Source organism: Ictalurus furcatus, chromosome 2 (assembly GCF_023375685.1).
Source record: "Ictalurus furcatus strain D&B chromosome 2, Billie_1.0, whole genome shotgun sequence".
In the NCBI taxonomy this organism is placed as follows: Eukaryota; Metazoa; Chordata; class Actinopteri; order Siluriformes; family Ictaluridae; genus Ictalurus; species Ictalurus furcatus.
The window spans coordinates 8,527,327-8,588,274 of record NC_071256.1 but is presented as its reverse complement, the minus strand read 5'-3'; the positions used below and the strand labels follow the sequence as shown (position 1 = coordinate 8,588,274).

General features: G+C 38.3%; 2 protein-coding genes across 3 annotated transcripts; both read left to right on the top strand.

The window, feature by feature from the left end:
• The first annotated feature begins 4,955 nt into the window (after positions 1–4,955).
• On the top strand, positions 4,956–38,865 carry tshr (thyroid stimulating hormone receptor). The gene is made up of 10 exons (XM_053646470.1): positions 4,956–5,776; positions 11,268–11,339; positions 14,983–15,057; positions 16,865–16,939; positions 23,687–23,761; positions 23,885–23,962; positions 27,077–27,145; positions 28,006–28,083; positions 34,554–34,742; positions 35,919–38,865. The coding sequence occupies exons 1-10, from the start codon at positions 5,610–5,612 to the stop codon at positions 37,375–37,377; spliced, it is 2,337 nt and encodes a 778-aa protein (XP_053502445.1). The 5' UTR covers positions 4,956–5,609; the 3' UTR covers positions 37,378–38,865.
• Positions 38,866–44,084: 5,219 nt separating this feature from the next.
• On the top strand, positions 44,085–47,862 carry LOC128621023 (uncharacterized). 2 transcript variants are annotated; one of them, XM_053646490.1, is made up of 2 exons: positions 44,085–45,401; positions 46,076–47,862. In XM_053646490.1, exons 1-2 carry the CDS (start codon positions 44,735–44,737, stop codon positions 46,150–46,152), a joined length of 744 nt encoding a protein of 247 aa, XP_053502465.1. In that variant the 5' UTR covers positions 44,085–44,734; the 3' UTR covers positions 46,153–47,862. The 2 variants fall into 2 exon arrangements, with proteins under 2 accessions (XP_053502465.1, XP_053502455.1); XM_053646480.1 differs by lacking the exon at positions 46,076–47,862 and having other exon boundaries at positions 44,085–45,056; positions 45,189–45,895.
• The last annotated feature ends 13,086 nt before the right edge of the window (positions 47,863–60,948 follow it).

Genomic DNA, 60,948 nt, shown 5'->3' with positions numbered 1-60,948 from the left:
GTTCCCAGTTCCTGTCGCATCATCTCCTGTTGTCTGAAGCTGCACTCATGCCATCATCACAGCAGTTTATTTGGTAGTGCGTCAGCGTCTCTTTGTATAGTTTGTTGGGAGTTTGTTTAATATTTTGGCCTTGGCCAGCCTGCGAAATACCTGTGACTCTGTACATATCCATTTTTACAGTTCACTTTTTGCCATTCCACATTTTTTCATCACACCTTTTCTTTCATTTGTTCCCAGCCATGGACTGGAGCATAGTACAGTACGGTGTGAATGTTGATGTCATAAGTATGTTTGTAATTTATAAAGAGTATGACTTCTATAATTCAATCAGTCCATGCTAGGTGAAGCTACATGTCCTTTCGTAAAAAAATTAATAAATTGGTTAGTGATAATAGACAATAAAACCATCATGTAGCAATTAATCATACTGATTGGGAGATGTCTGAAATCAGGATTTAACAGACATATGACAAGAGTGAACTTTACTGTAACTTCATTGTTAATGTATGTGTTTTTAAAATGAAAACAAATATGCTTTGAATTGACAGTTTATTGCAAGACAGACATCCAGATAATCCAGATCAACAGCTCTGTGGCTTAGAGGAAGACCCTTAAGGAGTTCAGCTCCCAGAGCAGCTCCAAGATCCTCTTTCAGGAGAAGAACAAAAATAACTCATAGTCATGGACTTGCTGGAAGAGAACTAGTTGTTTTTTCTACAAAAGGCTATAAGGTGCCATGGCCATGAGAGTTAGGCAGGAGAAACAGTGTCTCTTTGTCACTGAAAACACTTAGGTGTTACTACCATGGAAATGTATTTCCCTTAGACTGTTTGAAAACATGGAAACCCCTATAAAGTGTAAGTTCTGTCTAAGTCACTGTGATGAAGGTTTAACTGTGGAGACCAAAATATAGAAAGAAACAATAAGAAAACAATTCCCTTTCTTTCAGGATTCTTCCAGTATAGCCTGATGGGCTCTTCATCATCTTGAGGATGGCAGGGATGGATGGATCGTCAAGTAGACTTGAAGTTTCACTGGAATGAAGTCACCAATTCTCAGCTGGAGCAGCGGAGCCTTTCCTTCTTTCCTTAAAATTAGATGTGGAAAGATAAAACATGCACTCTGTGCAATCATTTTGTGCATTTCTGCCTTTTCCTAGAACAGTCAGTGTACAAAAATAAACTCAAGAGAGTAAGAAATTCCAGAGGTATTAAAACAATACAAACATGATGAAAATCACAAGTGAACACCGTCATGATGGATGCAACCATCATTAAAAATAAAGGGTTTGTGAATGGAACCATGACTAAGGCAAGATGAAAGACAAAGAAATGAAAGTGGGGAGGCTAATGGACTGTAAGCTTTCATGATAATACAATGGGCACACTGGATCTCATAACCAGAACTGTAGCCTGTACAGCATGCAGGCATTGATGCTTATTAAGTAATGAACAGGACAGAGCTGGCCATCAGGACAACATCAAAGGATGAGCCAAGGACAACATCAAAGGACCTACAGGTCTCTCTTGTATCAATAAAGGTCACATTGATGACCATTATCAGAAAGACACTGGGCAAAAATGGCATCCATGGAAGAGTGGTGAGGCAAAAACCACTGCTAACCCAGAATAACATTAAGTCTCATCTGAATTTTGCCAAATCACACCCTGATGATCCTCAAACCTTTTGGGTCATGTTACACCTGCATAAACCAAACAAAGAATTCCACAAAAAGAACATCATACCTACAGTCAAGCATGGTGGTGGAAGTGTGATGGTGTGGGGACGCTTTGCTACTTCAGGGCCTGGGCAGCTTGCAATAATTGAGGGAAACAAGAAAATCCTAAAGGAGAATGTCTGGTCATCTGTTTGTAAGTTGAAACTCAAGCGCAACTGGATTATACAGCAAGACAATGATCCAAAGCATAGGAGTAAGTCCTAGTCCTAGAAGTAAGTGAAAGACTGATCTCCAGTTATCGGAAGCGTTTGGTTGCAGTTATTGCTGTTAAAGGTGGCACAACCAGATTTTAATTTTAAGGGGGCAAGTAGTTTTTTCACATGGGTGATAGGTGTTGGATAAGTTTTTTTTGCTTCAATAAAATAAAAAATAAAAAAAACTGAAAGTTTGAAGATCTAAAACTGTTTAGTATATTTAGAGATATACACAAAAACAGAAGAAATCATAATGGGGCAAATACTTTTTCACAGCACAACATAAAGAGATAAACTTGTCAGGAGGTACAAAACTCAAAGCAAACTCACACTAAATCATTAAACACAACAGCAACTTTAAGTAAATTATACATAAGCTGTGAAATTCAGACAAAATCCTCAGTCAATGTTCTTGCAGTAAATATACAGTACAAGCCCACTAAGCAACACATTTGAAAGGGAGAGAGAATCTAATTGAAACTTTCAGGCAGGTTTAACTCCTTTACAAAGTTTCTCCCTGTTCTTAAATTAGTGAATTTCATGGGTCATAGAACACCGTCTTCAACAGCAGGGCAACTTCAACAGGCTGCTTAGAAGGAGCCTCACTGAGTGGGATGAACCTACAGGACTTGTGATTCGGAAAGGAGTGGTGTTCCTGGGGCCAGGTTTATCGTTAGTCATCACGAAAATTCATACAGTACAAAACTGTAATATTTTCAACGTCATCACACAGGAATACTTTTTCATACCAACATACAACAACGGAAGAAATAAAAAAACCTTAAAAAAGGCAATAATGATGACAATAATAATAACTACACAGGGGAAAAGGATGAGGATAATACGTTATACGCGTATTTTTTACATTTCGGAAGAGAAATTGTGGAAGGAAAGATTAGCTCTCTATATAATGAAATAATTTCTTGTCAAATGATTTGTTTTTATTTTTTAATGTTGCTGAGAGTCTTTGCAGGGTATAGTGCTCTAGAAGTGGGTTAAGATAATGCTTTATAGAAATACAATTTCTGTCTTTCTAGTTATTTTTAGCAGTGGTGAATGATTTTATCATGAAAGCTTGCTGGATATTGATCATGAAGAAATACTAAATAGTGCTACAGTGGGGCAGAAGGAACTGAGGCCGAGTATCACAGATTGCCTGTCCATGACTTCTGACCAAAAATTACGGATGTGAGGAAAAGCTTTATAGTAATGGTCTGTTGACGCTGGGCAGTGTGAGCATTTATTACTGTCCGATGCAGTTTATGAGTTATAATGTGGGTTCGATGAAGGATTTTATATTGTATTAACATGTTCTGAATGGCTGGTAATAGAGAAAGTGTTACTGCATATATCCTGCCAATTAAGATTTTGTGGTTGTTTTATATCTGCAGATAATTTCTCAATTGGAAGTGATATCTTTAGATGCTTTGAGTTTATATATTTCTGCTAACATTTTCTTGGTTTTAATATAGGCTAGTTAATATGTTTCTGTAAAGCTGCTTTGAGACAATGCCCATTGTAATAAGCGCTATACAAATAAAATTGAATTCAATTGAATTGAATTAATATAGTTTAATATAGTTTTGGTTTTAATTTTGAATCGAGGAAATGAGAGGAATTATGAAAGTTTTTAACAGTTTATGATCTGAAGCAGAGAAACTATAATCAAGGATTTCAGTTGATTTATACCAGTCAAGGTACACAACACTTATTGTGTTGTACAACTATGCATTTTAATTTTATTTTTTCTATGAATGAAATGTTGTAAATATCTAGTCCTTAATTAAACTGTCCTTGATGACTAACCATATTGGCTTTGAGTTAGCAATTGGTCATTAGACCAATAATAAGCAGTAATAATATAGGAATTTGGGGCTCCAAGTCCTCCAAGATTTTAGAGCTTATGGGTAGTTAATTTGATTGGAGATTTGTTGTGTTTCCATTAAAAACGTTGTAACTGTGCAGTCGAGAGGGGAGAAGCAGCCAACGGGTTGTGTGACAGGGATAATAGAATACAGATAAGTGATTTTAGGGAGAATATTCATTTTCAGCCAATTAAAGATAAGGCTAGTTTCTTCCATTTTTCTAGATTATGTTTTATTTCTTGTAGTAGAGGGACATGAGTTTGTATAAACCATTTAGGTTTGGGAGATGCAAATACCACAATATTAAATAGACTATGCTGCACATGTGAGTTCTCTATCTCAGATCTCAACATCCCAGTTAAATTTATTTAGAGGCAGAAGCTCAGTTTTTGAGGGTTCATATAAAATACGCAGCCTCACGATTTCCGATAATGTCACTTTATATGTGCACTGTTGAAAGGGTAAAGGGTAGTGGTGGTGTGGTCAATGGATGGGATTAATAAAAAAAACACAACATTCAGTTATGTCAAATCCCAAATGACCTACTTACACTTTCTACAGAGTATAACATAACGGTAAATTGTACTCTCTGAATATGTTCACTTGATGTACTGCTTTCCATGGAACCATGTAAAAGAACATTATTGTGAATTTTTGTATTTACTTGAATAAGATTAAAATGTTTTCTCAACTATTCTACAGTGTATCTGTAAAACTGCATATGCAAACGCATGACATATTCTCCATAAAACCTGGGATTGGGAGATGGTCATTTTAAAAAGTAGTGTCAAAGTAGAGATCTTGATCTAGTGCATTTTTGTACCATTTTCTCCTCACTTACACACACCCCTGGATTACAATTTAGATCGATCAAATATGTGAATCTATCATTTGAAATCCTGTTAAAAAACATTTGAAGGGATTAAATACTAGGCAGTGTACACTCCAATCAGTGTACACTGCACTGGAATTTTAATGACAATACAGTATTATTTAATGGGACTATTATTATTATTCATATCAAACACACAGCGTACAATAAACAGAACTGTAGTCTAAAATTACAGATAGTAAATTATTTAACTGTTTTGAATCAATTAAGCAGGTAAACCTGGTTAACGCATTTAACTGTATTGATCACAGAGACTCCAACCGGACATTCGATTCAGTTCAAAAGAATCGGCTCAGTAAATTGAATCAAACTTCACAGCATTGTGTATAACTAATTGGAGCTTTCGCATTTTTGTAAACTTATTCATGGTTAAGCTCAGGTAACTATTCCCTTCCGACCTGGTATTCCTACAATATTTCTCCAAACATTTTTATGATAGAAAGTTAGAATTTTAGAAGGATTTAAGAAATGTAGAAGGATATCGACAGTTGTCTTCCAATTTTTCCAGTTACAGTGTAATGATTACCCCATGCCTTGGAGTTAAATTACTATCAGCTCTTCATCTGACCTTTCCCTTAATTTCACAGCTCGGTTAATTCCCCTGCTGTCCTCACTATTATTAATTTCTTGTGACATTGTTTGCCTTACCTCATCCTCGGACCTCCAGCCCCCTCTTCACTGCCGAGGGACAGAAAAGTTGGGTGAAGAAGAGAGTGCTGGAGGTGTATCAGTGTTAAACAGCTAATTTTCTTAATTTATCGTAGCATTACAGGGTTCCAGCTCGTCGTGTTGCTCGGAGAAAGTTTGCACAGTGATCATATACTTTCTAACTGCCAGGAATAACCACAGAGGATTACATTATCACATGTTTTACATTTAAACTGCTCTTATAAACTCCTTTTTAAGGTCAGCAAATTAAAATGCGACTGTTTGCACTTGTGCTAATATTCTTCTTCTCCACTCGAACCTGCACCGGGGACGTTAAAAGCTGCCCTAATGGCTGTGAATGCACGGACTGGAAAGGTTATTATGTTTCGTGTACAGATATAGCCACCTTGCCTATATTTCCTGGAAACACGGAGACACTGTGAGTATGCTGCTTAACCTAACGTCATAAACATTATTTCACGACGTGCTGGATATCACAGAATTGTGAAAAATATAGGTTATAGATCATAGGCATTAATAATTAATTCCTCACAAAAGTCTGATTTTATTCAGGTTAGATTTGAAAAGTCATATATTTGATGTCTTTTTGATTTGGAACATAATATAAACAGCTGTCTCTGAAATTGAAATCAGTTATATTATGGATATTTATTTTGATAATTTTCCAGATTTTATACAGCATTTTGTACATAATGCTCTTATAAATTCTCATTACCGCATTTAAAAAATATATATATTTCTGTCCTCTGTAGTGGATATTTTGTTTTTCTGCTCAGTTGGTTTAACTCATTTGAGTTACAAAATGGCCAAAATGTTTTCTATTAGAACAAGCATATTTTATAGAAACAGGAAAAGTAAATTAAATATTGTTTAGATATTGTAATTTGTGCTATAATATTATTATGTAGTTCTTGTTTATTAGCACATTTGCCTCACACTTCCGGGATTGGGGATTTGAATCCCGCCTCTGCCCCGTGTGTGCTGAGCTTGCATGTTCACCCTGTGTTTCAGGGGTTTCCTCTGGGTATTCTGGTTTCCTCCCCATCCAAAGATATGCTCTATTGGCTGATTGGCATTTCCAAATTGTCCGTAGTGTGTGTGAGTCTATGTGATTGTGCCTCGTCCAGTTGTCCACCGCCTGGTTCCCTGAGTTCCCTGGGATAGGCTCCGGGCTTCCTGTGACCCTGTATAGGATAAGCAGTACAGAAAATGGATGGACGGATTTCTTGTTTATTAACATATCATGAGTTATGTAGTGATGTCTTAGACATATGTAATTATTTGTGAGTTAAAATATTTGTGAGTAGCCCATTAGTGGACACTGAGGTGATGTCCCTGCTGAAAAGCAGCTCAGGAAAATTAGCTGGTCTTAGATGATCACCAGCCTCCCCTGGTCAGGCTGGTCAGGTTTGATCATTGTAAAGTGGTTATGATCATTTTCAGCTTGGTTCTAGGTGGTCAGACTATTTACACTTAGGCAGAGAAAATAATTAGAAAGCCAAATATTTGGCACTGGCCTGAATGATAAACACTGATCAGTCATCAAATTCTTTTCCCGTGTCATGCTTTACAAAACTTTATGAACTTCATATTAATGTAACATGAACAATACTGTACATACACTTAATCAATAGGATCCCCAAATTATTCAACTTAATCTTTCATCCCTCTGTAATCTACATACAGTGGATATAAAAAGACTACACACCCCTGTTAAAGTTGCAAGTTGTTGTGATGTAAAAAAAATTAAACCAAGATAAATCATGTCTTTCCAACTAAACCAAAGATGTTTTTCCACTTTTAATGTGACATAGCAAACAACAAAAGTGATAAACAAATAAGAAAATAAAAGAAAATGTGTGCATAGCTTTTATAATGGGGAACTTGACTGTGCTTATAATTAACCAGTCACATTCAAACTCATTGCCCCCTATTGATGACCATGCTCCTGAATGGATTTTTCCAGTTTCGTTTGAGTACATGCAAATAATTATGACTTACAGCTGTTTGAGGAAATTAGGCTCTGCTCAGTAGAAGTGATGGGTAGGTGGCGGCCATATTATTAAGAATTCTCAACATCGTTTTGACAAATATTGAGTTTCAAACTCTCCTGAGCCATTTGACACCAATTTTGTGACGATAGAACAAAAATCCTAGGACTAGTCCCCACAAGTCCAATAGGATTAGCATATTATGCAATTTAGCTAAAAATCTGAGTTGGCAGAGCTAAATAGTCCACATTGCAGATTCAGAAGTAGGGCTAAACTGTAAAGTGTTATATGTTGTACTATAACACCACTATTAGGCCAATTAGGCTCATCTCTATTCTCTTAGTAGATGGACTGAGTATTGCATAATTACCAAGTTTGGTGTCTGTATCACCTATGGTGTGGTCTACACAACCTTACAACCACCTTCCAAAATTTTGTTTAATTAATTTCAATGTTAAAAAAAAAAAGCATTTTGGAGCATTGCTACACAGCAAACTTTAATTTTAATATTTCTCAAAAGCACAAGCACACTATTCCCATACTATATCCCATGATTAGATGATTAGATGATTCTTTTTTTCTTATTTGATTGGTTGGTGGAGCGAATTCACTGAAGCAGCTGTAACTTGTGATTTTTTTGCATAGATTCAAACAAAACTGAAAAGGACCTTTCAGGACAAAGTTCTGAGGACGTGGGTCAGGTTGGGGGTGTGGCACTGTCTTGTACCATTGACTGGAAAAATGGCTTATTCTTCCAGTTAGTAAAAAACACAGCTTATGTTCCATTTGAGATGATACTACCCTTCTAAAGTTCATACACTAGATGGTAGAGTACATAATGCATAGTTTATGTGTATAGTACGTCATTTGGGACACAATTTTGTTCTGTACTCTCCGATGCGTTTTCAGAATAGAAGTAATGCAATGAGTAAATGGCCGACTAATCGATAATGATATTCTTTGACAACTGTAACGAAACACAGGGATGGACAGGAAATAAGCGCAGCAGCGCTGTCTTTATTAATAAACAAGGAAACAAACAAACATAAGAAAGCGGTCTAGGAACAGGACTATGGTGTAGGCAATACTCGGGAAAGGAACAGGGACATGAGACCGCTAGCATGCTACCCGCATTCACTACTGAACTAACACACGCGCTAAACACTAAAAAGGTTACTAACGATGCAACCGATAATACTGTGCGAAGTGCGCAGCCACACGAGGAGTTTAAATAGCCAACATATAATAAACACCTGGCTCTACTTAAGCTACACCCTCGCACATCCAGCCAATGTCCAAGCAGGAAGAGAACGAAACCAAAACAATAGTGTCACATGTCTTGTTGGAAGCTGCACCGCAGTGCCCTCTGCTGGCCGTGGCATAACAGAACCCCCTCCAAAGGCGCCTCTCCTGGAGCGCCAAAAACCACCCTCCAACGGTTGTCCTGGGCCCCTGGGAAAGCTGCGTTTCACTGCCACAGAAAACAAGGTAGCCTCCGCCTGGCAGCAGACTGGCAGAGCACCACCCCCGGCAGCATGAGAATGCTGGGTGCCGCCCCCGACAGCACTGGAACGCTGGGCGCCGCCCCCGGCAGCACGAAAACGCTGGGCGCCGCCCCTGACGGCACTGGAACGCTAGGCGCCGATTCACTACTATCTGATGCAATCTCACTTAAATTGTCTACTGGGGACACTATTCATGTTTTTGGTCGCAGAAACAAGTTTATCTCTTGAAAAAGAAACAGTTACATTTCATATTTATCCTGATTCTTTTGCAGAAAAAAATGGCCTTTTTGTTCATGTACCATTCCCACTCATATTTATGAAAAAGTTCTTTATAAACATTTTGACCTATTTATTGGTGTGAAACTACACAGAGTATGAACCTCAAAAAAAATATCAAAAACATGTTAACATTTATAAACAATTTGGCCACCACTAGTCAGGAAGGCAAAGCCTAATTTACTCAAACAGGTAATACTCAGGAACCATAAGTTCAATTGAATAGAAAGTTGGTATACTGCATCTTTGTGACCTGTAAAAGGAATTTTGATGATGACCTGATTACTCATGGCCATCACCGGCCGGTCATGTTTCAGCAGGTATTTAAAGGTTACCACTGAGCTATCGTCATGAAAGTTGAATAGTGGGTTCCTGTAGGGATCCACTAGAAAGCATTTTCTCTTGGAAAATAAGGTGTACAGTGAAATATCGTTTTTTCCCCTGATTCTATAGCTGCAAACATAAAAACTACTTTTGGACTGTTTCGGCTTGTCCACTCAAATTTATGATAATTAGCATAATATTCGAAACCTATTTTTTTGCAAACTAGTCCTGGGACTTGTTCCTTATCTTTACAAAAGTCTGAAGCTCAGAAAAATATTTAGAGATATGTTTAGGACGGTTCTGAGGAGGTTTGAACAGTTTGGGCTATGATCATCATGGGGTGGGGGGTACGAAGTTAAATTCAAATAACTATTTTTCAGGAAACAAAAGTCCAATTAAACTGAAATTTGACATCCTGCATCACAATGCTAATCTGCATCTGATTTTTAGTTATCACTGGATTAATTTACTTTTAAAAAAAACTTTCAAATTTATTTATTGAAATTTATCAACATTTTGAAATTGTAATAATTTTGAAACAACAAGGCCACCATGTCATTTAATTCTAGTGGGGCAGTTGAGGTAGTCACTTAAAAAACATTTCATAGGTTAAACATTGAACCTAGCTTCACTCAACTTGAGTGGTACCTTCTTCTAGGGACTCTCTTTATCATATATCAAGGAATTAACTCTGGACTTCAGTTCCCATCAGCCACTGCACTGTACTCCAACATGTCACATGACCACCTGCACCTGCATCACGTTTCTGTTAACCAGCACACTTATATATAGCCGTTGCTTGCACTGCTTCTCTGTCTTATCTTTGTCTTAGACTACTGTTGTCCATGTTACTGTGTCTTGGTCCTGTTAGTTTTTGTTTAGTCTTTGCCACAGTGTTTTGCATTTGTCGTAGTATCTTTTATGTTTTGTTGGCTTATTTTATTAAAACTTTTAAACTCTGCGATTGCTTCTGCATATACCTTTGGTACGTGACACTCTAGTATGCATTCAAATTGGCCAAGTGTTTGAAGCATATGTCTTGTAAAATAAGGTATCATATGCAAAACTCTGTTGGGTATGTATTCAAGTATGAAAAACAAAGACAAAACATTTTTTTTTAATAATAACGAAGTGCTAATTTAAGGAGTCCTTTTACTCAGATTATGATCATTTGCATAATATGATAAATTTACTGTTGCAAATTAGTTCTAGAATTTTTACCTTATCGTCAAAAAATTGGTGTTAATTTCCTCAGCATAGACTGCACTTCAATAATGATCAAAACCAAGCTTTATAGATTTAGAATATTATATAATATGGCCACCACCATGGCTTATGCTACTTAAACCGCTTCTAAAGTTCAGGTGTGGTCATCCATAGAGGGCTGGGTTAATTTCAAATTCCTGTTCTCAGGAACCATAAATCCAACTTTGTTGTGATTATCTGTAAGTGGGTTTCTAATGGTGACTGGTTTACCTTTAAAACATTGCCACCATCATAATTTACACGAAACTAGAACAATATGTTAATCTCTGGTTGTTTTAGTGTTCTGTGCAACTTGGCAAGAACTAGCCAGTGGGAATGATATTTGGAAATTGTGCCTGTCTCCCACAGATTGGTCTATAATTTTAATTGTTATCCTATAATTTTTACCTATTTTGTCAGCTACCTAGCAATACTACTGCAAAGTGTGGATGAAAAGACAAGATGAAAATTTACCAATATATCTTGACCAAGATTAAATTACACGCAGATTTTCAGATGTTATACACCTCATTTCTTATTAATTATTTCTGATTATTTTTCCTTACAGACGTCTCTATGAAACAAGACTAAGCTCTGTTCCTCAAGATGCATTTGTCAACATGGTGAACATTTCATTAATGTGGGTGAAGTAGTGATATAATATTGCTTTATGAATGTCAATCTGCCATAAGTAATTAAGGCTACATTATATTACATTAGGGTTGTCATCAGTTTTGAGTTATCTAAGACAGGGGTGTCAAACTCATTTTAGTTCAGGGGCCACATACAGCCTAATTAGATGTCAAGTGGGCCGGGCCAGAAAAATCATAGCATGCTTACCTATAAATAATAATATGTCCATGTTTTCCCATTGTTTTCGTGCAAAGAAATACAACCACATTAGTAAAATCTTCATATTTAATGATATATCCTTTTACAAAACATGAACAACCTCAGATTTCTTAAGACAAAAATATGCAATATGCTTCTGATTATCATTTACATGTGTGCATTACAACTGGTCACAGTGTTTGTACAAATGCAAATAAACTTTAAGTCACAGGTATTTGGAACTGAAAAATATAGTATTGCACTTTAAAATTTATGGCATTGCATGAACAATAGGATTCCACCAAACTGTTGTAGTGAAGCTGTTGACTAGCATTAAATTGCATATTTTTTATGCATTACCCATTCATCTCTGTGAATAAATAGGAAGCAGTCCATTTTTCTTGGAAAAGACATTTTGGCTAATGAGGCTGTGGGGGTACGTAAAAAAATAGGTTAGACCAGTGGTTTTCAAAGTGGGGGCCTCAACAATTTTGTGTGAAAAATAAATATTTTTCTCTTTCTCACTCTCAGACAACCACACACACACACACACACACACACACACACACACAAACAAACAATCAATTCATAATGTAAAGATGTAAGATGTAATTATTAATTAAAAAAAGGGGGGGGGGATATATTCAGAAGTCTGTATTTTTAATGTGTTTTAAAGACATCTTGCAAAAGGGGGGCCTCGGTCAAATGTTAATGCCATTTGGGAGGCCCTGCCCTGGAAACGCTTGGGACCCCCTGGGTTAGACGACACTGTAATAACAAACAGCAGAAGGCGCATTGCTGCCATCTGCTGTTCGGTCTGAGTCCCAGAGTTGAGCCGCGTCTTCTACTCTGACTAAAACAGTGCGACCCTAGCGGATAATTTAGGAATTGCATTTTATTAAACATTTCTATTTCGTGTCTTTTATGCATTTTTTCACTTTCACAATTCATCCTGCGGGCCGGATTGAATCCCCTAGCGGGCCCGCGGGCCGTACGTCTGACACCCCTGATCTAAGACATACAGTTAGGTCCGCAAATATTTGGACAGTGACACTGTTTTTTTTATCATTTTGGCTCTGTATGCCACCACAATGGATTTGAAATTAAACAACTGAGATGCAATTGAACTGCAGACTTTCAGCTTTAATTCAAGGGGTTGAGCAAATATCATATGAAACATTTAGGAACTGCAACCATATTTTATACACAGTTCCCTTATTTCAGGGGCTCAAGTGTAATTGGACAGATTAACATAATCATAAATAAAATGTTTATTTTTAATACTTTGTCGAGAATCCTTTGCAGGCAATGACTGCTTGAAGTCTGGAACCCATGGGCATCACCAAATGATGGGTTTCCTCCTTTGTGATGCTTTGCCAGGCCTTTACTGCAGCTGTCTTCAGTTGTTGTATGTTCGTGGGTCTTTCTGCCTTAAGTTTTGTGTTCAGCAAGTGAAATGCAAGCTCAATCGGGTTCAGATCAGGTGACTGACTTGGCCATTGCAGAATATTCCACTTCTTTGCATTAAAAGACTCCTGAGATGCTTTCGCAGTATGTTTTGGGTCATTGTCCATCTGTAAAGTGTGTAACGGATGGCTGCACAGTGACGCAGAGGCGGAGTCTGTTCCATTCCGTGGTGTTGTAATTAACACCAATTATTATATAATTGGTATAAATAAACTACCTAAGAAAACTCAGACTAAGAATTATGCTGAGCTTTCTATCATAACAGAACAGAAGAAGGAGCAAAAAGGTAGGAAGGGTGTGGTCTTCGGAAGCAATAAAAGGAACAGGTGACTAGGAGAAAGGGCAGGAGGCGGAAAGAGCTGAAGGCGGAAATGAGAGGCCGGTGGGAATGGCGGAACTGATGGTGTGCGTTTGCCAAGGACCATTCTAATGCTCTAACTGTGGATTATAACCTTGTGGATATTGATTCAGGAGGCTGGCGAACACTTAAAAAATATTCTGCCAAGGTGAATCAACAAGCGAGCGAATCTTTGAGGGTTCGTAGGCACATCACGGGGTTGAGATCCTTTCTTTTCATACTTTTGTGGAGAACCAGTATGCTTAAATCGTTGGAGTGTTGAGTGGAATCTGACTGCCGGTTTCCCATGCTTTCAAGTTCACGAACTCCCATATGCCTAAATCACGTCGTTAAAGTACTGCTCCTAAAGTGAACAACTTTTTTGTTTTTGTTAAGAATTATTTTTGGGGTTAACTATTTTTTTTATTATTATTATTATTTCGGTTTCTATGAATGAAACTATCTGTGTTTTCTTAGGTTTGGTGCATGAATTGAAATAATAATCTTATTTTGTGAGAATTTTGATTAGCCTACTGTGTGTTTTTCACTGAGTGATGTCCAAATTATAAATTATACTTGTCTGGTGTCTGGTGCCCAAACCCCATAAGTGAAGCAAGTGTCAATTAACTTCACTGAATTTGGCTGAATCTGAGCAGACAATATATTCCTATAAACTTCAGAATTCATCCGGCTGCTTCTATCTTCTGTCACATAATCAATAAACACTAGTGACCCAGTGCCATTGGAAGCCATGCATGCCCATGTCATCACACTTCCTCCACTGTATTTTACAGATGATGTGGTATGCTTTGGATCATGAGCCATTCCAAGCTTCTCCATACTTTGTTCTTCCCATCATTCTGGTACAGGTTGATCTTAGTTTCATGTGTCCAAAGAATGCTTTTCCAGAACTGTGCTGGCTTTTTTTAGATGTTTAAGGCCAAGTCTAATCTGGCTTTTCTATTCTTGAGGCTTATGAATGGTTTGCACCTTGTGGTGAACCCTCTGTATTTGTTCCCGTGAAGTCTTCTTTTTATGGTAGACTTGACTTTATGGTGAAGGGGTTTTTCTTTACCACTGAAAGGATCCTATGATCATCCTCCACTGTTGTCTTCCGTGGACGTCTAGAATGTACCAAACTGTTTATTTGGCCAATCCTAATATTCCTGCTGTCTCTCTGATGGATTTTTTTTTTTTTTTAAATTGCAGCCTAAGGATGGCCCGTTTCACTTGCATTGAGCGATCCTTTAACCGCATGCAGTGGGGTCACAGCAACAGCTTCCATATGCGAATGCCACACCTGGAATCAACTCCAGACCTTTTACCTGCTTAATTGATAAAGAAATAACGAAGGGATAGCCCAAACCTGTCCATGAAACAGCTTTTGAGTCAAATGTCCAATTACTTTTGGTCCCTTGAAAAAGAGGTGTAAAAAGATATATTAAAGAGCTGTAATTCATAAACCCTTCTACCAAGGTGGATGTGTATACATTTAAATTAAAGATGAGTGTGAACGGGCATTAACAGTAGGTCTGTGACCAAGTCTAACCAAACAACATTACTATTAGAAGTAGAATTAAATAACCTAATACTTCATAAGCATTGTTTGAATTAGTAGTTTGACCTTTCATTCTTTCTCTTGTTTCAGTTATCTCTCAGTTGATGTCACATTAAGAAGTTTAGAGAAGCATTCATTTTTCAACCTGAAGAAGATTACACATGTGTAAGTTTAAAATTACTTTTTTTGAAGAAATTTTGATGTAGTCATGTATGAAAGACAAAATGGAATTTATTTATTGTATACAGTATATTCCACATTTCATTATTTGGAGGTATATATTACCTGTGTCATAAAATAAAACATTCTTGATGATTATATTAATAGAATGATTATATTATTTAAGTGTACTAATCAAATGTATTACATATTCCATTATGTAATAGCCCTTGTCTATTTGACATCACTATCTCCCAACATTTATGTCTTTCCAGCTTTTGATTACATAATAAATATGGTGTATATTAACTCGCCTGGTAAAGCAATGTGATTATAACAGTCATAAATAAATAAATAAATAAATAAATAAATAAATAAATAAATAAAATAAAATAAAATAAAATAAAAGAAAAGAAAGAAAGAATTAAAAAAAAATTAATGACAGTTTTTTATTTAGTACTGCCCTGAATAAACTATTTTACATACCAGATGTTTACATATAGTCCACAAGACAAAATAATAACTGAATTTACACAAATGAACCCGTTAAAAGTTTACACACCCTTTTTTCTTAATACTGTGTGTCGTTATCTGGATGATCAATGACTGCTTTTATGTTTTGTGAGAGTTGTTCATGAGTTCCTTGTTTGTCCTGAGCAGTTAAACTACCCAATGTTCTTCAGAAAAATCCTCCAGGTCCTGCACATTCTTTGCTTTTCCAGCATTTTCTGCATATTTGGCACCTTTCCAACAGTGGCTATATGATGTTGAGATTCATCTTTTCACACTGAGGACAACTGAGGCACTCGTACACAACTATTACAAAAGGTGCAAACATTCACTGATGCTCATGAAGGCAACATGATACATTAAGAGCCGGGGGGTTTAAATTTTCAAACATTTTTCATATTTATTTGGAAAAATATGCACCTACCCTTTAAAAACTAGAAATGATCAAGTGGTGTATACAAGGTGCCACATGGGTCACACCAGACTGACCCATGGGTATTTACTGAAGTGTGAAGAACCACCAATATGCCAATATTGTAACATCCCTTAACCATAAAACATATTTATTTGATCAGCCTTATTTTTAATGTCATGAGACAATGCCTTTTATCAGGTCAATTTTGAAAGACTTGTTTTGTAAGATGGACCCAGGAAAACGTTTACAACTTTTATCACAAACAAATTTTTTTAGACTCATGTAGTACCGAAATGACTTTTTCTGACTTTTTAAGCTGCATTTTATTGAATTTCTGCTAAGTACCTGTATGCGCCATAAAATAGCCATTGAAACTGGTATGGCAATAAACCCAAATACAAACAATTAATTCATATACCCCAGATTACCTTTGTTGGTTAAATCATCAGCAAAGTAGGGGTGTTTGTGGATGAGTCAAGAGTCAGCACTGTTATTGAATGGTCAGTTCGTATGACCCAAGAGCTCCAAAAATTTCTTGCCATTGCGAACTTGTACCTACAGTTCACTGGAGATTCATATACACACTCATATATAATTAATTGCGTTGCATGCATTTTCAGTTAAATGCATGTATGCTTTTTTCAGGTCTGCATGCTGCTCTGATGGTTGAGTTTAATGCAAAAACTACAGTGTCTAAAATTTTAAGTGGTTGGACTAATGATCCTACTGAAAAAAGATAAATAGGGCATGGCCACAAATATGAACAAGATTACTTGTATATTATGTATATACTTGTAAAATAGTATGGTGTTGTTTCTTGCTTTTGCTTAGGTGAAAATCAACATCACAATAAAAATCCTAAGTTGTTCTCTCTTTGTTCCCACACAGAGAAATAAGAAACACCAGAAGTCTGATGTCTATCGATCCTGAAGCTTTCAAGGATCTACCAAAGTTAAAATACTTGTGAGAAATGTTGCCATTTTATAGTTATTACCAAACGTACAATCAACCCATGGATAGATTGTTCCATTTCAATTCAATTGTATTTGTATAGCACTTTGAACATCAGAGATTGTCACAAAACATCTTTACAGAAATCTAGATGTAGATTTAGATCCCAACTGAGCAAAAAATTATGTTAATTTTTAAAAAGTGAAAAGAAAAAAAAAAGATATCTGCACCCAGCAGGGAAAGGCACATCTACCCTCCTAGCACAAATTGAGGCACCTGGTCTCACAGTAAACTGGAAAAAAATCTTCATAGTGTGGTGCTAGATTCCTTAAGAATGCTTGCTACTTTGCCATCTCATGTGTGATATGGAGAAACATGTTTGTGTAGGTGCTTTGTAAGGTACCATCTCCTGCTAAGGATGTTTGGTCGGTTAACTTACTTACAGATTTTAGTAATTCAGTAATCAACTGTTCATGTGTTATGGGTTAGAGACACCGGGTACTTCCCTGTCTAAGCAAAGGCTGGCCCATTGGGTGGTGATTAGCATCACCTCGGCAGGCTGAAAGTCAGGCAGCGCCATGCACCTTTTTAAGTTCTATAAGATCAACCCCTTATGGAGAGGTTATCCAGGTGTTAAAACCCTGTCCCCTGGGTGGGTAAGAGGGGTGTAATAGAACAGTAGCTTACTTGTGTGACCATTGTTGTATGAACACCGAATAACCGCTAGGCTTACCAATCACTGCGAACCAACACCAATCCTAAAGGGTCTCATGAGACGGTTCCTGAGAATGTTCCAGAGAAGGCCAATGGACATGGCATTTTACATGGCAATAGAATTATAAGTTGCTTTGGATAAGGGCATCTGCCAAATGTCATAAATGTAAATGTAAGCAGTCACCATGTAACTTCATAGTGAATAATAATAATTATTATTATTTTATAGAGCGCCTTTAAAAGCAGCTTCTCAAACCGCTGTACACAAAATAAGCAGTACACAGAAAAACTACAAAATTATAAAAGTTAATAATAATAACAACAATAATAGTAATTAAAGCTGCAAGCAGCGATGAAAGGGCCCTCACACCCGGGTGCACGTTGGGGCTGCTCTGCTAGGGGAATTGCATTAATTTTTTTTAGCACTTTTTAGCACTTACATGTTAGGAGTGTATGTATGTATGTAAAATGTATAATTTCCTGTTGCCAGCAGGTGGCGCTATGAATAATACTGAATCTTGGCATGTAGATGTCTTCAGGCCGGTACTTTGATCAAACATGTGAAGTTTGGAGCAGATTGGACATTCTATGTTTGAGTTATAACAACTTCCTTTTTCATAGCGAAACGTCGAAATTTGTGAGACCCCCAAACCGTGCAGCGAAAACTCAAAAGCTTCGCAATTTAGCATTGTGTGTGCCTTTAGATGAGACTGACCAAATATTATGCCGATCTGATGAAATCTCTAGGAGGAGTTAATTAAAGTACGAGGCCTAGAAATGGCAAAAAATGGAGGAAAAATTTAAGAGAAAAAGCAAAATGGCTGACTTCCTGTTAGGGCATGGATTCAAGAGACGTTTTTGTACGTAATGGCATCTCACACATGGTTACCGAATTTTGTACATGTAGGTGAAATATGGCGCGAGGCACACATTGGTGAAATTTTGTAGGTGGTGCTATCGAGCCATTTTGCCACACTCAGTTGTAGAACCCCTATCAGATGTAAATTTTCACCGGTTCTGATGCATTTGCAAAGTTTCGTGAGTTTTCGGGTATGTTTAGGCCATCTAAAATGTGATTCATTTTGATAAATAATAATAATAATAATAATAGTAGTAAATGGAGCAGATCCAATAGGGCTTCGCACCTTCGGTGCTCAGGCCTGTCGCGAATCGTGATGAAGCAGAGATAGGACGGATGCAAGTGCTGGATGAACAGTTGTTTATTTGAAAGAGAGACAGGCAGACAAATCCAAAACGTGATCCAAAACCTAATCCGCAAACATGCAAGAGGTCAGGCGATTGGCAAACAGGTATACACGGGGCAAGGCAGGAATCTAGGTCGTGGTCACGGAAAACAGGGTCGATAAACAAAACAAGGACGTCGCTCAGCCTGCCTGCCCAGCTGTGGTCGTCGCTCTGCCTTCATGCTCCGCCGAGGACTTCGCTCAGCCTGTCTGCCCAGCTGTGGTTGTCGCTCTGCCTACCTGTTCAGCCGGGGACGTCGCTCCGCTTTCATGCTCCGACGAGGACGTCGCCCTGTTTCCCTGCTCTGCTGAGTACTGCGCTCTGCTTTCATGCTCCGCCGAGGACGTCACTCAGCCTGCCTGCCCAGCTGTGGTCGTCGCTCTGCCTTCATGCTCCGCCGAGGACGTCGCTCAGCCTGCCTGCCCAGCTGTGGTCGTTGCTCTGCCTTCATGCTCCGCCGAGGACTTGGCTCAGCCTGTCTGCCCGGCTGTGGTCATCGCTCTGCCTTCATGCTCCGCCGAGGACGTCACTCCACTTTCATGCTCCGCCGAGGACGTAGCTCAGCCTGTCTGCCCGGCTGTGGTCGTCGCTCTGCCTACCTGTTCAGCTGAGGACGTCGCTCTGCTTCCCTGCTCTGCCGTGTACGTCGCTCTGCTTTTTTGTTTCGCCAAGAACGCCGTGCGGTCTCCAGGCTCTGCTTGGGACATTCTGCCCAGGGGGCCGGGGCCGCCAATGGAGATGGATGTTTCATGGCACTCCGGGAGGAGTGCCCTTGGGGGGGGTTCTGTCACGAGTTCCCCTTTAAGCAGCGCGCTGTGGAGCATGTGAGCGCGCGTGCACGAGCAGGTGCGCGAGCACCTGCTTTTCCCTTGTGGACAATCGTGACATTTCAACACGTGCATTTGTTTATGTTTCTGTCATGTCTCCTCCCCGTTCTGTCATTGGTTGTTGTTTCACGTGTGTCTGAATTGCCCTCAGCCGTCAGCCATTACAGCGCTGATTATCTCCGCATATATACCGCGCGCCTCCCAGCACACAACGCGGAATATTGAATGAGTTGTAGTAGATTAGTTTAGAGTCCTTACGATAGATAACCACAGTCAGTCCATAGTTTCATGTTTCATGTTTCATGTTTCATGTTTAGATTCATAGGCATAGTTCATGTCATGTTTCATGTTTAGGTTGGTTTGTTAAGTTCACGCTGGTTTCTCCGCTACCAGTCCCTCGCTGTTGTTTATGTTTCATGTTTGGTATATCGACCCTGTATCCCGTGACCACGACTTTGATTCCTGCCTTGCCTCGTTTATGCCTGTTTGCCGATCGTCTGAACTTTGCATGTTACTGGATTACGTTTTTGGATCACGTTTTGGATTTGTCTGCCTGTCTCTCTTTCAAATAAAACTGTTCACACTGCGCTTGCATCCTACCTTATCTCCATTACGTCACGATACGTGACATATAGACACGTACACGTATAGGAATCAAAGATACACAAATTAGTTATGGTTATTCCAGCTCTTTTTAGTGAGTCAGTTCATTTGACTCAGCTCAGCAATAAGCTCCAAAACAACTCTTAATTCAGTATGACTAATGGTTTTTATAATTCAGCCAAATTTAGCAATATTTGGACCTATGATTAGTGTGTGTGCACATATATCACTTAAATTGTTCAGTTCAAGCTAATTATACTAAATCTTTAATCGTACATAATTTTGGATTATGTTCAGCATAAAACCTTAAATAATATAAAAACATCAAACATTATTACCCATGGGCATTGAGCATTTTATTTAGCTTGATCTATCCAAAACTCAACCCATTCCAAACAAATCGCACTCACTACACTGCTGGACTACAGGTCTAATACGGCTGTGAAGGTTGTCAGTACTCTCTAAAAACAAATGTTTAGGCTCAACATTAACTTAACAGGGGGAATGTTTTGACTTAGCCTTATAAGGAACACATTGCACATGTCCCACTTTGGTCCTTGTGATTTGGCCACAGAGAGTTAGGCAGAGACTGTAACCTTGGGTCTGATTTACTTTTCAGTTTTTTCATCTTTGGTTTAAGTTATTAAGTACACCACTCACAAGGAACAGGTTCAAGTGTTAGCTGATCAATTTTATCGTTGGTCAGGCAAAAATGTCGATATGCCTGAGCAGAAGAAACAACGTGGCACAAAACACAAACTGCCATAAAAGTTCGCTCCGGACTAATAAAATCAAGAATACTGATTGATTTTAACTTTTACAGCAATATGTTTAAATATTTATTTATATATTGAGTCACCTTGACTTTAATGTGTAGTGTGAAGTTTGATAACTAAAGGATTGTAAAAAGGAAAAAAAATCTCTCGCACGCGTTCTCTCCCTCTCTTGCGCGCTCTGTGTTTAGATGAACGTCATCATGGAATTCAAAACACTTTCATTCAGTTTCCAAACAGGGAAACACACGGAATTCAAATTAAAATGAAAAGAATGATTTGGAGCTCCGGCGCGCAAGCCTCTGACCAGCCGTGTACACAATCTAAATATGGAACTGTATACAATCGCTCAACACAGTCTCAATCTAGTCTCCTGGTGTCATGCCAGGAGACGGAAGAGCCAGGCCGGACGGAGACCCTCCCCCATAACTTGGAACACAACACGCACAGTAACACCATAATACTAAACGAACAATAAACACACATAACACTCTCTTAGGCGAACCACACAGACAGTTTTGCAAAACACCAATCATTTTTGAGTTATGACAACTTTACATTAATTTCAACCAACGAACTACACTGAGTTGGAGAAATCACCTTTTCCTCTACAATCAAATGTATTTTCAATTAAAACTCATTTAATAATCTGTATAATAAACACAACTTTGTAACTTGATTACTCATAAAAATCATGTTGTTCCAACTAGTTTTTCCGCATTATTTAAACGGAATTTAAGTGTTATGTACTTAATTACCATAATTGTGAACACAATTTTTTATAACTTACTAACTTCAAGTTGTATAACAATAGTTACTAAAATACTACAAATATTATACCTAACATCTCTGCAGGATTTATAGACAAGGCACTGAATGAAATGAGCAATATAGACAAAAAAGAAACCCTCTGTGTCGACTACTTTTTATCTTCCATAGAACTATCCACAGTCCAAAGGCTGCTGAAAGAGCAAGCTAACTACAATTGAGCTATTGAGATTATAAGGCTGTATGTGTGAATGACAAACCAAACCATGTATTCTATAATCTGGGCTAAGACCTCCTTTTAGGCCTACAGAAAACTATTCCTTTTAATCTCTCTGCTCACACGTCATAAAAGAGAAACCCTTTATTATTATTAGAAGTTCCAAATGGACTTTCTCCTCCACATTTCGAGCGTCTGACTCACTCGTTTCTCAACAATGGATGCACACTTTTTTCCACCTTCAGTCTTCCTTTTTCCATGCATCACACAATCTGGGAATATGTTTTTATATATTACAGGTCTAGAAGTTCTGATTTACACAACGGGCAATCTGGCAGATGTCTAATTGTCTCTATTGCAGCCCTGGAATCTTTCACCAGCGGTATTGCAGGACTTTCACTCACACAACACTTATACAATTTCATTAAACAACATTATACACCTTATACATAACCCTTATACAATCACATATCGGTTCACACTTCTCTTACCTTTTCTCACTCACTCAAGGTTCTTTTGGAGACCAACTTAGTCTTTCTTCCCACCCTGGGGCTTCCCACTTGTGACAACAGATCACTAAGACAGAGCTTTGAAATAACAGGCGTCTGCAGTGCCTTTTTCCTACACTGCCTATTTGTTGCCTTAGAGCATGAAGTCCCACGGGAGAGATTACAGACGTACGGGTCTTAGCCCAGTCCCATCTAGGGTCCCAAATTTTGCCTATTACCTGAAGACACTTAACATAGAAACAGATACTCACATATTCAATTGGAGCAAGAAAAATAAGACACCAGCCGTGAGTGAGAAGAAGCAAGGGTCCAGGTTTATTCGTTCCGTTCCACCACATGAGATCCCCACAGTTTGAGACGTCCCAAAATGCGATCTAAAAAACCAGAGCTGAAGCTCTTCTATTTATACAGTTGTCTTAGTGTCAGGATGACCCAGACATCAATATGTTTAGAGTTAGCTATCCCAGAACACCATTACGTACATCAATTGGCACTGTTGAGCGACCCTTATCATGCAGGTGCAGTTCCGGCTCCAAAATATATTTTGTTTTGTTTCACTCTTTAAAATAACTTGACCTGGTCTGTGTCGCTTCCTGACTGGATTTTCGTCGAGAACGGACACTTTCAAACACACCATCTCAACATTATGAGTAAATTTTATGTTTGTTCTACATTTCTTTTTTTGTTTATAGTGCTTGCATGTACATTACCCTATAAGAGTTTTTCATGAAACAGAATATGAAACAGAATATGAAACAGATTAATTTCTGTTTTCTGCATACACACCAGGCCTCTGTGTGTGTGTGTGTGTCTCTTAGTTGACCTTCTGCCTGCGTGCAGACGTACTCCACCTACGCTCTGAGACCTGCTGACTCCTGGCTGGCTCACCACTTAATCAAATACATGTATTGTTTTCCCCCTGCGCCTTGCTTATCTGTGTGTTGTGTCTTAGGTGAACATCCGTTCATACAGTCCACCAGCCCAGTGAATTCTCAATAAGATTACATATTACTCATACTAGGTCTCCCTCGTGTTTATTTCATGTATATTTTATATACAACACTTGATCCTAACTTAAGTTATTTGTTTTGATATTATTGCAGAGGTTTGTTCAATACTGGTCTCACCATCTTTCCTGCACTGACGAGGATCCACTCTGATGAATCAACTTTTATGCTGTAAGCTTCCATATATAAAAAAAGGAATGTTTACAAAGCTTTTTAATATCCTTTGCTAATACCCAGTATCACAGTAGACCTTCTGTAGATAATATTTATTTGTCATGTTGGTATTTTTTTAAGAGAAATTACTGACAATCTTTACATCACTGAAATTCCTGCAAATGCATTCCAAGGCATTACCAAAGATGCGCTAACGGTGTAAGTACAAACATTTGCCCTTTCCAACTTTACTAGCTATTCATATATATATATATATATATATATATATATATATATATATATATATATATATATATATATACAGTATCTCACAAAAGTGAGTACACCCCTCACATTTTTGTAAATATTTGATTATATCTTTTCATGTGACAACACTGAAGAAATGACACTTTGCTACAATGTAAAGTAGTGAGTGTACAGAGTGTATAAAAGTGTAAATTTGCTGTCCCCTCAAAATAACTCAACACACAGCCATTAATGTCTAAACCACTGACAACAAAAGTGAGTACACCCTAAGTGAAAATGTCCAAATTGGGCCCAAAGTGTCAATATTTTGTGTGGCCACCAGTACATGTTGGCATTCATGGTTCCCTCAGTGAATAGCCGTATGAGTGCTGCCAGCATTGCTGCAGAGGTTCAAGGGGTGGGGGGTCAGCCTGTCAGTGCTCAGACCATACACCGCACCGCACTGCATCAAATTGGTCTGCATGGCTGTCGTCCCAGAAGGAAGCCTCTTCTAAAGATGATGCACAAGAAAGTCCACAAACAGTTTGCTGAAGACAAGCAGACTAAGGACATGGATTATGAGACCAAGATAATCTTATTTGGTTCAGATTGTGTCAAGCATGTTTGGCGGCAACCAGGTTAGGAGTACAAAGACAAGTGTGTCTTGCCTACAGTCAAGCATGGTGGTGGGAGTGTCATGGTCTGGGCCTGCATGAGTGCTGCCAGCACTAGGGAGCTACAGTTCATTGAGGGAACCATGAATGCCAGCATGTACTGTGACACACTGAAGCAGAGCATGATCCCCTCCCTTCGGAGACTGGGCTGCAGGGCAGTATTCCAGCATGATAACGACCCCAAACACAACTCCAAGATGACCACTGCCTTGCTAAAGAAGCTGAGGGTGAAGGTGATGGACTAAACCCTATTGAGCATCTGTGAGGCATCCTCAAACGGAAGGTGGAGGAGCACAATGCCTCTAACATCCACCAGCTCCGTGATGTCGTTATGGAGGAGTGGAACAGGACTCCAGTGGCAACATGTGAAGCTCCGGTGAACTCCATGCCCAAGAGGGTTAAGGCAGTGCTAGAAAATAATGGTGGCCACACAAAATTTTGACACTTTGGGCCCAATGTGGACATTTTTACTTAGGGGTGTACTCACTTTTGTTGCCAGCGGTTTAGACATTAATGGCTGTGTTTTGTGTTATTTTGAGGGGACAGCAAATTTACACTGTTACACAAGCTGTACACTCACTACTTTACATTGTAGCAAAGTGTCATTTCTTCAGTGTTGTCACATGAAAAGATATAATCAAATATTTACAAAAATGTGAGGGGTGTACTCACTTTTGTGAGATACTATATATATATATATATATATATATATATATATATATATATATATATATATATATATATATGTGTGTGTGTGTGTGTGTGTGTGTATAAATATGTTTTCATTAACAACCCTAAAAGAACAACTCTCCACTTATATTGGCATAGGTAAAAATATGAGGCAACACATAGGCCAAATATAGCTGTGATGTGCTCTTGTTGTTGAGCTTCACAAAATGGGACGTGGCTATAAACATATAGTACAAGCATTGAAAATGCCCATTTCCACCATCAGGGCAATAATTTAGAAGTTCCAGTCAACTGGAAATTTTATGAATCAATCTGGACACGTGTCTATATTGTCTCAACGCACTTTGAAGAGGATGGTTTGAGTAGCCAAAAAATATCCAAGGATGGCAGCTGGAGAATTGCAGAAGTTTGTTGCATCTTGGGGTCAGAAAGTCTCCAAAACAACAATCCGAAGTCACCTACATCACCACAAGTTGTTTGGAAGGGTTTAAAGAAAAAAGCCTCTACTCTTTTCCAAAAACAAACTCGAGTGTCTTCAGTTTGCCAGACACTACTGGAACTTCAAATGGGATCGGGTTCTATGGGCAGATGAAACCAAAATAGAGCTTTTTGGCAATAAACACCAGAGGTGGTTTTGGTGCACACAAAGAGAGGTAGCCATATGGAAAAGTACCTCATGTCCACGGTTAAATATGGTGGTGGCTGTTTAATGTTTTGGGGCTGTTTTTCTAACAGAGGACCTGCACATTTTGTTAGGATATATGGCATCATAGACTCTATCAAATATCAACAGATATTAAATGAAAACCTGACTGCCTCTGCCTGAAAGCTTAAAATAAGCTGTGGTTGGATCTTCCAGCAGGACAATGATCCAAAACATACATCAAAATCAACACAAAAATGGTTTACTGATGACAAAATCAAGGTCCTGCTATGGCCATCCCAGTCTCCTGACTTGAAAGCCATAGAAAACCTGTGGGGTGAACTGAAGAGGAGAGTCTCCCAGCATGGACCTCGAAATTTGAAGGATCTGGAGAGATTCTGTATGGAGGAATGGTCTCAGATCCTTTGCCATGTATTCTCCAACCTCATCAGGCATTATAGAAGAAGACTCAGAGCTGTTATCTTGGCAAAGGGAGGTAGCACAATTTTTTTTTCTTTCTTTCTTTTTTCTTCTTTTTTTTTTTATAAACCTGTATTGTGTTTGTAATTGTTTGATATCCACGAAAGCAGAGTGTCTTTGTGAATTTTTTAAACAAAAGATCAAATGGTTAAACAATTAAGACAGTTTTCCACAGCCTTCTTTGCTCATATTTACGAAGGGTGCTAATATTAGTGGCACTGTATATTCATATATATATGAAATATTTTTTGTTCTTTTTTGATCTTTTTTTAAAATCTATTAATTATATCATATGAACTCTTGAAATACTGAATATATAATGACTTGATTAATTCCTCAGTTCAATATTCTTTTATCTTTGGGCATTAACTTCTATTTTCTGCATACAGAGGATTGCCAATTTATTGCAGCAGATATGATTAGCAGAAATATTGTTAGCAGTTATTTCCTTGTAAATTTTAGTGCAATATTTGAACTTTCTCTTTAAGGAGTCATCTATACTATATCTATGTTTATACTGTAATTGAATGAGTGTGTTTTCACATATATTACTTTACAGTCAAGATTTACAAATAATAATGTTTGCTTTTTGTTCAACAGGATGTTATACAGTAATGGCTTTACTAAAATCCAGCACCATGCCTTCAATGGGACAAAACTAGATGCTATGTAAGGCTTCTTGTTCAAATCGTGAGAGCAAACATATAATTACTTTACTAAAGGTTACTGAATATATTACTTTAAGAACACTTTAAGATCCCAAAGGATAAATTACATTGGGCATTGGGAGACTAATTGTGTGAACTACATCATGTAGGAGGGGTACAAAGCAATATGTAAATTAGGTTTTTGCCTGTGATGTTTATTTATTATAGCTGTGGGTTATCAGATATTTGAAAGAGTCTGACTGAAGGGTCTAACTGAAACTAATCCTATATTCACAATTATGTGTGTAATACTGTATATCACCAATTAAAGGCTGGGAGTTCCATAAAAAAGTTTAAAGACTCAAAATATAAAAAATTAATGCAAAATTGGAATGTTCTGTTCATAGGGGTAGGCTTTGTGTGAATGAATAGCACTACTGAAATGCTGTTAGCAGTGGAGACATGAAGATATAGCAAATATCTAACATGGAACCAACTTTTCTGTCGTAATAAGTCATTTTTAGAAACTTTTTGTGATACTGAGAGATTACCTTGATGAATCTTACATGAACAAAACTTAATGAATGATATAATTTTCTCTTCATCTAATAAAAACAGATTTCAGTGATGGTTTCGGATGTATTAATTCTTACACACCTAGTAATGGTAACGCTGCAGTATGCAGTTTATTAAGTTTATTTATCACAAATTTATGATGACCTTTATATTAGATTCAAATTTCTTATATATTAACTGTAAAATATGATTGCTTTGCATTTTAAGTGATGCTTTTGACTATTTTAAAATTGACTCACATTTCATTATACATAACATTTTTTATGCATTTTTACATTTTAAACATTACAATCCCTTTCTCCCTAGATATCTTCACCGAAACAAAGAACTTACAGAACTGAGTGAAGACATGTTCACAGAAACCATTAGTGGTCCAGTGCTGCTGTGAGTATGTCTTAGTCTTTTCTTGTAATTCAGTGTCTATAAACTCTTTTGAGTACATATATTCAGAACGTGCACACTTTTCTTATGATTTATGTTTAATGACAATTTGTATAATTAAAATACCTGTATGTCCATTAAGGACAAAAGAAGTAAGCAAATAATGTAAGGTCAACAGTTAACAATTTTTAAGGATCCCATTTTGTTATTGCCATATTGAGTTTCAATATTTACTGACCGTTCCCAGTTTATTTCTATGTGTGGCTTTAGGTCTGACACTTGCTTGGTGCTCACTGCTGTTCCTCAGGGTTCAGTTCTAGGCCCTCTACTCTTCAATATTTATCTATCTCCACTTGGGCATCTGCTACGATCGCTTGGCCTCCATTATCACTTTTATGCTGATGATACCCAAATCTACATTCACTCTAAATCTGGTGAAAACATTGATGCTTGTTATCTTTCTGACTGTATTTCTGAGATAAAAACATGGATGAACAATAACTTTCTGTGCCTGAACAGCGGGAAAACTGAAGTTATGCTTATAGGTTCCCGTCATCAAATTCGCAAAGCGGCTCCACTGTCTTTGTTTGTTGATGGCTCTGTTTTAGAGACCCAAAGTAAGATGAGGAACCTTGGTGTAATTTTTGACCCCAGCCTCACTTTTGATTTTTTTGTTCAGGGCACTGTGAAGGCATCCTTTTTTCATCTCAGAAATATAGCCAGACTACGCCCAACTTATCTGTCGCTGAAAAGTTGATTAATTCATTTGTTGTCACACAGCTGGATTACTGTAATGCCTTTTTAGCCGGAGTTTCTAAAACCGCAATAAACAAACTGCAATATGTTCAGAACTCTTCCGCCCGGATCCTGACGGGAACCAGGAAATGTGACCATATTACTCCTGTTTTGAAGTCCTTACACTGGCTCCCGGTCAGGTTCCATGTCGATTTCAAGATCATGATGTTGACATACAAGGCATTACATGGATTGGCTCCGCAATACTTATCTGGTTTATTAATCCCTTACACCCCAAATCGCAGACTGTGCTCCTCACAGTGTAATCTGTTAACTGTTCCACAAACACACCTAAAATCTATGGGTGACAGGGCTTTTTCTGTCTATGCTCCTTCACTTTGGAACTCTCTTCCTCCTGAACTCAGGGAAGCCCAGACTTTTGGCATTTTTAAAGCTCTTCTCAAGACACACTTTTTTAAACTTGCATTCGACTGCTGATGTCTTTTTAGATTGTTTTATAATTATTTTTATTATTAATGTTGTTGTTTTTGTTCTTATTAACTTATTAACTTTTATTTGTTTTATTTTTCTGTGGACTGTGATTTTATGTACAGCGCTTTGAGAAGCTGCTTTAAAGGTGCTTTATAAAATAAAGTTTATTATTATTATTATTATTAATGAATAAAACTGTCAATATTAATGTACCATAAGTAATGAGATTGAATCATGAGGATATGCCAGGGTCGGCTTGTAAAATGTGCTATCTATCTATCCATATATTTAATTATATATATATATATATATATATATATATATATATATATATAATTATTTATATATATATATATATATATATATATATATATATATATATATATATATATATGGGAGAGTGTATCTCACAAAAGTGAGTACACCCTTCACATTTTTATAAATATTTGATTATATCTTTTAATGTGATAACACTAAAGAAATGACACTTTGCTACAATGTAAAGTACTGAGTGTGCAGCTTGTGTAACAGTGCAAATTTGCTGTCCCCTCAAAATAAAACAACAAAAGTGAGTACACCTCTAAGTGAACACGTCGAAATTGGGCCCAAAGTGTCAATATTTTGTGTGGCCACCATTATTTTCCAGCACTGCCTTAACCCTCTTGGGCACGGAGTTCACCAGAGCTTCACAGGTTGCCACTGGAGTCCTCTTCCACTCCTCCATGACGACATCACGGAGCTGGTCGATGTTCGAGACCTTGTGCTCCTCCACCTTCCATTTGAGGATGCCCCACAGATGCTCAATAGGGTTTAGTTCTGGAGACATGCTTGGCCAGTCCATCACCTTCACCCTCAGCTTCTTTAGCAAGGCAGTGGTCGTCTTGGAGGTGTGTTTAGGGTCGTTATCATGCTGGAATACTGCCCTGCGGCCTAGTCTCCGAAGGGTATGTCACAGTACATGTTGGCATTCATGGTTCCCTCAATGAACTATAGCTCCCTAGTGCCAGCAGCACTCATGCAGCCCCAGACCATGACACTCCCACCACCATGCTTGACTGGAGGCAAGACACACTTGTCTTTGTACTCCTCCCCTGGTTGCCGCCACACGCTTGACACCATCTGAACCAAATAAGTTTATCTTGGTCTCATTAGACCACAGGACATGGTTCCAGTCATCCATGTCCTTAGTCTGCTTGTCTTCAGCAAACCGTTTGCGGGCTTTCTTGTGCATCATCTTTAGAAGAGGCTTCCTTCTGGGATGACAGCCATGCAAACCAATTTGATACAGTGTGCGGCATATGGTCTGAGCACTGACAGGCTGACCCCCCCCCCCCCCCCCCACCACCACCACCACCCCTTCAACCTCTGCATCAATGCTGGTAGCACTCATATATCTATTTCCCAAAGACAACCTCTGCATATGACGCTGAGCATGTGCACTCAACTTTGTTCGACCATGGCGAGGCCTGTTCTGAGTGGAACCTGTCCTGTTAAACCGCTGTATGGTCTTGGCCACTGTGCTGTAGCTTAGTGTCAGGGTCTTGGCAATCTTTTTATAGCCTAGGCCATCTTTATGTAGAGCAACAATTCTTTTTTTCAGATCCACAGAGAGTTCTTTGCCATGAGGTGCCATGTTGAACTTCTAGTGACCAGTATGGGGGAGTATTAGAGCGATGACACCAAATTTAACACACCTGTTCCCCATTCACACATGAGACCTTGTAACACTAATAAGTCGCATGACACCGGGGAGGGAAAATGGCTAACTGGGCCCAATTTGGACATTTTCACTTAGGGGTGTACTCACTTTTGTTGCCAGCGGTTTAGACATTAATGGCTGTGCGTTGAGTTATTTTGAGGGGACAGCAAATTTACACTGTTACACAAGCTGTACACTCACTACTTTACATTGTAGCAAAGTGTCAAAAATGTGAGGGGTGTACTCAGTTTTGTGAGATACTGTGTATATATTGGTAACCCGCTCCTACCCATTTTAGCATGTTAGCGGTATCCCTTAACTTTGCAGGCTGAGCAGTGTGAGCGTGATATGGGAGAGTCATTTAACCACATTAGTGGCAGTTATGACAGGCCTATGGTTCACCAGACATTTGACAATGTGAGAAAAACACAGCACACTGAGAAACACCAAAATCAGAGTTAAAGTAAGAGGTGAGTGCCTACAAAATATGAGCTAACTGAAAAAATAAGTTGATACAGGTCTGTCTGCCAGCTTTGGAAGATATGTAGATTACATGTAGCTTAGGGATGTAACTGACTATGAAATCATTATTCAGCTTGAACTGATATCGAGTCCCAAATGAATATGAATACAAACACAAACAAGAGGTGAAGTATTTTTATTTTTAAACAACTTGCCAGAAAGCTTCAGACTTAAATTTACATTTACATCATTAAGCAGATGCCCCTATCCAGAGCTACTTATGGAAATGTATTCTCTATCAAAAACATGCTAATTCATGAAACTAAAACTCTATATTTCAATTACATGCACAACTGTAATGATTAATGTTAATCATTTCACATTAAGGACATTGATAAAATAAATATTAAATATGGAAAGCATAAATATGGAAAGCCAACATAAATCCATAAATTAAGGCAAATAAGACCAGTTATTAAATTAAAACAAAAGAAATACTGCTGTATACAACGAGGACAGGCTGGTCTATGAGTAGTGCTCAAATTTTATTTGTATGCTGCTTTTCTCAAACCGAAGGTCGCTTTACATCTGGATGATGATAAACAATTCTAAAGTAACACGTACAAAAAATATAAAAAATCAGAAAAAAGACACTAAACAGAACGAGTTGAAGGATGAAGTGGTGGAAAATATAGTGTGAAAGGGGCTTGAACTACTCATTTACAATCAGGGAGTTATAGCACTGAGTGGAGAGATTGGTTTTGAGTTGTCTTTTGAAGGAGGAAATAGAGGAAATTTCCCAGAGGCTCTGTGGAAGTGGATTCCATAACTTGGACCCAACAACACTGTAGGTCCTGCCGCCCACTGAACACAGTCTGAATCTAGATGAACTTAACACACAGGTAGGGGTATAGGGAAGCAACAATTCAGTCAAATAACCTGAGGAATAGCCATGTAAGGCTCTGTAGGTGAGGAGGAGGGTTTTGTATTGAATACAGAGGAGATGGGTAACCAGTACAGCCTAAAGAGTATGGGCGAAATGTAAGCAGAATGTTAATGTGAGTGAAAACTATAGCCGAATTCTGGATAAACTGTAAGTTGGAGAATGATTTGGTAGGAATGCCAGTAAAGAGAGCATTGCAGTAGTCGAGATGGGAAGTAATAAAGGTCTGGACTATTGTTTGAGCATCTTTAAAGCTGAGTATGGGTTGAAGTCGAGCAGTGTTCTGAAGGAGCAATTATTCCTAATAGAGTGACCTGTGAGTGCCTGTAATCTAGATGTCCATAGATTCAAGATCAAGATTCAAAACTTTTCTGTCATATGTACAAGCGCAGTGTACCGAGCACAATTAAATTCTTACTTGGATATTTCTCCCCAAATGCCAGACAGTAAACATATGAAGGCACTAATGATAAAACGATCAGAGTCACATTGTGCTTGAATTCCAGAATTTGAATTTAAAAGTTCAGAACCTTATGTCATAATAGTTGAGAACAGAGAAAATCTTGATGATATGTTCACTAGACCCATTCATAGTCTTTATGAAGACACCAAAAGTTATCAGCCATTACTGTTTTCAGTATTGTGTTAATTGAAGCATGAAAAAATGCTTGCATGGACTCTGATCTTTCTTTCATGGGTATTCACGGTAATACAGTGATGAACTTATAAAATTTATTCAACTGAGCATCATCAACATCACTTAAATACTGAAAACTCACAGAATATACATTATACATCAATCTCAACTTGAATATTATTAATTATTATGATATTATTATATTATTATTATTATTATTATTATTATTATTATTATTATTATATTAATATTCGAGCAATTACTAATGAGATATGTTGAAGAAATTTTACAGTAAGTTAACAGTGAAATTCACTTAGCTGGGCATCAAAACCTATTGGCTGATTTCGGTCATGTGACTGGACTGTAATCATTTTTCCATAGCATGGCTTTATTTTAAATGGAAAATTCTGGGACCCTGATCTTTCTATCATCCAAGTACATTTATGAGATCATTTTTCAATGCAATGCTCAATCAACAGCCATGGATGCACAACTCCAAAAAACAGTTTTGTGACTCTGATTGTTTTTTCATTGTGGTCTTCATATAATAACAATGCAACAACAATAAATATAATATGATATAGACATATATACATATATATAGACAGATGATATTACTGTTCACAGATGAAAATCCATGGCATGACAATGCAAATATATGCATGAATATGAAATATAACTGCAACAGCAATGCTTGCTAAAGTGACCATGCAGAATCTCCTGGCTTTGCCAGTGGAGTGTCAGTGGGTCTTATTTGTGTTAAATGGGTAAGAGTTGAAACTGGACAGTTGAAGACTGGAAAAAGACCAGGGGATTTTTCTTCTTCTTCTAATCTTCAACTGTCCAAACTGGGTGATTCTGAGCGTCAGATTCCTGTTTTTGGCTGACAGGAGTGGGACCTGATGTGGTCTACTGCTGTTGCGCATGCTGAGATTCTTTTCTGCTTTCCACAGTTGTACAGAATGATTATATGAGTTACTATATTCTTCCTAGCAGCTTGAACGAGTCTGGTCATTCTCCACTGACCTCTGTGATTAATATGGCATTTCCACCCACAGAACTGTCGCTCACTCAATGTTTTTTGTTTCTAAAATACTCAGACCAGCCAATCTGGCACCAACATGAACATTAATTGAAGCTGTATCTGCATGATTTAAGGCATTGTACTGCTGCCCATGATTGGACTTTACATTATCTTCTTTTCTCTAGTTCTTGATAAAAAGGGAAGGAAAAAAAAAACAACTTTTTTTGTTCATTATACACAGTCTTGTATACAACAAGGCTAGATTATATAATATCCCGAAGTAGTGTTAGATGAACAACTTTTTATATTTACATTTGATTGCATTATCAAACAAATGTAAACTTGTAAATTCACCCTAGAGAATCTAAAAATCATGTAAATCTCTGTACTGAAAAGGAATCTGAATAAGAAAACCATGAGTGTCACCCTTGTGACCTATGTGAATTTTTGTGTGAAATCTTTCATTTCATTTTTTTGGCAGTGATGTTTCAGACTCAGGAGTTACCTCCCTTCCAGCAACAGGACTGGAGTCACTCCGGGAACTCAGCGCTCGGAATGTTTGGGCCCTTAAAAAGCTTCCATCAGTCAAAACCTTCAGACATCTGATTGGTGCTGATATGACTTATCCTAGTCACTGCTGTGCATTCAAGAACCTTAAGAAAAAGAAAGGGTTTGTAGAGAAAAATTCTAAAGCTTGCCTTAATTAGTTCGCAATTTTGAATTAAACTAAAAACCTACCACTCCATGTAAGTAGTGAAAATATGTTGACCTTTATTACCAGTAAACAGTTGATTACAGTATGCAAATTCCACTATGATGAACGATTTCATCTTCATGATCACAATCTCACACCTGTTCACAGTGTGTGTAAACCTGAAACATGCATGATTTTTACTTAATCAAAACAATATTAATATAAAAATTATAATTATAGTGTGTATATATAATAAGTATAGTAGTATAAGTAATAACAATACAAACACAATAAAAATAATTTTTAAAAACAGCAGTAGAGATTCTAATTGTGCATAGAGCTGTTTTAATAGTGTATATACAGTAGTTTCTAAGTGTGAACTTGAATATGCAGATATGGATCTTTATTATCTTATTAGTCCATTTGAGTACATACAAGAGCACTGGAGAGTAGGTGGCATTGCTTAGGGGCCCCAAGTGGTCCATATTTAAACATCTCTGAGATCTATAAAATCATTTTTGCCTACACGGTGCTCTACAAAAGATGTCTGTGAGATGCTAGGGGACGTGGATGCAAAGCCATAGGCAAGCTAACCACAGGCCCAGGCTATTTAAAGATACCTTGATGTCATTGCTTTTTTATTTTTAGGTTAATATCAGCACTAAAATTTACAGCCTTAAAAAAAAAAAAAAGATTTTATTCATTTGTATTCATAAGTACAATTTGGATAGGATAAGATTTAGCAATATTGTCAGGGACATCTGTAGTTATTATTATCAGCTGCGTATTCTGTAGATAAGAAATCTCTGTACAAATCACAGAGATGGGTGTGTCTTCATGTTGTTTACATGGTCATCAAACTAAACATTCTATATGAACTACATACACCGCATATATTCAATGCAAACACACTGTTTTGGCAGGTTACATGACTATAACATGTATATATGCTATACCTTTTGTAGGCACTGAATAACCTACCTAAAACCCCCAGAAACTGGCACATGACCTACAGTCGGGTCCAAAAGTCTGAGACCACATTGAAAATCTGGATATTTTTTTTCTTCATTTAAAATTGGAAATAAACAGAAGTAATTTCAATTTAATTTTTTCTGCCAATACAAATTTCCTTCCTTCTTCTATCAATAATAGGTACCTGGATTACATCATTTGTAACTTGACTGCAATGCGTGGCCAACACTATGAACGATCAGTAGGCAGAAATACCGTTCCAGCTGTCATGGATGGTACAGACAAAGGCATTGACATGAGTGACCCACTACTTGGTAATACCTATGGCCACCATGACTTCCTAAGTAGCCTACATTATCATGAATTTCTTGGTGGGCATGCTGACCACGATATGGGATTTGGGGACACACTGAAGAATCCCCAGATAGCCACCAGCCAGGACTTTGATAGTCATTATGACTATGTTGTATGTGAGGATGGAGAGGCTGTGACATGTGCCCCAGCTCCTGATGACTTCAACCCCTGTGAGGACATCATGGGTTTCAGCTTCCTGAGAGTGTCTGTTTGGTTTGTCAGTTTGTTGGCTGTACTTGGAAACATGGTAGTGCTCTTTGTGCTGCTCACCAGTCATTACAAACTATCCGTCTCCCGGTTCCTTATGTGCCATCTGGCCATTGCTGATTTGTGTATGGGTATCTATCTGCTTCTCATTGCCTCAGTTGACCTTTATACGCAGTCAGAATACTATAATCATGCCATAGACTGGCAGACAGGACCATGGTGCACCCTCGCTGGATTTATTTCCATCTTTGCAACTGAGTTGTCAGTTTACACATTGACCACTATCACTTTGGAGCGCTGGCATGCCATCAATTTTGCAATGCAATTAGATCGTAAGCTGCGTTTGTCCCATGCCTCTGCTGTCATGCTTGGGGGTTGGCTGTTATGCCTCCTGCTTGCCCTTATGCCTGTGTTGGGAGTGAGCAGTTACCAAAAGGTCAGTATATGCTTGCCCATGAGCACTCAGAACCTGTTGGACCAGGTCTACATTTTATTTATATTAGTCATCAATATTGTGGCCTTTGTGGCCATCTGTGCCTGCTACATTAAAATCTACTGTGCAGTGCACAACCCCAATTATACATCATCCAGAAAAGATAGCAGCATTGCTAAGCGCATGGCTGTGCTAATTTTCACAAACTTTCTCTGCATAGCACCAATCTCCTTCTATGCCATCTCAGCTGCGCTGGATCATCCACTCATAACCATTTCAAACTCCAAGATCCTGCTGGTGCTTTTCTACCCACTGAACTCCTGCGCTAATCCTTTTCTCTATGCCATATTTACAAAGGCCTTTCAGGGCGATGTATTTATCTTGCTCAGCAAGATTGGCCTGTGTGAACAGCAGGCCAAACTGTTCCGAGGCCAAACCATCTCCACAAGAGCAAGTAGTGGAGACACAAACAGGCGTGGAATAAAAACAAAAATCCTAACCCGATGGAATGTTCAAGCCACTGCTACCTGTCATCAATCCAGTGTCAACAAGGACAATAATACATCAAGAGGCAGGAAATGTGAACCTACTGCTAATAAATCCAAGCACATTCAAGGGATGAACTCAGCTATGGTATTTTATTGAACCAATTGTTTACTTATATAAATCTGGGTTTTTTTTGTTTGTTTGTTGTTTTTTTTTGGAGCAGATAGTGTGATTAAAATTATGTACACACATGTAATTACTGTTGTATGCACTTGCATTGCTTTGGGGTGAAAAAAAATTAGAAATTAAATGAGTTTCACTTAAATGGGGTAACCCAAGGTAAGAAAGTGGTATTTTTGCATAACTGTATTATGACCCTCCTCCCCCAAAAGGCCACATCTTAACTCATGCTGTAAATGTGCAGCAGTTTCAGTATACAAGGCACATATATTGATAATGGCAGTTGATGGATATGATTACAAACAACAGGCAAAAAAATACCAGGCATTTTTTTTGATAAACCCAGGAAATCTATGTAATTGTAAGCTAAATGCGTGCTATGTACTTGTATGATAACATTTGCAGAACTAAAAACAATGTAAGACAGATATATGTTATTTTGGTGATGCCCCATTATCTCAGTGTACAGGAAAAAATGAAGAGTGAGATGGAGGTAGAATAATATGATTGGCTGTAGAAATATTGTTTACCTCATTCTACAATTTATATTCCATGTCACCCAGCCCAGTGTATTTAGTTTGGTCATAGCACATGTCTATATGAACATAAAATTACTTTTCCTTCTTATATATTATTATGTCCTTGAGACATGCAGTAGGGACTACATTTATAGAACTGCTTGATAAACAAAAATTCTTTTTTCCAAGAGACAATTTCTTGGCAGTGTGAGGGGAAATTACTCATTTTTACTTTGTAATAAGTTTGTTCTTGTTTTGTTTCATTCTCATGTGAGGATAACGCCTAAGAAGGCCATGTCACTGAGATCAGTACAGAATGTTTATCTGCTTACAGAGACACAAACATGTTCTTCTGTTCAAGGTTCGTTTAAACATCTTCCAAGATCATAAAACAAAGCCTGTTTGAACTGCCTCAAACTGCTTCTTATCGGTACACAGAATTATATCATGCTCTGCTTTTCATATATATAGTAGTGGTTTAGTACAAGGGCTTCAGAGCACTCTCATTATTCTATCCTGCTTTATTCTATCCTGTATTAACCATCTTTCTGTAATAAACATTTTTACCTTCAGAGGACGAGTCTGCGAGTGATGTCTAATTTCCATGTCAATTTGGGGTCTCCTGGCTGGGCTGTGCGAGTTTTTTCAGCTTTTCTGGACAACAAGCAAACCGGAGGACACCCGTGGAAAAGTTTTTACCCTGAACCCCATGTTGATATAGGCGGTTTGCCCTTTGTTGTGCAGAGCGAAAGACCGACGCAGCCTTACCACTGACCTGTAGAAATCACCAAGAAACAGCCTAAAGGTAAATTTGAATTTTATAAAGTCATTGTGTATTGCTGTCTGTAAGGAAGGGAGTCAATGATATAAGAAATGCGCGTATTACATGGAGGCGATTTCTTATAAAAAGTTTGAGGAACTTCGCCTCTGCGACAACAGAGATATTGGTGTTTCACAGATCACAGCTTCAAAACTTATATATATATATATATATATATATATATATATATATATATATATATATATATATATATATATATATATCGTTATATATAATAACGGTAAAAATAAACGGAAAGAGTCAGTTTTGAGGAATAAATAAATAAAGAGAGTACTTAAGAAGCGCAAGAGGGCAGTATTTTTAAGGCGGATTATTATCAAGTGGCATGCCCCATTGACTCATTCCATCATATCAGCGGTACATGATATATTTGGCAAAGTTAACGCACAAGTAAATTTTACTGAGATAAAAAATAATAACAATTAAAAAAAGAAATTATTATTTAAAAAAAAAGGGAAGAGAAAACTATAAATCCTACCAAATTGCTGTATGTGGACTCGTCCTCACAGGTAAACTCTTTACATTCTTAAGGTTTGTTCTATTGAACCTATAGTTTATATGATTAATTAAATGTCTAGAGTTTTGGCACACACTTTGAACCTTTTCTGTCTGTGCACAAGAATGCATATTCACTTGATTTTCATAGCACATTAAATTGATTAAAACTTTGAAAGTTATAGAAGGTAAAAAAGAAAAAAGGAAATATATATATATATATATATATATATATATATATATATATATATATATATATATATAATATGGGAAAAGCATGTAGCAAAGCACATCCTGATACACATGCTATGGTATGTACAGGGTGCTCATATGTTGATCCTAATATCATGTTTATGTGTGTGAATTATGGGGAAGGATGTTTGAATCAATATGATGTATGGGTTAAAGAATGTGCTTTTCCTGAAAAAGGTAGCTTTAGCCTCAGACAATTAGAACAATTGAAACTTAATTTAGAGACAAAGGAGAGAGACCCCTAAAACAAAGAGCGAAGTGCAGTTTTTGGCTGATTGGAAAGCATTTGCTGAATGGCAGAGCGAGGCACATAAAAGAGAGAAAAAATGTCAGGCAGGGCCCTCATCTGTTTCTCAGTGTGCTAAATTGCAGAAAGCCGACTTCAGAGACTGTATCACAGTACCTGTCCAGGCTCACTGAGATCTATGACGCAAACTCAGGCTTGCAGAAACCCGACACTTGGCAGATGTGCAGGCGGCCGTCACAGCATGGGAGACACATCTCAGAAACAGCTTTATGAACGGCATTAAACCAGAAATTGCCGGTATAATCAAACAACAATGTAGCACCTGGGACACCGGAAACCTCACACAAGTGGAGAGGTATGCAATCCAGGCGGAGAAGCTCCTACGAGAGGCAAAGGAAAGAAAGATGGAGAGGAGAGGAATACCAAAAGCACGTGGGCGAGGAAGACCTGGCAATTAGGGCTATGGACCAGGTTACAACTGTTACAACTGCGGAAAAGTTGGACATTTTGCAAGAGACTGTCCAGAGTAGAAGCCAACTGATGTGCGGAGCTAAGGGAAGGGTGAGGCACCTGGGAACAGAAGAGGTGGCATCAGACACCCAAACTTTCAGTTAGCTCACAAAGAACAGGAATATATGCACACACCCATATCCAAGATTAGTCAGACTGACAATTCACAAATGTCTGAACCAGTCATGACCCTGAACCTTTTAAAGTATAATGCCTCTCCTTTTACACAGTTACCATGTATATCTCTTGTAGTTAATGGGCAAAGTGTCACAATTTTGATTCAGGAGCAATGTATTCAGTAATAAAACACTGCGAATTAAAAGCATCCCCGAAAATGAGTTCACGGTCACTGGGCTCCATGGGTGTAACAGGACATTCAGTATTAGAACGTTTCTCTGAACCGCTAGTTTGTGAATGTGAAAATGGGAAAAGTGTAACCCACCAATTCCTTATTTCATCTTTATGTCCAGTAAATCTACTGGGCAGGGACTTAATGTGTGTTTTACACGTAAATTTGATCTCCTCACCTCAGGGAGTAACAGTGACTGATGACTCATCTTTGGGAATTCCATTTGTTAAAGAAACAGAGCTCTGTGTTTATCAATGGTCCATGCATAACAAGCCTAGAGCCTGTTCTCGTTTGTTGACGTTGGCACATGAAAAGGACAACTATGCTGATTTTATGTTGTCCTCTGCCCTTCATTGCACAGCACAAGTGCATGAAGGAAGAGACTTTAATTTTGAGAAAGAATGGTTTATGGATATCCCAGAAAGTGAAGAGCTGTACCTATATTGGTATGTCAAATTATGTGCATGTTCAGTCAAATTGAGTGACATGGAGTTGCATGTATTTTTTTGTCCCAGAATCAGTGCCTCACGTCTCATTAGCCAAAATAAAGAACAAACAGTAGAAAGACGTGGGACCGTAGGGTCAGAGTATGTGAGAGTGGGAAAATTACACATTGGGAACAGAAACCCACCTCCAACATTTGGTACAGCCTAACTCTGGGAGTTTATAAAAAAATTCTTTCTGGAAATGTGCAAGGTTAACCTGGATATAATATGTCATGACAAGGGAATGTTTCTGAACTTTGGGACAAGCCCTACACCCCTAGAGACACACCCACAATTGAAGAAGGTGCCTCTCGGGCTGTGGGCCCAAGGGAAACATGATGTTGGCCTGATTAAAAGTGCACCACCAGTCGTGATCACGCCGAAATCTGACTTTAGGCCCAGACAATCTCAATACCCTCTTAAATCAGAAGCTATTGAAGGCATTAGACAAGATTTCAATTCATTATTGAAGGCAGGGATCATTGTTCCCTGTCCTGATTCATCAGTACGCACTCCAATATTTCCAGTGTGAGAAGCTAAAAATAAATAAATAAATAAATAAAAACCTACAACCTGATGAATTGAGATTTGCACAAGATTTGCAAGCAGATAATGCAGCAGCCAAACAGAGAGCTCCAGACGTGCCAAATTCTTACACTACATTAAACCAGGTTCCAGCAAATAGCAAATAGCTTTCAGTCGAAGATTTATCTAATGCATTTTTTCAGTATATCGCTTGATAAAGACAATCAGTTTCGGTTTGCGTTCATATTTGACAGACTTCCTTACATTTTCACTCGCTTGTGTTAGGGATATTGTGAGTCTCTAACGATATACAACCAAATGCTAAAGGACAGCTTAGCACCTCTACCACTTTCTCCAGGGCACAGTGTGAATCTGACACCATTAAATTTTTTCAGCATGTTGCCAAAGAGGGACATAAAGCCAGTCTCTCCAAATTACAGTATATACATCAAGAAGTGAGATTTCTTGGGTCATGACATTTCTGCAAAGGGAAAGAAACTCTCAGCTGACAAAGTATCTACAATCCAGAAGATTCCCAAGCCTCTGATGAAGAAACTAGTTTTCTCTTTCCTAGGTATGTGTTCGTATCATTCTAAACTATACCATTCTAGAAGAACCACTCAAAGATGGCATATGCAACAGATTGGACAGCTCATTCTCAGGTAAGTTGAATCCAGTCAATGCAGAGTTTCCTGTGTGTACGTGTAGTAGCAGCAGCTGAGAAAGCTGTGGTGGCATCCAGAGACCTGGTAGGTTACTCAGAATTGATCCTCTTGGTTCCACATGAGGTGTTGTTACTCCTACTTGAACAGAAAACCTCATACCTGTCCACCCAATGGTGGCTGCACCATAACACTATATTATTAGACATGCCGAATGTCACTATAAAACGATGTACTGTCCTTAACCCTGCTACTCTTCTTCCAACAGAGGGAGACGGGGAACCACATGATTGTGTTGTACTGACTAATGAACTCTGCTCTCCTAGAATCGACCTGAAAGATGTTCTATTGGAAAACTCAGATCTGATCCTCTTTGTGGACGGGTCAGCGTCACGTGACCCAGAGACAGGTAAAAATCGAGTGGGCTATGCAGTACTGACCGCACACGAGACGGTCTCTCGGGAAGTCTCCCGTCAAATGTTTCAGCACAAGCAGCTGACCTGTATGCCTTCATAGAGGCATGAAGACATGCTGAGGGACAGTCAGCATGCTGGATGCAGTCCTACTCCCCAAAACTATTGCAGTATGCAAATGTGATGCACACACTAACAAATTAGACCATGTTTTCCTAGGAAACGCTTAAGCTTCTTGCTTAAGCAAAGCAAGAAGCTGCATCTATGGTCCCAAAACGCAAAAGAAAGTAATCACTCCTTCTTTACAGCTTTCAGACCTCCAAGCACGAGCTATGGACTAGGAATAGGCTGTGTGGCGCAAAGCAGGCTGCACGGTTGTTGACGGAGTTTGGCGATGCCCCCAGGGCTGTCCTTGTCTTCAAAGTTGAAGCATGGCAGGGACCATGCATCAAAAGGGGGACTGATAGTTGTGATAAAGCATTGGTTTCTCTAATTACTCTAAATATATATATATATATATATATATATATATATATATATATATATATATATATATAAAAATTTGTTTACACTGTTTGTGCAACTCATAATGTGGGTTGAGGTTTGAAGATAGAGAAGGCACTCTACTCTGCACTTTGCTTCTTCTGGAATTCAATTAATAGATCTCGTATGGTAGCACTTCTTGTATTGTTCTCTGCTTGATATCGCTTTGCTTGTATCTTTCTCATTTGTAAGTCGCTTTGGATAAAAGCGTCTGCTAAGTGAATAAATGTAAATGTAAATGTAAGGCCACGTCCCTACGTCCAAACAGGACTCAGACATGGTAGTGATTAATGATAATCCCCAGTGATAATGGGGGGGCATTTTGTGAGCCATGCCCTTAAGTAGGTGGTTGAATATTTGGGTATTGAATTAAAGCAACACTGTGCATATCATCCAGCTAGTGGTGGGGTGGTAGAGAGAGAAAATGATACATTAAAAAACCGATTGAGCAAATGCTGTTCTGAAACAGTCTTAGGATGGGCTTAGTCCCTTTGGGATACTGTTTGGGAAACCTTCACACACAGGAATTGGACCTGTGACAGCTCCTCTTCCTGACACTGCAGCATGTGATGATGCAATGTTAAGTTACTGTGCAACCTTGTCCTTTGCTCTGCACTCTATCCACCAGCAGGTAAAGACAGCATTTCCAGCTCCAGCCATGGGCCTGCTGCATGATCTGAAGCCCGGAGAGTGGATTGTGATCAAGGACTTCTGCAGGACCAGGTGGAACAATCCATGGTGGTCGGGGCCATTCTAGATCCTTTTCGTCACTCACTCCATGGTAAAGGCCAACCAGAGAGCTACATGGATGCATGCAATCCACTGCACGAGGGTGCCAGAGCCAAGCATTGCGCTGGAGAAGACGGGACTTTGATAGGAGGGCTAGAAAATGATTCTCTATCAAGAGGCCTCTAGGAGGACCTACGCTCACAAGCGACGATCTGCATATACATACCCACACATAACACCCTGACACATCAACACACCAATCCCATGCTACCAATCCCACGATATCTTAAGTGATATCTAGTAACCTAGTAGCAAAAGCGATTATTGACCCAGGCGAACAGTAACTGGTAAGTGTTTGCTTCTGTTTTTTTTAGTTGAAACTAGTTTTAGCACCGATTGTCAGATAGAAGCTGTAACTGCGCTTCCTTGTTGCTACGAGCTGTATACACATTGCTAGATTAAAGCTAATTCCGGTATTCATATTCGGTTTCGGTCGGGAGTCGCTCGTTCACACGACTACTCTTTGTTTTGCTAATTAAAGAGGCGTGCTCAGCTGTGAAACACAGCAGTATTTAATAATTAAGAAACTCTGAGGTGGAAGCGTCAGCCCTTGTTGTGTGAAAACCGAGCTCGTGTAAAGACCTGCGAGTCTACCTGTGCGAGTCCACCGAGCAAGGACACAGACAAGACACCACACGTGCTGCTAAGTATACTTTTTTTTCTCCCTTTATTCCTCTTGTTGTTTACCTGTTTACACAGGTACTAACATGTGTCATCAGTTTATCCCTATTATTTGCCACAGGCGCAGACCGCGGCATACTCCCAGAAAAGTACGCAACTTGGACAACCTACGCTCTCTGAATGTGGCCTCTGCAGATTCCTTCTCATCCTCTATAGGACTTTGGAACTGCCAATCTACTGTCAACAAGGCAGATTTCATTCCTGCCTTTGCAACCCACTACAATCTCAGTGTGCTGGCTCTGACTGAGACCTGGATCCATGCTGAGAACACTGCCACACCCGCTGCCCTAGCCTCCAACTTCAACTTCTACCATACCTCACGTCCCAACAGACGAGGGGGTGGTACAGGTTTGCTTCTCTCCAAAACATGGAAATTTACCTGGCTTTCTCCCTCTTGCTCATACACTTCCTTTGAATTTCATTCTGTTACAGTCACTGACCCTGCCAAAATGCACTTTCTTGTTGTTTACCGTCCTCCAGGTCAACTGGGGAAGTTCATCGATGAATTTGACATGCTACTGTCCACCATCCCAGATGATGGAACTCCTCTTCTGGTCCTTGGTGATTTCAACATTCATCTAGACAAGCCACATGCAGCTGACTTTCTTGCTCTCCTTCCCACATTTGACCTCAAGCAGTTCACCACACCAGCAATTCCCAAAACCGGCAAACAGCTCAACCTCATCCTCACACGTAATTGCACCACACACAATCGTCTCATTACTCCTCTCCACACCTCTGACCATTTCTCTATTTCTCTCCCCTCACCCCCTTCACTGTCTCCACCCTCTATCTCTTTTCATTGCAGTCTTCGCTCCCTTACCCACTCACATTTCTCCTCTGTTGTCACAACCTTACTTCCCTCTGATAGCCACCTCTGCTCACTTGACTTAAACATCGCAACTGACATGCTATGTTCCACCCTAACATCTTCTCTTGACAGCATCTGCCCCCTAACCTCCAGACCTGCTCGCACATCACCCTCTAGCCCTTGGCTCTCAGAAGCTCTGCGTAACCGGGCCAAACGAAGAGCATCTGAAAGGAAATGACGTAAATCTAACCCAGCTGACCTAACCAATTACCAGACACTTCTCTCCTCTTTTTCCAATAGCATTTCCATTGCTAAAGCCACATACTACCAAGAGAAGATTGGTAGATCTCCCAACACCCACACTCTCTTCAAAGTCTTTTCCTCTCTTCTCTGTCCCCCTCCTCCCCCTTCCCCTACCTCTCTAGACTGACTTCCTTCTCTCCCCTCTCAGAGACTGATCTCTCTAAACTCCTCCTTTCTAGCCATCCCTTTTCTTTTTCTTTCCAAAACTCTTGAAAGAGACGTTTTTAATCAACTCTCCAATTTTCTCACACAGAACAACCTCCTGGACACCAAGCAGTCTGGCTTCAAGAGCAATCACTCCACAGAGACTGCTCTGCTTTCCGTCACTGAAGCCTTACGACTAGCAAGCGCAACCTCTAGGATGTCCTCATTCTACTTTACCTCTCTGCTGCTTTCGACACTGTGAACCATCAGATCCTCCTGTCAACTCTCTCCAGCCTGGGCATCACTGGAACGGTTCTGCGCTGGGTGGAATCCTATCTCCCTGACAGATCCTTCAAGGTATCATGGAGGGGAGGTATTTCTGAAACTCAGCAACTCACAACTGGTGTTCCACAGGGGTCAGTTCTGGGTCCACTCTTCTTTTCTATCTACACTACATCTCTAGGGCAGGTGATTGAGTCTCATGGCTTCTCATATCATTGCTATGCTGACAACACCCAGCTCTATTTGTCCTTCCAGCCTCTTACGCCCCAAAGCTCCCTGACCACAGACTACTGTTGAAGACTAGACACAAATCATTAGATGTTGACCTGCACATCCACTCATACATACAAACCTAATCGTGCACCCTTCTCCTGGTATAGGTGGTATCTGTTAGTAAGCCCTGTCATAGAAATAAACTCTCAAATCACTGGGACCATTCCCGACAACACTGGGGGTTCGGAGGTAAACCCTTAAGCTGGAAAGATAAACCAAAGTGCGATATTGAAGTTTATTGGGTGGAAGACTTAATGATCAATCACGCCAATCACATCGTTGCAGCAGTAAGAGTGCATGACGCACAAACTTTTACCCAAATTTGGTATTGCAACAGTGCTAGCCACACAACGTAACGCGTCCCCTCGTCACGCACACACATGATGATTATTCTATCATTGAACACATGCGGTCTGCGATACGCTACCCTCCACAGACTAGCGAGATGGGGTTTGATTAGCTGAACTCAGTACTCAGGGGATGGGGCTCGTGGATATTAACCGTCTGTCTACCAATAGGTGCAATAATTCTTCTTGTCTTGCTCATTTTGCCTTGTATTGTTTCTCTTGTTAGGAGCAGTCTCTCAAGCTCGTTGAAATCACTAATGCCCAAATGCTGATGTTGACAAAGACTGAGTACGATCCCTATGATGACCAACCTGACTTGTATCCTAAACCTGACTAGGTATAAGATTCTCCCAGCTACACTGACGATGAAGACTTTTTTCATTTTTTTTCATTTTTTTTTCATTGACATCAATTTCACACCTATTGTAAATATTCCTATGACCATGACGATTCTTATTTCACTCTAAAATAAGCTTGCTTGACGACAGGATACTTTATATACGCAAAAACAGCCTTAGCGAAGTCATTGTGTCTGTTTCATGTTGAATTCAGCTGAACCGTGAAAGGATTCTGAAGTTCCGATTTTCTCACAGCATTGTAATTTCTCGGTTAATTTTAGTCATCATATTTTGTAATGATAAAATGGGGGAAATGTGAGGGCAATTACTCATTTTTTCTTTGTAATAAGTTTGTTCTTGTTCTGTTTCATTCTCATGTGAGGATAATGCCAAGACAGCTTCCATGTTGAGTGAATGGCAGAAAATTTGTCTACATCTAGAAGTGATTGTGAAACTACCGTAGTAATTGTTGGAAATAAAATAGACATGAAATGAACACGAGGGAGACCAAGTATGAGTAGTATGTAATTTTATTGAGAATTCACTGGACTGGTGGGCCTGTAAGAACCGATGTTCACCTAAGACACAACACATACAGATAAGCAATGCGCAGGGGGATAACAATACATGTTTTGGTTAGTGCGGCAGGCCTCAGAGCGTAGGTGGAGTACGTCTGCACACAGGCAGAAGTTCAACTAAGAGACACACATACACAAAGAGCCACACACACACACACACACACACACACACAGCGGCCAGGTGTGTATGCAAAAAACAGAAATTATTCTGTTTCATATTCTGTTTCATGAAAAAAAAAAAAACTATTATAGGGTAATGTACATGCAAGCACTACAAAAAAGAAATATAGAACAAACATAAAACTTACTCATAATGTGGAGATGGTGTGTTTGAAGGTGTGGAGAATCCTTTCTCAACGAAAATCTAGTCAGGAGTGACACAGACGAAGGTCAGGTTATTTTTTAAGAGTGAAACAAGACAAAATATAAGGGTATTGATATAAGAGCTGCATCTGCGAGATAAGGGACTCTGTGAACGGCGAAGACCTCGAGATAAGGGCCACTCCCTCCTAACCTGTCAGAACTGAACCACCAACCCCCACCGAACTATGCTCCAGCTTCAGACGAACAAAATCGGACAGAAAAGGGACGGTGCACGCCGTGGTAAATGCCCCAATGCTAGAAGTGGCTGGAGAAGGAAGCCCTATGCTAGTTCACAGACCCTGGACATTGGAAGACATCAGGAGCAACATGACGCATCTGCTGGCTCTCCGCGAAGTAGGAGGACGAAAGTTTGGGGATGAACTTCAGATATTCTGCAGAGAATTCAGACCCACCATTCATGAACTACGACGACTGCTCATGGCGAAACTTGGCGCAGACTGGGTCAAGGTTTCACATGAATTCCCAGAGAATGATGTCCGCCTGATCAACTCACAGTGGGATGATGACATCAACGCAAGGTACAGAGCACAAATCACGGCGCCCCAGCAGAAGCTGACGAACACCTTTCTTGTGCGAATGGATATGACAAAAAAAACCCATAGTGCAAGTAGCAAGATTCAGAGATTGTATCACAGTACCTGTCCAGGCTCACTGAGATCCAGGATGCAAACTCAGGCTTGGAGAAACCCGACACTCTGGCAGATGAGCATGCGGCCATCACAGCATGGGAGGCACATCTCAGAAACAGCTTTATGAACGGCATTAAACCAGAAATTGCCGCTACAATCAAACAACAGTGTATCACCTGGGACACCATAAAACCTCACACCAGTGGAAAAGTATGCAATCCACGTGGAGAAGCTCCTATGAGAGGCAAAGGAAAGAAAGATGGAGAGGAGAGGAAGACCAAAAGCACACAGACGAGGAAGACCTGGCCGTTAGAGCTATGGACCCGTATTAAACTGTTACAACTGCAGAAAAGTTGGACATTTTGCAAGAGACTGTCCAGAGCAGAAGTGAACTGATGGGCGGAGCTAAGGGAAGGGTGAGGCACCTGAGAACAGAAGAGGTGCCACATCAGACATCAGACACCCAAACTAACAGTTAGCTCACAAAGAACAGGAGTATATTCACACACCCACATCCAACATTAGTCAGACTGACAATTCACAAATGTCTGAACCAGTCATGACCCTTAACCTTTTAAAGTATAATGCCTCTCCTTTTACACAGTTACTGTGTATATATTTTGTAGTTAATGGGCAAAGTTTCACATTTTTGATTCAGGAGCAACGTATTCAGTAATAAAACACTGCGAATTAAAAGAATCCCCGAAGGATGAGTTCACAGTCACTGCACTCCATAGGTGTGACAAGACATTCAGTATTAGAACGTTTGTCGGAACTGCTAGGTTGTGAATGTGAAAATGGGAAAAGAGTAACCCCACCAATTACTAGTTTTATCTTCATGTCCAGTCAATCTACTGGACAGGGACCTTATGTGTGTTTTACACTTAAATTTTATGTCCTCACCTCAGGGAGTAACATTGACTGATGACTCATCTTTGGGAACTCCAGTTGTTAAAGAAACAGAGCTCTGTGTTTAGCTCTGTGTTTATCAATGCATAACAAGCCTAGAGCCTGTGCTCATTCGTTGACATTGACACATGATAAGATGGACAACTATGTTGATTTTATGCTATTGTCTGCCCTTCATTACACAGCGCAAGTGCATGAAGGAAGAGACTTTAATTTTGAGAAAGAATGGTTTATGGATATCCCAGAAAGTGAAGAGCTGTACCTATATTGGTGTGACAAATTTTGTGCATGTTCAGTGACATGGAGTTGCATTATTTTTCATCCCAGAATCAGCGCCTCACGTCTCATTAGCCAAAATAAAGAGCAAACAGTGGAAAGACATGGGACTGTGGGTCAAATTATGTGAGAGTGTGAAAATTACAGATTGACAACAGAAACCCACCTCCAACATGTAGTACAGCCTGACACTGGGAGTTTATAAAAAAATTCTTCCTGGAAATGTGCAAGGTTAACCGGGATGTTATTTGTCATGACAAGGGAATGTTTCTGAACTTTGGGACAAGCCCCACACCCCCAGAGATACACCCACAATTAAAGAAGGTGTCTCTCGGGCTGTGGGCCCAAGGGAAACATGACGTAGGCCTGATTAGAAGCGCACCACCAGTTGTAATCAAGCCCAAATCTGATTTTAGGCCCAGACAATGTCAATATCCTCTTAAATCAGAAGCTATTGAGGGCATTGGACCAGATTTCAATTCATTGTTGAAGGCAGGGGTCATTGTTCCCTGTCGTGATTCGTCAGTGCGCACTCCAATATTTCCAGTGTGAAAAAAACAAAAAACAAAACCCTAAAACCTGACATTGAATGGAGTTATGCTCTGCACCTGTACTATGGCTGGCGAACTACAACAAAGACTTTTTCTTATATGTGACTGAGAGAGGGGGCGCTGCTGAGGGGGTCCCGGCTCAGGAGTATGGGGGCGCTTGCATGTCTTTAGTTTATTTATCGAAAACATTGGATTTGGTGGCACAAGGATTGCCAGCACGTTTGCGCGCCATGGCTGGAGCTGCTCTCTTAGTGCAGATCACTGGGAAACTGGCTCTCGCACACATTGATCTTACATTCATCACACCAGGTCACTTCCATTTTGAATTTTATCCGCATGCATCACATGACAACTCGACAAAGAACAGGATATGAGGTTATTCTATGTGCTGCCCAAATTGTAACTATTAAACCTATTAGTGTGCCTAATACACCAACTGTAGTGTTGTATTGCCTAATTAATTCTGTGGAGCCAGTCACTGAAAACACTCATGATTGCCTAGCCCAGGTATGTCCAAAGTCCGGCCCGGGGGCCAAATGCGGCCCGTGTTCAAATTTCCACCGACCCGCAGCCTCTGTCATAAAATCAGTAATTTGTGGCCTCAAGCACTGTTGACCACAGTATAAAATACACATGTACAAAAAAGCTATTTTATATTTCACCAGAAGATGGCAGTAGCCCTTTGGCTGCACTCTCGCTGCGTGACCCTTGTGTGACCTTGCGCTTTTTTCCTCTCCTTTCTCCGTGGACCCTGATGACGCTCCAGACCACCTGCAGCTGGAGCTCATTGAGCTGCAGTGTGACGCCGAGTGTCACAGTCGGCACCAACAGCTCCCTCTTGTCAACTTTTACCGCCAACTGGATAAAGGCAGGTTCCAAGAGATTCGAACATTTGTTAAGAAAATGCTGAGCTTGTTTAGCTCAACATACTTGTGTGAGAAGGCATTCTCGGTTATGAACATTAACAAGAACTGCGTGAGGATGAGACTAAGTGACTCTGAACTGCATGACATCTTGCGCATCAAAACCACAGTTTTTGAGCCAGACCTGGCCTATTTACTGCAGTCAAGATCTCAGTATCACCCTTCACATTAGTGCAGGAAAGTTATTTGTTTAGTCTTCTGAGGTGAATAAATTCTAAAATCTCAGTGTATTGATTTTTTTTGTGATGATCAAAACCACAGTCTTTATAATCTGTGTATCATTTATTCTTTTGTTTTTGAATTGACAATTAAACTGGGTCTCGTAAACCCAACAAATTAAATATTAAAATCAAATTCGGTCTGGCAGCCCATTTTTCCATTTTGTATTTTCGATCCGAGTCTAAAATTGAAATAATGAAAAACACGACCTTTTTTGTTTTTGATATCCGATTCGAAATCAAATAGCATATTTTTGATTTTTGATGGTCAATTGAAAAACGAAAGAACGAGTGATGCAAGGATTCATATAGCCCTCAGTGTTTCTTACTTCTGAATAAGATAACTGTTGGTGTTATTTTCCTGTTCACATGTTTTGAATTTAGAAGTTTTCAGTGAGCATTTAATAGTGAATAATATGTAATGTTTCAAATGAATATAAATATCTTATAAATATAAAAATCTTCATTTTATGTGGTCTTCAAATATGAAAGGCAGAGTGATTTTGGTAAAAACTTGTTTAGATTTATTTGTGTTCTGTGTGAAGAAATGAAAAGCATGCCATTTGCAATAAAAATTTCATAAAATAGTTCATTTGCATTTAATGTTAATGGTTCAAAGAATGTTAGGCTGAATGGTCGGCCCCCACACATTTTCACCTCACCAAATCTGGCCCTCTTTGCAAAATGTTTGGACACGCTTGGCCTAGCCGAAATTCATATTTCCTCGAGCCTAGGTTTGAACTTTTTAGACATTCCATCTGAAAGATTTTGTGTCTGAAATTTCACAAACATTTTGAGCACCCTGCTCTGCCTAGTTGGCTGAATTAAAAGCTATCACTACAGAGTGCAAACTGGTTAAGGGTAGAATTGCTAATATATAAATATATACATATATATAAATACTGACTCTGCTTATGCCCATGGATTGTGTCATCTGTTCGGAGCTGTTTGAATGCAATGAGGATTTAGAAAACGCATTGGAATGCCACTTTCACATACTGAGCAAATAGTTTAATTGAATTCTGATTGTACCTACTTCACTTCCCACTGTATAAAGTTCAGATGCGCATGGTTTTAACCAGGGGGGGAAGTTATGGGAACGATAACAGCAAGAGGACTGATCTCTGTACTTACAGGCAATGTTGGATAATTTTTAATTTACAGGCAATGGTGGATGATAATCTGAGTTGAAATTTGTGCTCAAAACAATGTCAGAAAGGAAAAATCAGTATCAATAGGGCACATATCAATGCCAGAAGGGCCGTTTAAGCACTTGGTGATAGACAGGTTTAGCAGATGGAGGGAGGCAATGCCATCAACAGACTGCTGGAACAGTGACTCAATACCATCTCAGATTAGCTCTGACAATGGCTCAGCGTTTGTTTAAAAAACAAAAACAAACAAAAGAGTGTTACAGTAACTGTGAATAAATTAAATTTTTGATGTGTTTATCACTCTCAGTCACAGGGAATAATGGAAAAGGTAAATGGTACCTTTAAGGCTAAGCTTAACACAACTTGTGCCGACACTGAACTCATTTCGGTAGATGCTCTACCACTTGCACTAATGACTGCATGCAGACTAACAGAAATATGTATCTAACACCACATGAAATGCTTACGGGTCGACCCATGTCTGTGTCATATCTGAGTGGTCCTTATGAAGGACTGCTGTTGGAATAATTGCAGATGGAACTAAGGGCATATATGAGATAACTAACTGCTATGTATGAAGCTATCTATTCACAGGAACAGAGCTGGGGACCGAGAGAGGAGACAGAAGTTCCTTGTCCAGTGACTCCTGGAGAACAGGTGTACCTAGGGGTGTTCCAGCCCTGTCTGTGCGATGACTGGTCCCGAGTGCTGTGCTGTGTCCCTGGTGTCTGGGTCAGCCTGACCCTAAGAAAACCCTATAAATAGGAGAGTTTCAGCTCTGGGTTTTTAGATCACTCTTGGGACGTCTCAACTGTGTGGATCTTGTGTGGTGGTACAATAAACTTGGACTCTTGCTTCTTCTCACTCACGGACTCTCGGTGTCTTCTTTTTCCTTCAACTGGTTAATATATGTGAGTATCTGTTTCTATGTTAAATCTTAATTGTCTTTGTTAATAGGCAAAATTTGATGCAACATAATCTCTCTCAGGGAATGGTGGCATGAGCCCATCTCCTTTCTCCACCAGATATTTCGATTTATTTCTTTATTTGTTGGTTGATTGTTTAGTTTTTGCCCATGCAGTATAAAAGACCAAAGTGGCATATTTTAGCCATAAAGTTGTTTTAAAATATATATATATATATATATAACTGGGCTCAAGGACAAAACCTTCTATTGAGTCATAAACATGTGAAGCACATCTTAGTTTCATATTAAGTTATAAACGTCATAGAATCATATTGTCATAAACAAGTCATCCATTTCATAAGTCATAAACATGTGAAACATCTCATATTAAGTCATAAACAAGTCAACCATCTCATATTGAGTCATAAACATGTGAAACACATCACTGTATCATATTAAGTCATAAACAAGTGAAACATCTCATATTGAGTCATAAGCATGTGAAACACATCATAGTATCATATTGTCATAAACAAGTGAAACATCTCATATTGAGTCATAAACATGTGAAACGTATCATATGTCATAAACAAGTGAAACATATATTGAGTCATAAACATGTGAAACGTATCACGTCATAAACAAGTGAAACATCTCATACTGAGTCATAAACATGTGAAACACATCATAGTATCATATTAAATCATAACCATGTCAAAGAATCATATTAAGTCATAAACAAGTGAAAAATCTCTTACTGAGTCATAAACATGTGAAACATCTCATATTGAGTCATAAAGATGTGAAACACATCATAGTATCATGTTAAGTCATAAACAAGTGAAACATCTCAGATTGAGTCATAAGCATGTGAAACACATCATAGTATCATATTAAGTCATAAACAAATGAAACATCTCATATTGAGTCATAAACATGTGAAACACATCATAGTATCATATTAAATCATAACCATGTCAAAGAATCATTTTAAGTCATAAACACTTTAAACATCACATAGTGAGTCATAAACATATGAAGAACATGTAGCAGTGAAACACGTATCATATTAAAACATAAACAAGTGAAACATCTCATAATGAGTCATAAACATGTGACATCATAGAAACATAATGTGCTTTAACAAAACTTGTTCACATTCGTCCTGTGTGTCCATACACACTGGTGCTCCTGAGACGCTATACAGCGATTTTCAAGCAGCTGGGAGCGAAGGAAAGTTGTTTTTCTAACAAACTCATATATTTAATTACGTGATGTCTTGCAATTTGAAATTTTTCACATATTTATGACATAATATAATACTATGACATGTTTCTGACCTGAAATGATCCTAAATATGATTGTTTACATTAAAATCTATAACTTGATAATAACGAATGATAAGGTGAAAAAGTGACACTTGAAGTGTTGAAAGTCAATTTTCATCAAATGTGACCTAACAAAACTTGTCCACATTCGACCTGTGTTTCCATACACACTGGTGCGCTTCAGACGCTGAAAATGCTATACAGCGATTTTAAAGCGGCTGGGAGCGAAGGAAAGTGGTTTTTCTAACAAACTCTCATATTTAATTATGTGACGTCTTCCAATTTGATATTTTTCACATATTTATGACAGAATATAACACTATGACATGTTTCTGACCCAAAGTGATACGAAATATGACTGTTTACATTAAAATCTATAACTTGATAATAACGTATGATAAGATGAAAAAAGTGACACTTGAACTGTTGAAAGTCACTTTTCATCAAAAGTGACCTAACAAAACTTGTTCATGTTCGTCCTGTGTGTCCATACACACTGGTGCGCTTCAGACGCTGAAAACGCTATACAGCGATTTTCAAGCAGCTGGGAGCGAAGGAAAGTGGTTTTTCTAACAAACGTATATATTTAATTACGTGACGTCCTCCAATATGACATTTTTCAGATATTTATGGCATAAAATAATACTATGACATTCCTGACCCAAAGTGATTCGAAATATGATTGTTTACATGAAAATCTATAACTTGATAATAACGAATGATAAGGTGAACAAAGTGACGAACTGTTGAAATTCAATTTTTATCAAATGTGACCTAAAAAAACTTGTTCACATTCGTCCTGAGTGTCCATACACACTGGTGCTCTTCAGACGCTATACAGTGATTTTCAAGCAGCAGGGAGCGAAGGAAAGTGGTTTTTCTAACAAACTCATATATTTAATTACGTGACATCCTCCAATTTGATATTTTTCACATATTTATGACATAATATAATACTATGACGTGTTTCTGACCTGAAATGACACTAAATATGATTGTTTACATTAAAATCTATAACTTGATAATAAGATATGATAAGGTGAAAAAAGTGACAACTGAAGTGTGGAAAGTCACTTTTCATCAAATGTGACCTAACAAAACTTGTCCACATTCGACCTGTGTGTCCATACACACTGGTGCTCTTCAGACACTGAAAAGGCTATACAGCAATTTTCAAGCAGCTGGGAGCGAAGGAAAGTGGTTTTTCTAACAAACTCATATATTTAATTACGTGACGTCTTCCAATTTGATATTGTTCACATATTTATGACATAATATAATGCTATGAAATGTTTCTGACATGAAATGATACTAAATATGATTGTTTACATTAAAATCTATAACTTGATAATAATGTATGATAAGGTGAAAAAAGTGACACTTGAACTGTTGAAAGTCAATTTTCATCAAAAGTGACTTAACAAAACTTGTTCATGTACGGCCTGTGTGTCCATACCCACTGGTGGTCTTTAGACGCTGAAAACGCTATACAGCGCTTCAGAAGGCGCTAGGAGCAAAGGAAAGTGGTTTTTGGAAAAACTCATATAATCAATTGCCCCACGTACTCCAATATGATATTTTTCACATATTTAGACATAATATAGTACTATGAAATGGCTCTTACCTAAAATAATATGAAATATCATTGTTTACATTAAAATGTAAAACTTGACGATAAACTATGATAAGGTGAAAAAAGTGTCATTTGAATTGTACAAAGTCACTTTTCATCAAAAGTACCATAACAAAACCTGTTCCCATTTATCCTATGTGTCCATACACACTGGTGCTCTTTATACGCTGAAAACGCTATACAACGCTTCAGAAGGCGCTAGGAGCAAAGGAAAGTGGTTTTTGGAAAAACTCATATAATCAATTGCCCCACGTACTCCAATATGATATTTTTCACATAGTTAGACATAATATAGTACTATGAAATGTTTTTGATCTAAAATAATACGAAATATGATTGTTTACATTAAAATGTAAAACTTGATGATAAACTATGAGAAGGTGAAAAAAGTCACTTGAATTGTAGAAAGTCACTTTTCATCAAAAGTACAATAACAAAACTAGTTCCCATTTATCCAGTGTCCCCATACACACTTGTGCTCTTTAGACGCTCAAAACGCTATACAGCGCTTCAGAAGGCGCTAGGAGCAAAGGAAAGTGGTTTTTCTAACAAACTCATATAATCAATTGCCCGACCTATTCCAATATGATGTTTTTCACATATTTACACATAATATAGTACTATGAAATGTTTCTGACCTAAAATATTACGAAATATCATTGTTTACATTAAAATGTAAAATTTGATGATAAAGTGTGATGAGGTGAAAAAAGTGACTTTTTATGTCTAGAAAGTGACTTTTCATCAAAAGTACAATAACAAAACTAGTTCCCATTTATCCAGTGTCCCCATACACACTTGTGCTCTTTAGACGCTCAAAACGCTATACAGCGCTTCAGAAGGCGCTAGGAGCAAAGGAAAGTGGTTTTTCTAACAAACTCATATAATCAATTGCCCGACCTATTCCAATATGATGTTTTTCACATATTTACACATAATATAGTACTATGAAATGTTTCTGACCTAAAATATTACGAAATATCATTGTTTACATTAAAATGTAAAATTTGATGATAAAGTGTGATGAGGTGAAAAAAGTGACTTTTTATGTCTAGAAAGTGACTTTTCATCAAAAGTACAATAACAAAACTAGTTCCCATTTATCCAGTGTCCCCATACACACTTGTGCTCTTTAGACGCTCAAAACGCTATACAGCGCTTCAGAAGGCGCTAGGAGCAAAGGAAAGTGGTTTTTCTAACAAACTCATATAATCAATTGCCCGACCTATTCCAATATGATGTTTTTCACATATTTACACATAATATAGTACTATGAAATGTTTCTGACCTAAAATATTACGAAATATCATTGTTTACATTAAAATGTAAAATTTGATGATAAAGTGTGATGAGGTGAAAAAAGTGACTTTTTATGTCTAGAAAGTGACTTTTCATCAAAAGTACAATAACAAAACTAGTTCCCATTTAACCTGTGTCCCCATGCACACTTGTGCTCTTTAGACGCTCAAAACGCTATACAGCCCTTCAGAAGGCGCTAGGAGCAAAGGAAAGTGGTTTTTCTAACAAACTCATATAATCAATTGCCCGACCTATTCCAATATGATGTTTTTCACATATTTACACATAATATAGTACTATGAAATGTTTCTGACCTAAAATATTACGAAATATCATTGTTTACATTAAAATGTAAAATTTGATGATAAAGTGTGATGAGGTGAAAAAAGTGACTTTTTATGTATAGAAAGTCAATTTTCATCAATAGTATAATAACAAAACTAGTTCCCATTTATACAGTGTCCCCATACACACTTGTGCTCTTTAGACGCTCAAAACGCTATACAGCGCTTCAGAAGGCGCTAGGAGCAAAGGAAAGTGGTTTTTCTAACAAACTCATATAATCAATTGCCCGACCTATTCCAATATGATGTTTTTCACATATTTACACATAATATAGTACTATGAAATGTTTCTGACCTAAAATATTACGAAATATCATTGTTTACATTAAAATGTAAAATTTGATGATAAAGTGTGATGAGGTGAAAAAAGTGACTTTTTATGTCTAGAAAGTCACATTTCATCAAAAGTACAATAACAAAACTAGTTCCCATTTATCCAGTGTCCCCATACACACTTGTGCTCTTTAGACGCTCAAAACGCTATACAGCGCTTCAGAAGGCGCTAGGAGCAAAGGAAAGTGGTTTTTCTAACAAACTCATATAATCAGTTGCCCGACCTATTCCAATATGATGTTTTTCACATATTTACACATAATATAGTACTATGAAATGTTTCTGACCTAAAATATTACGAAATATCATTGTTTACATTAAAATGTCAAATTTGATGATAAAGTGAAAAAAGTGACTTTTTATGTCTAGAAAGTGACTTTTCATCAAAAGTACAATAACAAAACTAGTTCCCATTTATCCAGTGTCCCCATACACACTTGTGCTCTTTAGACGCTCAAAACGCTATACAGCGCTTCAGAAGGCGCTAGGAGCAAAGGAAAGTGGTTTTTCTAACAAACTCATATAATCAATTGCCCGACCTATTCCAATATGATGTTTTTCACATATTTACACATAATATAGTACTATGAAATGTTTCTGACCTAAAATATTACGAAATATCATTGTTTACATTAAAATGTAAAATTTGATGATAAAGTGTGATGAGGTGAAAAAAGTGACTTTTTAGGTCTAGAAAGTCAATTTTCATCAAAAGTACAATAACAAAACTAGTTCCCATTTATCCAGTGTCCCCATACACACTTGTGCTCTTTAGACGCTCAAAACGCTATACAGCGCTTCAGAAGGCGCTAGGAGCAAAGGAAAGTGGTTTTTCTAACAAACTCATATAATCAATTGCCCGACCTATTCCAATATGATGTTTTTCACATATTTACACATAATATAGTACTATGAAATGTTTCTGACCTAAAATATTACGAAATATCATTGTTTACATTAAAATGTAAAATTTGATGATAAAGTGTGATGAGGTGAAAAAAGTGACTTTTTAGGTCTAGAAAGTCACATTTCATCAAAAGTACAATAACAAAACTAGTTCCCATTTATCCAGAGTCCCCATACACACTTGTGCTCTTTAGACGCTCAAAACGCTATACAGCGCTTCAGAAGGCGCTAGGAGCAAAGCAAAGTGGTTTTTCTAACAAACTCATATAATCAGTTGCCCGACCTATTCCAATATGATGTTTTTCACATATTTACACATAATATAGTACTATGAAATGTTTCTGACCTAAAATATTACGAAATATCATTGTTTACATTAAAATGTCAAATTTGATGATAAAGTGAAAAAAGTGACTTTTTATGTCTAGAAAGTGACTTTTCATCAAAAGTACAATAACAAAACTAGTTCCCATTTAACCTGTGTCCCCATACACACTTGTGCTCTTTAGACGCTCAAAACGCTATACAGCGCTTCAGAAGGCGCTAGGAGCAAAGGAAAGTGGTTTTTCTAACAAACTCATATAATCAATTGCCCGACCTATTCCAATATGATGTTTTTCACATATTTACACATAATATAGTACTATGAAATGTTTCTGACCTAAAATATTACGAAATATCATTGTTTACATTAAAATGTAAAATTTGATGATAAAGTGTGATGAGGTGAAAAAAGTGACTTTTTATGTCTAGAAAGTGACTTTTCATCAAAAGTACAATAACAAAACTAGTTCCCATTTATCCAGTGTCCCCATACACACTTGTGCTCTTTAGACGCTCAAAACGCTATACAGCGCTTCAGAAGGCGCTAGGAGCAAAGGAAAGTGGTTTTTCTAACAAACTCATATAATCAATTGCCCGACCTATTCCAATATGATGTTTTTCACATATTTACACATAATATAGTACTATGAAATGTTTCTGACCTAAAATATTACGAAATATCATTGTTTACATTAAAATGTAAAATTTGATGATAAAGTGTGATGAGGTGAAAAAAGTGACTTTTTATGTCTAGAAAGTGACTTTTCATCAAAAGTACAATAACAAAACTAGTTCCCATTTATCCAGTGTCCCCATACACACTTGTGCTCTTTAGACGCTCAAAACGCTATACAGCGCTTCAGAAGGCGCTAGGAGCAAAGGAAAGTGGTTTTTCTAACAAACTCATATAATCAATTGCCCGACCTATTCCAATATGATGTTTTTCACATATTTACACATAATATAGTACTATGAAATGTTTCTGACCTAAAATATTACGAAATATCATTGTTTACATTAAAATGTAAAATTTGATGATAAAGTGT

Coding starts and splice junctions, on each gene's coding strand:
- tshr (XM_053646470.1), top strand. CDS start 5,610: ATGCGACTGTTTGCACTTGTGCTAATATTCTTCTTCTCCACTCGAACC. Junction 28,084..34,553: donor ATTAGTGGTCCAGTGCTGCT/GTGAGTATGTCT, acceptor TTTTTTTGGCAG/TGATGTTTCAGACTCAGGAG. Junction 34,743..35,918: donor AACCTTAAGAAAAAGAAAGG/GTTTGTAGAGAA, acceptor TATCAATAATAG/GTACCTGGATTACATCATTT.
- LOC128621023 (XM_053646480.1), top strand. CDS start 44,735: ATGTGTCATCAGTTTATCCCTATTATTTGCCACAGGCGCAGACCGCGG. Junction 45,057..45,188: donor CAGACGAGGGGGTGGTACAG/GTTTGCTTCTCT, acceptor ACCGTCCTCCAG/GTCAACTGGGGAAGTTCATC.